Source organism: Triticum aestivum, chromosome 4D (assembly GCF_018294505.1).
Source record: "Triticum aestivum cultivar Chinese Spring chromosome 4D, IWGSC CS RefSeq v2.1, whole genome shotgun sequence".
Taxonomy (NCBI): domain Eukaryota; kingdom Viridiplantae; phylum Streptophyta; class Magnoliopsida; order Poales; family Poaceae; genus Triticum; species Triticum aestivum.
Genome location: NC_057805.1, coordinates 120,004,729 through 120,076,576, shown reverse-complemented (window position 1 = coordinate 120,076,576; position 71,848 = coordinate 120,004,729). Strand labels below are relative to the sequence as shown.

The window sequence follows — 71,848 nt, the reverse complement described above, 5'->3', positions numbered from 1 at the left end:
CTCGTTTGGATGCTTGGCATTGATGGATGTACTCAAAGGCCCAGGCCAAACAGTCATTGATGGTGCGGCCCTTAAGAAAGCCATATTGGTTACGATGCACAATTTGTAGGATGATCTTTTGTAGCCGATTAGCTAGTAGCTTCGTAATCAACTTGAGGCAGCAGTTGAGCAAGGTAATAGGGCGATAATCATTAACTGTTTCAGGAGCTCGAGTCTTTGGGATGAGAGTGATGTGGCCATAATTAAGACTCTCAAGGTTGAAGTTACCTTTGTGGAATTCTTCGCACAGACGGTAGAGGTCCTCTTTGATCACCGGCCAGCATGCTTTGAGAAGTGCACCATTGAAACCATCCGGACCAGGAGCACGATCAGGGGGCATTTCTTTAACTACATCATCAATCTCCTGCATCGTGAAGGGGTGGTGAGGCTATCAAAATCCACATGAGCACGGAGCATTTGAGAGAGATTGAACTTCATCTGAGGTGGTTTAGTTGTCCCCATGCGTTTTTTGAAGGCCTCAAACAAGATGGATTCTTTCCTTGCATGGTCATCCACCAAAGTATCCTCATTGATTTTCAAGCTGGAAATGAAGTTTTTCCGATATCTTTCCGTGGCCACTGCTTGGAAGAATTTTGAGTTCTCGTCACCAATTTTAATCCATCTAATGGTACATCTCTTTTTCCAATAATCTTTCTGGTGTTGTAATAGCCGAAGAAGGTGCTTCTTGAGAATGGACTGAAAGTTGCTCTTAGGTGTTGTCAGAAGGCGACGATCTGCAATGTGATCGATCTCAAGAAGTGCTTTATTAGTGTTGGCAATAGCTGTTTTAAGTCTTGAGATTTTCTTACTCCATTGACTGAGGGCATGTCTGAGGTTTTTGAGTTTCTGACATATACTTGTAGCTGCATTATCAGATTTACCATGTTTGAGAGGTTTGATCCAAGCTTGAGAGACCACATCCATAAAGCCAGGGTGAGCGATCCAGTATGTTTCAAATCGAAAGATTTTGCTCTTTGGTATGTTGGTTTGGATCACCACAGAGTAGGGCGTGTGATGAGATACCGGACATCCTAGGGGTTAACCATGGTGTTTGGGAACGAGGAAGTCCAGTTTGGAGTGGTGAAGAACCAGTCGAGCTGCTCAAGTAGTGGGTTCTGTTGCATATTCGACCAGGTGTAGTTTCTCCCCTTGATAGGTAATTCAGTTAGGTGTTGTTCTCTGATAAAGTCATTAAAATTAAACATGTCATGTATGTTTCCACCCGGCTTGTTTCTGTTATCAGGCGATCGGATGTAGTTGAAATCCCCAAGTAATAACCAATCTTCGGTGGTCGGGATATCAATCTCAAACAACCACTGGGTAAAGCTATCGCGAAGGTCACCCTGACAAGGACCATATATATTAACCAGCTTCCAGGAGTGAGAGGAGATTGTGGAAGTAAATGCAACACCTAGCGCGAACTGCTCTTGAATGAAAATTTGTCCCGTAAACGCAATGCTACACCAGATCGTGATAATCCCCCCAGAAGCACCAATCGAGGGTATAAATGCAAAGGAATCAAAACGCGGAGGGCAAATCGTCTTAAGGATACTTGCATTAAAGTCTTGCATCTTAGATTCTTGCAGGCAAATAATCGAACAACCCGAAGAGCTGATCGCATTAGAGAGCGCAAGTAGCTTCTTAGGAGAGTTTAAACCGCGAACGTTCAAACAGAGCACGTTCCAATTATGCAAAAGTGCCATAAGGAAAGCAAATAATAAGCTTAAGCTTAAGATGAGGACGGGGCTGGGCCATCAGTAGCCCTGTTGAGCGCCTCCACAGTGAGCTCCTCAACAGGGATCACACAGAGCTGAATACCAACATGCTGCATAGTAGAGATGGCCGCGGGTGGAGGAATCTCGGCTGTCTAAACCTCTGACTGAAGCTTTGAAGAGGTGTGCTCACCAGACACAGCAGACGGAGTAACCCTGGGCCTCACTTTGGACTTGGTTGTGCGTGAATCCTGGTTATGACTGACACGGAAGCCATCATACTTGTTTTGTCTGGTGCTACGTCGAAGGGGAGCAGTGCTGAGGGGGGCAACAGCTTTGCCCTTGCAGATCTTCATCTGGGCTTCTGCAGTAGAGGAGGATCGATGGAGCAATGCTGTGCTGTGGATTAGGAGTTGGAGGGGCCACAGAGTCAGAGCTAGGTGTCTTGTTGCCAGAAACCTCTGAAGTCAGCAGCTCCACAGATTCAGTTTCAGAAGCGTCAGACAGTTGTTGCAGTTTGACACATTCAGATATCATTGTGGAGTTTTCACAGGGCGTGTGCACTACATCTTCTGAGAGATCCATATTGTCTGATGGTATAGCATCAGATCCCTCAAAATAGATTGGCTCAGCAGTGAGGAAAGGTGGTTGGTAGCTACGGCCAGCATCAGCATCCGTCATGTCAAGTTCTTGGATTGTGATGGTTGAAGAAGTTGGAGGCCATACAATCTGGGTGAACTGTAGCATGTCATTGACAGATGTAACCTGAATCTCCACATGTACTGATTCAGTCCAAACACCATAAGCATTTTGCCACAGTCCCATGGAGGCCAGATAGGGACCGAGAGCATTGTAGATCGACATGTTGAGTTGATGTCTAGGAATGGGCTTAGCCAACAGAAGAGCGAACAATTGGTTACCTTGGGTGGAGAGTCCAAAACGTATGCCATGGCTATGCATGTCCACTGAAATAGATAGTTGCTCTTGCAATTGCTGAAAGTTGTGTGCAGTGGACAGATCTTCAGCTTGTTCCATGATGATCAGAGCACCACCTGAGTTCTCAGAGCTGGAGCCATCAGATACAGTAATAGAATCATTCCACACATCTGCACCATTATCAGAAATGTTGTTCTCAGGGACAATTCCATCTTGAACAGCAAGGCCTTGAGCATCCAACCAAGCCTGGAAATTCATCAGATGTGGTGGCATCATGGGGGGTTGAGCTGGAGGAGGTGGGGGTTCAAGCCAGGTACCCCAACCCGCCTTGTTTTGGTTAGGACCATGACCATGACCTGCAGGGGCAGCATTGGGTGGGGCAGCATTTTGAATGAGCCAGTTGTGCACCTGTTGTTGGTAGAGTTGTTCAGCGGTGAGGTCTGGACCAAACTGAGGATGAGGGTTACCGTCAGGAGGAGGCGGCTCCTCGCCGGCCGGTGGCACTTCCGGCAGTATGGCATTCCAATCATTACTACGCAGAATTGTAACCTGGACAATCCATCAATCTCTGGCTCCTCCAAGCTGCCAGACCACAAAACTCTTTGGCACTAATCTGAGATGCATGGCCAGAGCTTTTACCAACATAAATCTTCTATCCTGTCTAGGATTGTACCATGAAATCAGAGACCCATAACCCCCTAATGCTTTGGTGATGTAAAAATCTATTTGATAATCATAGGGGAATCCAAAAAACATGAGCCAAACAGCAGGACCAAAGGTAGTAGTGCGCCTATTGAGAGCTTCATTGTGCGGTATGAAAGTTATGAGCAAATCTTCATCCTCAAGCTCTAATGGAGTAGCAACCGCAGTATCACGAAGAAAAGAATCCGCAAACCCAAAGATCCCAATGCCAAATGGATGGTCACGGTCCTCTATGGTAAAGAGTTGGGCCTCATGAAGCAAACCTTGCACCGCAGTGCGGATGGCGGCCCGACGATGGAGAGGGACGTAGGCGTTGGCTTCAGCAATCGCCAAGAAGTCGTGGTTCAGAGGTAGGATGGGCCCGACCACCATCCCACTGTGCACCAAGCGATCTGCAGGCCCCGGCTCGACGACGAAGCCCGGCGGTAGGAAAGGCACGGGATTGAGTGGGTAGTTGGCCATGGCGGTGAGGTGCAGTGGGGGTGGAGTCGTCGATGGCGATGGATGTGAAGTGTGGAGTGAAGGTGGTCGCAGGAGGGTGGCGATGGTATTGGGCGATGTCGTTTGGAAACTCGAGGCGGAATTGCGACCGTCCGAGGCAGTTTTGGAATGTCGAATTTGCTTGGGGACCTTGTTGGGGAACGCAGTAATTTCAAAAATTTCCTACGCAGACGCAGGATCATGGTGATGCATAGCAACAAGAGGGGAGAGTGTTGTCCATGTACCCTCGTAGACCGAAAGCGGAAGCGTTAGCACAACGCAGTTGATGTAGTCGTACGTCTTCACGATCCGACCGATCAAGTACCTAACGGACGGCACCTCCGAGTTCAGCACACGTTCAGCCCGATGATGTCCCTCGAACTCCAATCCAGCCGCGTGTTGAGGGAGAGTTTCGTCAGCACGACGGCGTGGTGACGATGATGATGTTATACCAACGCAGGGCTTCGCCTAAGCACCGCTACAGTATTATCGAGATGGACTATGGTGGAGGGGGGCACCGCACACGGCTAAAAGATCAAACGATCAATTGTTGTGTCTCTAGTGTGCCCCCCTGCCCCCGTATATAAAGGAGCAAAGGGGGGAGGTGCGGCCGGCCAGGAGGGGCGCGCCAGGTGGAGTCCTACTCCCACCGGGAGTAGGACTCCCTCCCTTTTCCTAGCTGGATTAGGAGTGGAGGGGAAAGAGGAGGGAGAGAGGAAGGAAAGGGGGGGCGCCGCCCCCCTCTCCTTGTCCTATTCGAACTAGGGGGGAGGGGGGCGCGGCCCTGCCCTGGCCGCCTCTCCTCTTCTCCACAAAGGCCCACTATGGCCCATTAAGCCCCCGGGGTGTTCCGGTAACCCCTCGGTACTCCGGTAAAATCCCGATTTCACCCAGAACACTTCCGATATCCAAATATAGGCTTCCAATATATCAATCTTCATGTCTCAACCATTTTGAGACTCCTCCTCATGTCCGTGATCACATCCGGGACTCCGAACAACCTTCGGTACATCAGAACATATAAACTCATAATATAACTGTCATCGAAACGTTAAGTGTGCGGACCCTACGGGTTTGAGAACTATGTAGACATGACCGAGACACGTCTCCGGTCAATAACCAATAGCGGAACCTGGATGCTCATATTGGCTCCCACATATTCTACGAAGATCTTTATCGGTCAGACCGCATAACAACATACGTTGTTCCCTTTGTCATCGGTATGTTACTTGCCCGAGATTCGATCGTCGGTATCTCAATACCTAGTTCAATCTCGTTACCGGCAAGTCTCTTTACTCGTTCTGCAATACATCATCCCGCAACTAACTCATTAGTTGCAATGCTTGCAAGGCTTATAGTGATGTGCATTACCGAGTGGGCCCAGAGATACCTCTCCGACAATCGGAGTGACAAATCCTAATCTCAAAATACGCCAACCCAACAAGTACCTTCAGAGACACCTATAGAGCACCTTTATAATCACCTAGTTACGTTGTGATGTTTGGTAGCACACAAAGTGTTTCTCCGGTAAACGGGAGTTGCATAATCTCATAGTCATAGGAACATGTATAAGTCATGAAGAAAGCAATAACAACATACTAAACGATCGAGTGCTAAGCTAACGGAATGGGTCAAGCCAATCACATCATTCTCCTAATGATGTGATCTCGTTAATCAAATGACAACTCATGTCTATGGTTAGGAAACATAACCATCTTTAATTAACGAGCTAGTCAAGTAGAGGCATACTAGTGACACTCTGTTTGTCTATGTATTCACACATGTATTATGTTTCCGGTTAATACAATTCTAGCATGAATAATAAACATTTATCATGATATAAGGAAATAAATAATAACTTTCTTATTGCCTCTAGGGCATATTTCCTTTAGTCCCATTTGATGTTCAAAACTGTCAAGTAGTCATCATATTGAGCTAGCCAAACGTTCATAACGTCTGCATCTGCTCCTGCAATAGGTCTGTCACCTAGCGGTGCATCAAGGACATAATTCTTCTGTGCAGCAATGAGGAAAAACCTCAGATCACGGATCCAATCCGCATCATTGCTACTAACATCTTTCAACTTAGTTTTCTCTAGGAACATATCAAAATAAAACAGGGGAGCAAAACGCGAGCTATTGATCTACAACATAGATATGCTAATACTACCAGGACTAAGTTCATGATAAATTAAAGTTCAATTAATCATATTACTTAAGAACTCCCACTTAGATAGACATCCCTCTAATCCTCTAAGTGATCACGTGATCCAAATCAACTAAACCATGTCCGATCATCACGTGAGATGGAGTAGTTTCAATGGTGAACATCACTATGTTGATCATATCTACTATATGATTCACGCTCGACCTTTCGGTCTCAGTGTTCCGAGGCCATATCTGTTATATGCTAGGCTCGTCAAGTTTAACCTGAGTATTCCTCGTGTGCAACTGTTTTGCACCCGTTGTATTTGAACGTAGAGCCTATCACACCCGATCATCACGTGGTGTCTCAGCACGAAGAACTTTCGCAACAGTGCATACTCAGGGAGAACACTTGTACCTTGATAATCAGTGAGAGATCATCTTATAAAGCTACCGTCGAACTAAGCAAAATAAGATGTATAAAAGATAAACATCACATGCAATCAAAATATGTGACATGATATGGCCATCATCATCTTGTGCCTTTGATCTCCATCTTCAAAGCATCGTCATGATTTCCATCGTCACCGGCATGACACCATGATCTCCATCATCTTGATCTATATCAATGTGTCGTCACATGGTCGTCTCGCCAACTATTGCTCTTGCAACTATTGCTATCGCATAGCGATAAAGTAAAGCAATTATTTGGCGCTTGCATCTTATGCAATAAAGAGACAACCATAAGGCTTCTGCCAGTTGCCGATAACTTCAACAAAACATTATCATCTCATACAACAACTTATATCTCATCACATCTTGACCATATCACATCACAATAAGCCCTGCAAAAAGAAGTTAGACGTCCTCTACTTTGTTGTTGCAAGTTTTACGTGGCTGCTACGGGCTGAGCAAAAACCGTTCTTACCTACGCATCAAAACCACAACGATATTTCGTCAAGTTAGTGCTGTTTTAACCTTCACAAGGACCGGGCGTAGCCACACTCGATTCAACTAAAGTTGGAGAAACTAACACCCGCCAGACACCTGTGTGCGAAGCACGTCGGTAGAACCAGTCTCGCGTAAGCGTACGCGTAATGTCGGTCCGGGCCGCTTCATCCAACAATACCGCCGAACCAAAGTATGACATGCTGGTAAGCAGTATGACTTGTATCGCCCACAACTCACTTGTGTTCTACTCATGCATATAACATCAACACATAAAACCAGGCTCGGATGCCACTGTTGGGGAACGCAGTAATTTCAAAAATTTCCTACGCAGACGCAGGATCATGGTGATGCATAGCAATGAGAGGGGGGAGTGTTGTCCATGTACCCTCGTAGACCGAAAGCGGAAGCGTTAGCACAACGCGGTTGATGTAGTCGTACGTCTTCACGATCCGACCGATCAAGTACCGAACTCACGGCACCTTCGTGTTCAACACACGTTTAGCCCGATGACGTCCCTCGAACTCCGATCCAGCCGAGTGTTGAGGGAGAGTTTCGTCAGCACGACGGCGTGGTGACGATGATGATGTTATACCGACGTAGGGCTTCGCCTAAGCACCGCTACAGTATTATCGAGGTGGACTATGGTGGAGGGGGGCACCGCACACGGCTAAATTAAAGATCAAACGATCAATTGTTGTGTCTCTAGGGTGCCCCCTGCCCTCGTATATAAAGGAGCAAAGGGGGGAGGTGCGGCCGGCCAGGAGGGGCGTGCCAGGTGGAGTCCTACTCCCAGCGGGAGTAGGACTCCCTCCCTTTTCCTAGTTGGATTAGGAGTGGAGGGGAAAGAGGAGGGAGAGAGGAAGGAAAGGGGGGCGCCCCCCCCTCTCCTTGTCCTATTCGGACTAGGGGGGAGGGGCACGCGGCCCTGCCATGGCCGCCTCTCCTCTTCTCCACAAAGGCCCACTATGGCCCATTAAGCCCCCGGGGGGTTCCGGTAACACCTCGGTACTCCGGTAAAATCCCGATTTCACCCGGAACACTTCCGATATCCAAATATAGGCTTCCAATATATCAATCTTCATGTCTAGACCATTTCGAGACTCCTCGTCATGTCCGTGATCACATACGGGACTCGGAACAACCTTCGGTACATCAAAATATATAAACTCATAATATAACTGTCATCAAAACGTTAAGCGTGCGGACCCTATGGGTTTGAGAACTATGTAGACATGACTGAGACACGTCTCCGGTCAATAACCAATAGCGGAACCTGGATGCTCATATTGGCTTCCACATATTCTACGAAGATCTTTATCGGTCAGACCGCATAACAACATACGTTGTTCCCTTTGTCATCGGTATGTTACTTGCCCGAGATTCGATCGTCGGTATCTCAATACCTAGTTCAATCTCGTTACCGGCAAGTCTCTTTACTCATTCTGTAATACATCATCCCGCAACTAACTCATTAGTTGCAATGCTTGCAAGGCTTATAGTGATGTGCATTACCGAGTGGGCCCAGAGATACCTCTCCGACAATCGGAGTGACAAATCCTAATCTCGAAATACGCCAACCCAACAAGTACCTTTGGAGAAACCTGTAGAGCACCTTTATAATCACCCAGTTATGTTGTGACGTTTGGTAGCACACAAAGTGTTCCTCCGGTAAACGGGAGTTGCATAATCTCATAGTCATAGGAACATGTATAAGTCATGAAGAAAGCAATAGCAACATACTAAACGATCGAGTGCTAAGCTAACGGAATGGGTCAAGTCAATCACATCATTCTCCAAATGATGTGATCCCGTTAATCAAATGACAACTCATGTCTATGGTTAGGAAACACAACCATCTTTAATTAACGAGCTAGTCAAGTAGAGGCACACTAGTGACACTCTGTTTGTCTATGTATTCACACATGTATTATGTTTCCAGTTAATACAATTCTAGCATGAATAATAAACATTTATCATGATATAAGGAAATAAATAATAACTTTATTATTGCCTCTAGGGCATATTTCCTTCAGACCCATTTGTTGGGGATCGTAGCAGAAATCAAAAAATTTCTACGCATCACCAAGATCCATCTATGGAGTTTACTAGCAACGAGAAGGAAGGAGTGCATCTACATACCCTTGTAGATCGCGAGCGGAAGCGTTCAAGTGAACGGGGTTGATGGAGTCGTACTCGTCGTGATCCAAATCACCGATGACCGAGCGCCGAACGGACGACACCTCCGCGTTCAACACACGTACAGAGCAGCGACGTCTCCTCCTTCTTGATCCAGCAAGGGGGAAGGAGAGGTTGATGGAGATCCAGCAGCACGACGGCGTGGTGGTGGAAGTAGCGGGGATCCCGGCAGGGCTTCGCCAAGCGCAAGCGGGAGGGAGAGGGAGGCGCCAGGGGCTAGGGTACTGCTGCCCTCCCTCCCCCCCACTATATATAGGCCCCCTGGGGGGCGCCGGCCCTGGGATCCCATCTACATGGGGGGGCGGCGGCCAAGGGGGGAAACTTGCCCCCCAAGCCAGGTGGGGCGCCCCCACCCCCAGGGTTTCCAACCCTAGGCGCAGGGGGAGGCCCATGGGGGGCGCACCAGCCCACCAGGGGCTGGTTCCCCTCCCACTTCAGCCCATGGGGCCCTCCGGGATAGGTGGCCCCACCCGGTGGACCCCCGGGACCCTTCCGGTGGTCCCGGTACAATACCGATAACCCCCGAAACTTTCCCGGTGGCCGAAACTGGACTTCCTATATATAATTCTTCACCTCCGGACCATTCCGGAACTCCTCGTGACGTCCGGATCTCATCCGGGACTCCGAACAACTTTCGGGTTTCCGCATACTAATATCTCTACAACCCTAGCGTCACCGAACCTTAAGTGTGTAGACCCTACGGGTTCGGGAGACATGCAGACATGACCGAGACGACTCTCCGGTCAATAACCAACAGCGGGATCTGGATACCCATGTTGGCTCCCACATATTCCTCGATGATCTCATCGGATGAACCACGATGTCGAGGATTCAATCAATCCCGTATACAATTCCCTTTGTCAATCGGTACGTTACTTGCCCGAGATTCGATCGTCGGTATCCCAATACCTTGTTCAATCTCGTTACCGGCAAGTCACTTTACTCGTACCGTAATGCATGATCCCGTGACCAACCACTTGGTCACTTTGAGCTCATTATGATGATGCATTACCGAGTGGGCCCAGAGATATCTCTCCGTCATACGGAGTGACAAATCCCAGTCTCGATCCGTGTCAACCCAACAGACACTTTCAGAGATACCTGTAGTGTACCTTTATAGTCACCCAGTTACGTTGTGACGTTTGGTACACCCAAAGCACTCCTACGGCATCCGGGAGTTACACGATCTCATGGTCTAAGGAAATGATACTTGACATTGGAAAAGCTCTAGCAAACGAACTACACGATCTTTGTGCTATGCTTAGGATTGGGTCTTGTCCATCACATCATTCTCCTAATGATGTGATCCCGTTATTAATGACATCCAATGTCCATAGTCAGGAAACCATGACTATCTGTTGATCAACGAGCTAGTCAACTAGAGGCTTACTAGGGACATGTTGTGGTCTATGTATTCACACATGTATTACGATTTCCGGATAACACAATTATAGCATGAATCAATAGACAATTATCATGAACAAGGAAATATAATAATAACCATTTTATTATTGCCTCTAGGGCATATTTCCAACACCATTTCCATGTCTCATGCCAGCGTTTAGAATAGCAAGATCGTGCCACGTGGTTGTAGGCCCCACAAAGTTGCATCTGGTGTTGGTACGAGAAATTGACCGAGGTTGGATTTTTTGGCAAGTAGGGGCCAAATAATCTGTGTGATTGACCATGTTGCCATGTAGCAAGGTATTAATGCCAGATTTTGAGCCTGATTGTAAGCGCTGAGATAACAACATCGAGCAATTAATCACCTTATGATCCGGAGTTGAGCAATGAATACAGATCACCCTGGCCATGCAGGATAATCGAGAGTGACCCCATTGGAGGCAGCAAGCGCACAAATTGGCCCAATGATTTGCCAGCGTAGAAATTTCTTTTTCTGAATAATCGGCTTGGGCCAGGTCTGCTTTATGTTGGGCTAAGAGAATAGGGGGCATTTCTTATGTGGAGGAGCATATTTGAAAGCAGAGGATAAAAAACTTTGCGGCAACATCGGGTATTTAAGCCACAAAGGGCATTTAAAGGAGCCAAGAAAGAGATGTGATTGTGATTGATTATCCTCAAATTTTGCCTGAGCGAGATAAATGTCCATTAGACGCAGTCTATCCTCTCGGGGCGTTGTTACTGTAGCCTCATTAATGCTGGTCGAAAATGATCCAAATTTGATATTTTGAGGCTCGGATTGACGATGAACTTGAGAATGATCAAACGATCTTGGAGGAGGTAAACATCCTGAAGAAGAAGAAGCTTCAGTAGCATGCTTGTTAGAAAACTCCATCTTCTTAATGGGTAACAAAGCAAATTTGCTTAATTCTTTCACCGAGGCAGAGCCCAAAGCATCAACAGAAGTATGGGTAGCAAGACTCGTAGAAATGGCAACGGGTTTGCGGGCAGATATGCAGGTAAGTTCTTCATCAGCATGCCAACTAAAATTCACAAGATGGCTTCAATTGAAGCGCCCATTGAACAAGTGGAAATGGCAAATGAAATCCGGTCAAATACGATCCTTGAGCCCGTAGATAAAGTGACCAACCTTGTTATTGGCCACAGAGAAACGAAATACCCGAGGCTTGATTTGAATAACCATGAAACCAGCTGCAATGCCTCCAATACAACATTGTAGGGCAATGCCTACCGATTCAATCGAAAGTGGGAAGGAGGCCGATGAGAAGGAGACCACCAAGAAAAACTCCTTGGTATCTCGAGATGGAGAGACGTGAACCGTAGAACCAAATTTCTTCCTCACCTGATCTGCCAGGGCCACCCCAGGACCAAAATCCCAGTGTAGCAAGCCCTCCATCCTTCAGATTCTTACCAGAGATCGCCATTGGGGTGGGTGGAGCAGGTGGGAGGAGAGGTGGGAGCCATCAATTTTTTGTTGTTCTTGAGCCGGAATTTGTTCTTTTGTGCATCTTGCAAATCATAATATTTTGAAAGAAATTTTACAGATACGTCGTGAATATGTATAAGTTTTCACATATTTATTTTCTATTTTTTAAAAAACTTGAAAAAAATATTTTTTTTCTAAATCATTTAAAATAAAGTCCTCCAATGTACCCGCCCACCAACCCCGCAAAAAAAATTTACCCGTCCACCAAATCGCACTATGTACTCCATGGAGTACTATGGAGCATGGAGCTCGTTTCACAAAAAAAATGTTAACTTTTTTTTCTACAAACACATATTCATATTCTTCAAATATGCATAAAATTTCATCAACTAATTTAATTATTTGCATGCTACAAAACATAAAAATGTGATCCAAATACGATAAAGAAAAAGCCTATTTTAATATGTGTATTTGTATTTTTTGTAGATGACATATGAATATGTATGTTCATGAAACTTTATACATATATACTACAAATATATGTCTACATGAAAAAAAATCCAAATTTTTTTGAGATGTGGAAAAGGTATTTTCGCTGAAAAAAATGAAGAGCTCAATGGAGCTCTGCCTCTACATGCACTTTTCATGTAATATGGTGCTATTAGAGCATCTTCAACAGCAGCTCTAAAATATGGCACAGAAAAATAGATTTAGAGCACTAAAAAAAGTTCTATGGCATCAGAAAATTTTCTTCTCCAACAGTAAAAACTCTAATAATTGTCCTAAAATAGGACACTACAATTGCATGCATAAACAAATAATATCAAACTCAACCCAAAAAATATGTAACAAATAAAACACAAATAGTATAAACATAACATCAAATTCATCAATCCACAACATCAATCATTACATATTTCATCAATCCACAACATCAAATTTGACATAATTGTTCATCGCACATAACAACAAAGTTCATCACACATGACATGAAAACATAAAGATAAAATTAGTGGTCTTGTTGCCCATGCAACGTCCATCACTCCTCAATGAGAATTTTTAAAGATATTCGTGGGTATGAGAATCTCGAATGCCATGGTACACCTGAAGAAAGCATCGAATTCAGTCTTCCTTCTACGCACCCACACCATTTGTCCATGAGTTCGTAGAAGGTGTAATCCAAAATTTCCTCATGCTCATTCTCTATGATCATGTTGTGCATGATCACACATGTAGTGATAATGTACCAGAGGATCTCTTGATCTCGAAACCTAGTCAGTCCTCGCATAATAGCAAACTGGGCTTGCAAAATTTTAGAAGCCCTTTCCATGTCTATGCTAGCAGTTGCTTGAGCATTATGGAAGTAGACTTCTTTTTTACCTTGGGGGCTTGAAATTGGCTTCCGAAAAATTGCCCACTTCGAATATACCCCATCTGCAAGGTAGTAGCCCATGTTGTATGGGCCATTTGCTTGGAACTCCACTGGTGGTGGTTACCCATTTGGCTGACTTTGCAAACAGATGTGACCTCTCGGGCACATTATGTCATTGCAAGATCCAGGAATCCCCAAATATGCATGTCAGGTTCATGTCTCCTGGTTGGCCACGGCCTCAAGAATAATTGTGGCACCCTTCTTGTGTCATTTGAATTTGTCCATATCATGATGCAGGGTAGTTCTTTCACTTCTAGTGCATGCAATCAATGGAGCCAAGCATATCTGAAAACCCATAGGCTTTGTTCATCTCCAAAAGCCTCGCCATGTCCTGAGCATTGGTGTTCTCAAATACTCTGACCTAGACACTTCAACCACCGCCTTTGCAAAATTCTTGATATAAAAGATTTAACTTCTCTCTCCCATTGGCAAGTTATTATCAATGAAATATACCGGAGCACCACATGTGTTAGGGCCAACCTTACCATAGCACCTGACAAGATTGACAGTTGATCGAGCAAGACTGCAAGTGAGGTGGGGGCTATGACGAGTCGAGCAGCGGTGATTGGCTAGAGCAGGCCAGTGTGGTTGGAGTCTTCTTATAGGCCTAGCGCGTGTGTGTGGAGAGGATTATGAAATGTCATTGTAAACACTTACAACAGCTGATCTCCTCTAGAATCCTTCCTCCTTCCTCACCTACCCCGTCCCCTTTCTGCCTCACCACGAACTACTCCTTCTCCTACATCCATCGAGAGGCGAGGAACGTTACATTTGGTATCAAAGGTCCATTGATCTTGCGATCTGGAGACTACATACCCCAATCCGCACTACCAGAAGAAGCAAGCGGTGGCGATGGAAGATGGGCGGATCGCCAACGAGGCGAGACTGGAGGCGATCCAAGCCTCTCTGGAGCTCTGGTGCCCAATGGTCACACACATCCATAATCAAGTGGACGAGCTGCATTCACAAGTCGGGCGCATCGCTCTCCATCCCTCTCTGGCGACGCCTCCGGATTCAATCCTGGAGGACCCCAATAGCCAGGGAACGGTCGCTGGGAGGGGATGGCAATTGCTAATGTTTTAGAGGAGAGCCTCTGACGGCTCATAGGGGGTGCGCTGACCCTCTCTATGTGGCCATCTTTCGGCGGCATTCACTATAGTTCTTGTGAGAACTTATCCACCTTGCGATGATGCGGCCTCTTTCGATCCAAATGAGGAGGTTGTGGCCTTCTTCGGAGATGGATTTGGTTGGATGTGCCATGTCGGTCCGTAGTTGCTTGGTGATGGCATTCCCAGCTGGTGTCAGTCTTCCTCTCTCCTGAGAGCCGGCATGTTCTTGTTCCCGGTGCTTCGTTCACGGAGGAGGACCTTGGCGTCTTCGACTCCATGCCCCAGTGTTTATCTTCATTATTCGTAGCGTGTGAGGCTTAGTTTGTTGTTGTCCAGCACATTATATCTTATCGCTTGTTTTTCCTTCTCTTTGCCTATGGGCGTCTACTTGTAATCCTGGCCGGTTGATGGCCGTGTTAATTCAAGGTCAGGCTCGGTCGATGTCTTTTATCTAAATAAAAAGGATGGCAATTTACATTGTGGGAGGGTGGGTGGCAATTTCTTTAGAAACACATGACAACTTTTGAGAAGAAGAAAAAAAATACGACAAAAAGGCAGGATTTACCATCTCCCACCATGTAAACTTGTCATAAAAAACATTTGCTTGCCATGTTCGCCAAAAGACAAGTCTTCTCTTTTGGTTTCTCTTTCCTCCACCTCGACAGACACTGCTAAGATAACATCATTGCGCATGCCCCTAGCTCGTGTTAAAGGAAATCTTCTTAGTTGGTCGTTTTGATATTAACATAAACACGTGAAGAATAGTAGTGGCGGTTCCAGTACATATAGCCAGCTTTGTTGACAGAGAAGGTAGGCGATAAATTAAGCAGTAAGTATAGTACGTAACTAATATGCGAGGAGTAATTAAGGAGCTAGCTAGCTACTAGTAGAGGTTGATGGAGGAGACGGCGAGGTAGGAGGCGATGAGCTCGTCGTCCTCCACGGCCAGCGCGCCCTGCATTGCCGGCCACCACTCCGGCGGCATGCTGCTGCTGGCGTCGTTGACCAGAGACACAGCCGCCGTCGTCATGGTCGTCGTCGGATCCTCCGGCTGATCTGCTGCTGCGTCGTCGTCGACGTTGCGCGCGAAGCGGCCCTTCACCCTCGGCCGGCTGTCCGCCAGCGTCTTCCGGCAAGCGTACTAAAAACCAAAACACAACACACAGAGTTGACGCGACGACGAGTATACACGCACTTAACGTGGCATGCATTGTAGCTACCGACCAGACGACGAGACTGGCAAAGATCAACGTACCGTGATCTTCTTCTGGAAGTTGCGTTGGTTGCGCTTGGTGCGGTACTTCTCGATGCGCTCCCGCCGCTCCTCCGCGCTGTACCGCCCCACCGGAGCCGGCCCCGTCCCCGGCGGCACCGCAAGAGCTTGGAGGTCTCCGGCGCTCATCACACGCTGCATCGACTGGGAGTAGTAGTGATGCTGCTGCTGCTGCTCTTGTAGGAGCAGCAGATCACCGTAGCTGCTGGACGCCATGGAGGGGAGCAAGGGACCATTGCTGCCGCTGCCGCTGCCGCTGTTGCTATAACAAGGAGAAGACGATGTGCTCCAGTGATACATCACCAACTGTCGTGGACTCGTGCCTGCGCTGTGGGTCTACTGGCTACTCTTCGTTGGGTGGTGTAACCGGCATGGAGATCAGCTACTCTATATATGTGTGCGCCAGTATGTAGGAGTACAGCTACTAGTGCTATTGCTCTGTACGTCTGGCGTCCTTAAGACGCAAGTCAACTCTGATTTGAAACGACCTACTACTACTGCCTTGTGCGATGAGACCATTCCAGGGACGATATAAAGTCGTGGCAAACACACACGATTCTATCTTTCCTGGAACAACAATACGTGGGTAGTACACTACTGGAGACGATGCAGATACAAGCTACGTCGAAAACAAGCTGGCAAGCATACATGACCTCCCTCATGCTACGCGCAGACCAGCTCAATGCAGGAGGCACCATCACCAATACATGCAACTTTACTGACACTGGAGAATCTCAATCGATCTTGGATACACGGCACAACCAGGATAAATGAAAGCTGGCAGTCACGACTCAATATAGCAAGAATGTGGGTTAAGGGCAGCACTGGAGACATGAGCAAGTTGGGGGCGATCTCCTACTCTTCCCACTCAAACCCTTGAAACCATATGCCTTTCTTTTCAGCACCTACACATGCACTGTGCTCAACTTGCAATTGACTACACAGCAACAAACAGGCCCTGCCACTTTGCTCCAATAAGCAAAACCGCGATTCCGTGGGGCTAGGCATGCCAAACATTTGGCTGCTTTTAACGTTCCAACATTCCTAATCATTTCTTAATCAGAGCACTGGAAAGCATGGGACGCAAAGGTAAAGGTCTCGCGTGTTTATTTATGGGACGTGGCTAGCGGGCGCACACGCGCCCAGCTGTCTAGCCGAGCGCACCTTTCTAATATGGAAGGGACCACTGCGCGTGCTGTCCGACCGCTGGAAAAGGGAAGAACCGGTCCCTCACTCTGCTGTCCCCCGCGTGATTAGGAAGATGCTCTGCCACGTCAGTTCGCATGCATTAATTTGAGTTTCAAAAAATTTAAAAAGCCATAACTTTTGATTCGAGTATCGAAATTCAGATCCGTTTTCATCATTGGGTTTCTTGCGACGAGTTCTTCAAAACTAGATCCCATATGGATAGGTTTCGATGAACTTTTTTTTAAGCAACTCTGTGTGGTATATAGGCAACTTTAGTGTTATCAGTAACCAACTCTTCTTATTTGTCTAATATGACTTCCTATCATCTTGGTTTGTGTAAAAACCAAGCAACGGACCTAACAAACCAAGCATCTGTCCTAGTAAACCAAGCAACTGTCCTAGTAAACCAAGCAACTGTCATAACAAAACCAATCAATTGTCCTAATAAATCAAGCAACTGTCCTAACAAAACTAAGCAACTATCCTAACAAAACCAAGCAACTGTCCTGGCAAATCCATGCAACTACATTATCAGAACACACAATGCATAATGTCTAAGCAAACCAAGCAACTGACCTAACAAACCAAGCAACCATCTTAACAAAAAACAAACAATTTCAATAACAAAACCAAGCAACTGTCCTGGCAAATCCATACAACTATCCTATCAAAATATGTTGTCATCACTAAAGTTGGCTACCGAAGATGCTTAGTTGCCCATATACGGTCAAAAATATTATTTGCCGTGATTTCTAAGTGGTATATGACATACTTGCTTGATAAATTCATTAGTACATATAATTTAATAAAAGTTGCTTATGTTTAAAACTAAAGTTGCCTCGTTTAGGATCAAAGTTGTTTATTTTTAAAAAATTATCAAAATGTGCTCATATGGGATCTAGTTTTAAAGATCTCGTCGCGAGAAACCTAACAGTGAAAACGGATCTTTGTTTCGACACTCGGTTGAAAAGTTATTACTTTTTTTTAAATGAAACGGAATAAAGAGTGTGTCAGCGCATGCTGACATGCATGCGCGTTAGTATCTCCTCTGTAATTATGGGACGCGGTCCCCTTAGCTGTTGCTATCATCAATAAATGTTGAATTGTTATTTAGTGCATACGAGTAAAATGTGCGACCGGTCGCGGCAAACGAGCTGCGCTGCGGTGCGTGCGCTCGCGCCAGCGAACGAGCGCAACTGCACTAGGAAGTATTTAGGTTATTTATGTCCAAAACTGCAAAAACTAAGATGCACATGAACCTCTCTCTCACTGGACTGATGACCATTGATCAACACAGAATGCAAGTGTGAAAGACAGTCCTTGATTAGACTTTGTCCCTCAAAAGTCTGCGCCACTACTATCATTACCTTCGAAAGTGAATCTCTCGAGACTTCAGTGGAGAAGAATCATAACACTTTTGAAAATTCCAGGCTACAAGATAGACCCCCACAAGGATCTGTGTTGTTTCAAGCATCTAGTTGACACAAGTTTGATGCTACAGATCCAGGACGCTGTTTTCAGTTGGCTATTGGTTGGTAAGATCATTGGAAGTGTCCACAACCAATTGCAAGACTCTGTTCTCCCATAATGGTACACCTTCTGATGAATCCCTACAGTACCCCACTCAAGAGCCTGACAACACGGGCTAGTCAACCTTCAAGTGGCCTTAGCCAACCGACAAGATAAAGTCAAAGCGCACCAGGATATCACATTGCAAGTAGATCCGTTTGCCTTTGGTATGCAGCAAAATGCTTGAATTGTATACTCCCAACAGTTGTTATGATTTTCTTCTAGATACGACCTGCAGAGATGTCAACACAAGAGTTACATTACATCCAGATGAGTTAAATCATTGACGACATAGTGTGTCGAGTGAGAAAAAAACAAGAGGATCACAGGGAGCGGGAAAGGAGCCTACACTGAGGCAGTGGCTCTTTGTCAATGAATATAGGATAACAAAAACAAGTGGGACTATTAGGATAAAGCGCAGTTATCATAATTTTTACTTTCTGCTAGCAGGTCAACTGAAAAATAGTCACACCACCATTGCATGAGTTGAGATGCAATAATTGTTCAGTTTATGTGTACAAAGAACATAAAGAATAGGCAACAGACTAGACAGATAAGTAATTATTCCAAGTACTGGTATTAAGAGCCAAAAGGTTGTGCCAATGTAAATTTACTCGACACATACGATATCATAAGATACATCACAATTGATATGTAATATGAAGGTCAGAAGGGACAACCAATGTGTTATTTCGAATGTCATATGACTTGGTAGAAACGAAACTAAGTTGACCAAGGCTGATAAGACTTCTCTTTGCAGTGGCATGCCTGATACGGAGAAAAGATTTCTGTTCTGCCCCCACATCGCCCTTTGGGTGCATCTGTGGGGCGAAGCCTTTAATAGCTGTCATGTCTCTAAAACTTTTCCAGGTCAAATAATTTGAAACTACTACAGTAAATACATGCCTCTGCTTCTAGCCGGTACAGTTGATTTTCAAAGAGAATGAAATACTCCCTCCGTTCACAAATATAAGATGTTTTGTATATTTCAATATGGACTACAATACAGACTGAAATGAGTGAACAAACACACTAAAACATGTCTATATACATCCGACACAGAAAAAAGTTAGAAAATGTTATATTTGTGAATGGAGGTAGTAGTATTTAGTCTTGTTGTCCTGGAAGTTATACTGATAAAATACAAAGCAGGAGCAAACATACGATATACGTTCACATCTGGGTGAACATATTTCGAAAAGACATTTGAGAATATCGTAACTGAATCATCTTAATATCTTATAATTGACTTGCCATATTTCGAGCAACATGAGAGCAGATTTTTCAGTTTCCTAGGGTGTGATGTCGCGTACTCATGTGTAATTTTGCATGCAGCAACATATGTGATAGAAAGATGACTTGTCCTCACAGTACATTATACATCTCATTTTAGTGCCAGTACATTTGATTGATCGATTCCAAGGCAACAACGAGAAAAGACTGGCAAGATATCCCTTTTAGAGGCTGCCAACATTATTTTGACTGCGCTGGGCAATTCTAGTAAAGAGTATAGCAAGACCAAACAAATAAGTTAAAGCTACTACGGGAAGCCAATAAAGCTTAATGTTCACCAAATCGGCACACTGGCCATCAATGGTGATTATTCACGGTGGTTTATTTCAATCTATAAGAGGAACCTGCACTAACTGAGGCATAACATGCAAACTTTGCAAGACTATGGCAAAGTTTGTGGTTTTTTATCTATGCCTACACTAGAAAATTGCTTCGCTGATTATAGACCGTCAAAACCATAATACAGTTCTATCTTGCAGCAATACTTATATCATTAGTGATGTCACACAGAATTAAGTGACAGCTATTGTAAATCATGACAGGTTGACAATGGCTTCAGCATTAGTAATATGCTCCTGAACAGCTGAACTCATACCTTACACATGATTCATAACTAACGTTGATTACCGTTAGCCAGCACATTTTAGGCAAACAATATGATATAAAGATTTGACCAGGCCTCTTACTTTGCATACTTTCTTCTTGAAGGACACAGGCTTAAGAAAGCCCAAGAAAGGAATATACGAGGGGCCGTGCAACAATAGTTTTTGTCTTCGCTTTTCTGCAAAACCAGTAAGACTTTAGATATGTATGGGATAATATACCAATAGTTTATATCTTCATACTAAAAACTAAGTACAATATTTTGAAAAAGGATACCCGCATTTTCAGAAATTACTTATTGTGGCCTTATTTTAAACACATATCAACAGCTTCAATTGCCCTTTGTGTCATCTCATGAATAGCTTAGATAATGGTGCAAGAATGAGAAGAACTAACGGAAAAAGGAAATGCCTGTATCATCAAAAAGCAGTATTCTCTATTACGAGCTCAAGAGAGTAAAGTTGCAGTTAGTAAATGTCAATATTTGCCAATTCAGACAAATTAATGATGAATAGTTCATATCACCTGATCTAGCTGTAGATATATCCACCTTATCATCTGCATGATCATAATTTGGTGACCCCTCATCTATTTTAGCAACATCTTTCTCTAAAGAAGCATCAGGTTTCTTTAAATTTTGTTCTTCCAATTCATTATTTGCCCAAGTTCCGTCACTGGACCCCTTATCATAAACAACAGCAGCTGAAGTGATATCTTGACCGCTGAGAGTATTTTCCACTGAAATCATTCTTATTGCATTTCTGTAAACCGGTTCCACCTTATAACTCTCAGTATTTTCGACGTCTTCATCCACATTTTGCTCTACTTGATGAGCTGGCAGTACAATGTCTTCGCATAAATCAGTACTCAACGGAACTGTAAGATTTAATGGCGTCTCATCATCTCGCCCACCAGTTGAGCACCCCAATGATTCCGCAGCATCTCTGTGAGTCTCCGAGTTAACTGGAACATCATCAGGTATGTCCAAGCGCTTACCCTCGAGGCAAACATCAGACCATGAAACAATTTCATGATCCAGAGGTGCCTGTTCCTCCCTCTCACCAGATGTGCGGATAGACCCATGATTTGCACAAGTATTAGTATGATCTACGATTTCACTAGGTTGGCCAGGACCCTTGTTCTCAAGACTAGTGTGAAAAAGCTCCATACTCTGGGGAAGAGAAGAACATGGTAACTTAACATCGGAGGATAAAGGAGTACTGTCACCTGAAATGAGGTTTAATGTGCACAATTCTGTAGAATCTAATTCCATTGCATCCTCAACAAATTCAACATGCTCCTCAATACATTTCTGGTCAACAGAAGAGGCAAAACAAGCCTGCACACTGCCAGCCATAACAATTTCATTGTTTTCAGGGTTAACCTTGATGGTGTGAACAGAGCCACTGTGAGCTTCACCTCTGTTAGCCTGTAAGGTTTCCTCTTGAGTTTCAACTGGAATTTCACTATCATCAGTAGACTGCTCTAATCGGTCGGCAAAGAGAGACACATCAGCATCGTGACGTTTTTGACACAACACTTTGGTGCGCAAATTCATGGGTGAAACAGGTAGTTCATCTTTGTTGGGAGAAGGTTCTAGATTTGTCTGCAAAGTTTGTAGATCACCTTTAAAAGATATAGGATCCAAACCAATCCAGTCACCAACCTTATACTTTGTTGAATTTAGTTGCTCATTTGGTAACAGTCTATCAATTCTAATTGTCTCTTTGTAGAAATGTTTCTTCCTCGTAGCCTTGGAAATAAGCAACCTGGTAATGAACAGATGACATAATATTGCATTATGATTCATGGTAAAATGGGTGCCTTCCTAAATAGAAAGTTGTGCAAAGTAAAATAACACAACAGCTGGTAGACTGCAAACGCAGACGCGGAGCTAAAGCTAAATAAACTAGAAGTTGTTTTCTCTTGATAGGAATACAAACGAGTTCTCGAAAACATAGAAAGAAAATGGGCAGAAATAAATAGGAGGAGAAAAAAGAAGAGACTTCTAAAGACTAGACTAACTCATAATCCGTCAAATAAAGGATGTCAATGTTCATGAAATAGTTAACTGGTAACTGCTCGGCCGCTGGCGCGTAGAGGATTAGTACGGGAATCAGCCAGTAAGTCAGCCGAAAAATCAGTTAATCGACTACTTGGTGACCCGCCGAGCAGGGATTAATCGGCCAGTTAACTGCTTTATCAGCCGATATTTTTGAACAATGAAGTATGGTAAGATAAAAAGATGCATTCATAGTAGTACGAAAAACTAACCATATCAGCAAATCATTACATGGTCCAGGCCATGTGGAATAAGATGTCTGAACCTCTCCAGGTAACAGATATATGACTCACCTGCAGTTTACGGACATAGCAGCTTTGGCTCGCTCCATAGAAAGACCAAGCAAAAATGCACATAAATTTATGACATCATAGGGGCCTCTAATTTCATTAGCATTATGAGCAGCACTTGAAATGATGAGATTCTTTCCTTTAGTCCAGTCCACCAACAGCTACAAACAGAAGAAAAATACTGTATATTAGCAAAAGAAACAAGTGAGCTGAGCAGAGAGCACGTTTAGTGCAAGGGGATTGAGATACGAAATTCTAAGCTAGGGTGCAGATGTCTCTGCAAACCAGTGGTGTTGAGCATAGTGAAGGTGAAGGTGAGAAGATTTTGTTAGACCAAACGAAACACAAGCAATATGCGCGTATGTTGCAAAAGGTTGCGGAGCATGGTGGTAATGAATAATATATCACTAAACACGATTATTAGATGATGTTTGAATTCAATGTGAAGGAACAATGAAAGGAGAGCAAGATAAGTAACCTTGGCTTCGGCCAGGACTTGTCTCCTTGAATTGACATCGTCGATGAGGGGAGAGTATGCAATCTCAAAGTGTATCCCCCTCTGCGGTCAGATGGAGATATAGTTAGCTGAGCACACACATCGACATTGAACATTGGTTCGGTTAGAGTGGTGAAGGAGGTTGATTACCTGTAGTGCAAGCTTGATCATTGGGAGCTTGAGACGGAATGGCAGTTTGTGAGAGAAGTCGATGGAGATGACATCAATCTCTGTGGCGGACTGGCAGAGGTGGTCGAGCGCGGCCTGGGTGAGAGGGCGCGCCGCGACGATGTCGTACGTGCGGAGGAGGCGGGCGGCGGAGGGGGCAAGCGCGGACGCGGCGGCGGCGGCGGAGTCGAGGGAGAGGGTGATGCGCGTGTACTGGCGGAAGGGCTCGGAGGCAGGGGATCCATTGCGGGACCGGTGGAGGGAGGCGGAGGGGGGGAGCGGGAGGGAAGACAAGGCGGGGAAGGGAGCGGTGTGGCAGCGGTCGGCGTCGGCGAGTAGGCCGCGGTGCGGGTGGTCGAGGGCAACGGCAGCGTAGCCTAGCTCGAGGGCTCGTGCGGCGGCGAGAAGGCGGGAGTTGGGGTTGGGGGATGGGAGGAGGCTGAGGTCGAAGAAGAGGAGCGCCATGGATTCGCGGCGCCAACTCCGTCTGGTCCGTCCGTCCGGGGAAGAAAGAGCAGAGGCCGGCAGTTTCGGTTTCACATGATAAATTGCAGGCCCATGTTTAATTTAGACTTCATAAAGCCCATCTCAGCTCCACTTCAGGCCAGCCTTTCTACCTCATAAAGCCCAACTCATTCGATCCCCCCCCTCCCCCCCAGCCCGACTAGAAAATAAAAATTGGCACCCCTAGCCGACGCGCGGCGCCAGCCACGTGGTGCGCTCAGCTGACACCACATGTCATGCTGGCCGCATCCATGGGGCATTTAGTTAGAAAACACTTTGTTTCACTTGACTTATCTCATGCATCACATCAGTCGCCTTGTCGGTTTGACGCGCGTATACATCTTCACGAGTTCCTTTCGCTGGATTCTTCTTCTTCGTCTTTCTTTGCCTCCCGTTCCCCAAATCCTCTCTCCCTCGCCTTCCTTTCCATCTCTACCCACTTTCTACCTGGAAAACACCAGCTAGCTGGCGCAACCGATGTTGCATGACTCTTCCTCCTCTCCGCTGCTGCAAGACAGACTTGTCTCTCTAGGCCACACCGCTCACCGCCAGTGTCAAAGATGGGCGGTGCTCGTATGTTGTAGCCGGGCCACAACAACCTCCCCCGACTTGGAGAATCGTCGTCGTTGTATCCCTCGTCGCAGCAACCGCATTGTTGCAAGCCTCCTCCCCCGAGCTTGCCGCCGAGCCCAAGCTAAAACTCCACTGTTGTTGCATTGGAGAAATAAGGGGGGCCACAATGCTTCAAGGTCGCGCGCACCGTCGCAGCAACATCAGTCGTTCTGCAAGGCAACATCGCCGCCACGCGCTAAGCTGCAACCCTTGTTTTGCAACAGCCGTCGTGGTGTCGCCATGTTGCAAGGCCACCTTCGACACCACCGTGCATTGCAGCATCCGTCGTCGCACTGTCGTGCTACAAGTCCATCGTCTTCATTGTCCCTGATGTTGAATCTTGTTTGCAACATCCACCGCCATCTGGCTGTGTTCGCAAGAGGGGCGTGTGGGCGGTACTGCGAGACGACAGGGCTGATGCGGAGCGGGGCGGCCCTGCAATCCGGCGACAGGAACCGATGCTGCATTGAAGCATGCAATTGTGTGCGTTATTCGCGAGGATGGCATTGGACAACGGCGCTGTCGAAGAGGATGGCAACGACAAGCATGCTCTGGCGATGCTTCAAGGAGATGAGGGGAGCTGCTGCAGTCGTGCTACAAGGGCCATCCCATGCTTCTGCGAGAGTACATGCTACGAAGTTGGCAAGGGATGTTGGATGCAAGCGGGCTGTTATGAGGGTGTTGAGGAGCGGCCAGCTATGGTGCACAACTGCCGTGCAGGGGCGGGGAGTGTGAATTATGATGTAATACAATCAAAAGCACAGTTGTGCTTCACGATGAAGTACAATGATGCTTTCGTGTAAAGCACGGTTGTGCTTTTGCATGAAGTACAATATGTGTTTTTTGCTTCCTCAAAAAATGAAAAATAGCAAAGGTAGTGAGATACATATATAAATATTGCTCAAGTGAAGAAACTCAAAGAGATTATTAGGATAAAGAAATAGCAAGCAAAAACAAAAACTCTTCGTTTGCGAAATGAAGAAAACATCAATCAACTATAGGATGGTACTAACTTCGTTACCTTGTTTTTTCTTACACACAATATTTGGATAATCAGACAATAAATTTATGAATATCTTTGATTTCAATGCTTTGCAAAGCAGTTCATTGATAATTACCTTCAAACCCACATATATGCTCAAGAGGCAAGGAGGGTACTCATACAACACTGACGGTACAATGTTGAAGTCTTCCTTAAGAGGGCGAAGGACGGGCGGGCAATCATCCACATGCATTGTCCTAGAGTTGCGTGCATTTTTAAGATCAGCGAAGGCACAAAATTCACCTTCCGCTTCAGCAAATTTTCAGATAAGATTCATGTGTCTATTTACCATCTATGATGCCGCTTTCCAAAGTTTTAAATGTTAAATGTGAAATGATTATGCAACACATGACTAATTTGGTGCTTGTGTATTGTGGTAATTATTGGGAAGCGTAGTAGAAAAGAAAAAAATTCGCATCTATAATCACCCAAGATCAATACGAAGATGCATAACGAGTTGGGATCGTAATCGTTACCGTCACCGAGTTACAATGGAAGAAGAACATGTCGGTGTATGTACTAGGAGTCCCTCGTACCACCCACGAACGATTCCTCGAACCGAAGACCGAAAGCACGGCCTCTCTACTTGGTTGCAAGCATGCAACCTTCACGATCCGACAGCGCTTCGCCGTCTAGAACTAATCGTCGCCGGAGAATTAGAGGGAGGAGATTAGAACCACACTAGACTTCTAATTATGAGGACAAGAGGATTATACTAGCTCTAATTAGTCAACTAGGACCAATTAGGACTAGAATTAGAAGAACTAGAGGATGCTCCAAAACTTGTATGTCCAAAGGGTGGAAATTCTGAGTATATATAGGTTGGAGGGAAGAGGGGCACCGTAAGAGAAGGGAAAGTCCCTCCCCTTTGGCCGGCCAAGGAAGGAGGAGTTGGACTCCTCCCCCACTCCAATTTGGCCCCTTAGGGAAGGAAGGCACTTTCCCACTTGGGTATTTTCGGCCCAAGTTGCCTTCCATCTCTTGGCCTTTTAGACCCGTCGATATTCAAATTAAATATAAAATATTCTAAATACTTCTAGACCATTATATATATATATATATATATATATATATTAACATCTCCGGAAACTTTTCCACCTATATATAATTTATCGGTAATACCCGGTATTACCCGATACTCAGCGAAACGCTTCCGGATCCTCTCGAAACTATTCCAAATATTCAGGAAATAATTCCACAAATATATTCTCATGACTCCCGTCCTACTAACACTCAACAGATCATGATTTCCTTAAGCTTGTGACCACGTAGTTTTGGTAATTCACAGACATGGACGAAATTGTTCGTTCAATGAGAGTACACGAATGCTATTCGAGTGAACCTTTGGTTATCATGTGATGTTCCCTTTGCTTCGCGATACTTCACAAAACTCGGGATGCATCGGTATCTCTCTGAGTCATCACCATGCTCACTATGCCGAAATCCTCGTTACTAGTTTTGTTCTTCTTTCTCGTTATTGTGTTCCGGGATCCCTGTGACGAAGTCACGTGTCTGGCCAGAGGATGATTGATGTCATCACACCGAGAGGGCCCTAAGAATATCTCTCCATTATCAGAGGAGCAAATCCCACTCTCGAGTTATCTGGTCACTTGTCAAACTTTCTGATGAACCTGTAAGTTGTCGTTATGATCACCGTGTTGCATGTGACATTTGGGCAACCCCAAAGCCATCGTACGGTAAGAAGTGACCACGATACTCTCATGGTCTAAGGAGCAATATCGCACATTAACACTCCGTGTTATTACAATTGAATGCAGATGATATTAACAAACAAGATTGGGTTGATTCAATATGATTGTTCTTCCAACGTCATAATCTCAATGTTGTTTTAGGACTATCGTTACACTTAACGATATCCTAAGATCCGAAAAGCGTGATCACCAACAACACTTGAGCTAGTCTTAGAGGCGAGACTAGGAACCTTTTATTTATCGTTTATCATTCCACACGTGCATATGAGTTTTTGAATCGCATATTCCAGGATCATAGCAGTTATAGCATAGAATATAAACTCTTAACTATGAATATGGAAATATAATAATACAATATTATTGCCTTTAGGGAATATTTCCAACGGTAATAACTTTATGGTGTATTGTGATGTCAATTATGAAATCCTAGTGGGCATTTGATGTAGTGAAATATATTGTGTCAGATCTGAAATCGTGGTGAACATTTGTTAGATATGAAATATGAATTTGCTTATCACATGGAACAAATAATAAACTAATAGACCTAGCCATTGAGTTATTTTATTGCACATGGTTCCATACAAAGGTGTGTAGGCAATGAACACATGCAACACACATGATTGCTACAAATTAAGTGTGGGATGTGTTACAGTTGTGTCGAATATAGTGTACAAGGTAGGTTACAGTTGGACTTGTAGTTGTATTGTGTTTAGATAGGATATGGAGTCGTGTCCAAGTAGGACACTTTATCCTAGGCCTCTCATATATAGCAAGGGTAGACACACGATGCGACAACATGTGCGGATAAGCTTGGACTGCTCCAGAGGCGAGCTGGCGAGCGGCTGTGGCTCGGGCGGCGCCGTCCATGGCAGGGGCCTGCTGTGGCCGGCCGTCGTGCCCCTGAAGACCTATTCATCTTGCCTGAAGGTGATCCTGTATCAGATCCTGCACGATGCCTCATCACTACAACACGTCGGCGGCGGTGTATGAGGCGTCCATGGCCCTGGTGGCGCCTTCAAGGGAGGACGCATGATCTTCAAGGGAGGACAGGCCATCAGATTCATCCACTTGGTAGCGTCTTTGTTCATCCAGGTTTGACAATTCATCTTTTCATTATCTAGTCTCTCAGGGATGTCAAACGTACCCTCAACAACTAACGTCAGCATTTATTTTGTTCTGTAGTGAACCCCCTCAATGAATGCATGTCTGTTGCCGTGGCTAGAGAAAATTCTACATATCCACATCCTGATAACCAACAAGATAAGTAGCAGCTTTGATATGGAGGTATTTTCCTTCACTGCGTGCTTTTTCTTTGTGCCCTTTACTGTACTGTAGTAGCATTTGCTAAATTGCATTGAGAGAATAGGACGGCACAACAAGCTAGGCCTTCAAGAAAACCAACCAAATTCCTTTTTTTTGGATCAACCAACCAAATTGCTGTAATAGCACGATCCGCAAGACCTAGAAGGGATCTACACATGACATCGGTGGCTTCTCCTCCGCCTGCTATTTGCCGCTTTGACACTGTTGACAGATCCGAGTTCCACCTGCTAGGCTCGAATGGTAGATGTTACGGGCAACTGTATGTGAATCCCACTCCAAGGGATCACCCTTTTCTATCCCAGATATGGCGGTTATGGAGTTGATGGCTCGTGTTTTTTTTCTCTTTTGCTTTATTTGTTTTGTTTTGTTTCTACTTACAACAAAAACTTATTTATTTTATTTCTAATTACTTATGTATTTTACTTTAATTATTTTATTTTTATTTATTTTACTGCAGCTATTTTTATTTATTTTACTGATGCTATTTTTACTTAATTTATTAAGGTTTATTTATTGTAGTTACTATAGTTTATTTTATTTTATTTTATTAAGGTTTATTTAGTTTTATTTATTTTATTAAGGTTTATTTATTTTATAAATATAAAAAATGAACATAGATGCGCTTATAGAGAAAATTTAACCTAAATTCATAATAAATTTCTATGAAATTTACTATGAATTTAGGTCAAATTTCCTGTATAAGGGCATCTATTTTCATTTTAAGAGAAGCTCAACCAGGCAGAGAGGGACGGCCTTATAAACTGATATGAACGCCCTTCGGTTGGCGAGGTGGGACTAAACACTGGCCGCAACTAGGACCAGGCCTTTAGTCCCGGTTTGTGGTAGGAACCAGGACTAAAGGGTGGTGGGCCAGGAGCATGGCCCATTGGTCCCGATTTGTCCCACCAACCGGGACCAAAGGGTCCGGACGAACCGAGACCAATGCCCCCACGAGGCCCGGCAGGTTTCTGGCCGCACGAACCGGGACCAATGCTCACATTAGTCCCGGTTCGTGACTGAACCGGGGCTAATGTGAAAACTGTCCTGTGACCTAAGCCCCTTTTCCTACTAGTGCAGATTTATTCTAACCAGTAGTATCATGAGGTAGGTTGTTCAGAGGCTGTGAATTGTTGATCTAGAGGAGAATACGTGAAAGCTGTCGATGGGATCTAGCGAGATGCAATGAGTATGATTGGAGACATGGCAGCGAATGTTGTCGCGTCGGTGGATCAAGGTTGCTCTTGAAGATTCGACGACGGCGTCGTGTTTGGAAGAAGCACAAGGCGATGCGCGCGTACGTATGGCAGTCTCGGCGATCTATTCAGGGCGACGGCGGCGTAGCAGCAGGCTCAGGCGACGCGTTGCAGCATCTGGCGTGGCAAGGAAACCCAAACACCGCTGTGGTGGGCCATCATGGCCTTGCGCGGAGCGGCCCTTGGCGAACAGTGGCCTGACGACGTGCGCTACAAACGCGTGACGCAGTACGATCGATCAAAGCAATTCAATCGAAAGCAATGGACAGAGATTTGTATTGGAAACAAAAGGAGACCGAGTCTCACACGGACAGGCATGCAAATCAGTCGGCGCAAGGGAAAAGATCCGTCAAGCGATACGTATCCGTCAAGTACTTGCATAGGCGTTGGAATTGGTGCCAAGGGAACTACTACCACGTGTGAAAGCCAAGAGTAATTCTTGATTGGAATTTGCTACCAGTACATCTAGGTGTACTTGGGCATTACGTGAGAAGAATAGTTATTTTCGTTCACAGGGTTAGTCATACAAAGAACCACGATACTAACGGGTACTAGGTTTGAGGTGGAGAAGTTCATTCGAATTGAAAACCTTGGGTTATAACAGACAAGGGTGAAATATTTGTTGGTACAACAGAGATGCTTGAAGGCGTTGCGGGAAGTCATGTCAGCTGAGATGGAATTATCATGTGATGAATGGAAATTCGCGTAAGACGATTTGGGAGCCTCGGGCATGTCGTACAGTCGAACGAGATCGGCTGGGTCGGACTAGGCAGTCTGACGGATCGACGCAAGTCGGTTGGTACAGAAGATGGTGGTGGGATCGGCGATAACGACATAGGAGCGTGATGCTGATGGTGACCTACTTCTGGGCGTGGAAACACGTGGCGCGGGCCTGAGGACATGACTTCGACAAGACTATGGCGCGGGCTTGATTCAAGACAGTGCGCACATGAGAGCTTGAAGTCGACGGGGCACGAGGGTGGACTGATCATCTACCATGGAGTCAAGTTGAAGGTGGAGCTGGATTGAGGGGCCACGGTGTAAGGATCCAGGGAATCGAAGCCTATTCAGCAACGGGGAAAAGCGAGGGACATGTAGTTCAGACTGGAGCCTAGTGTTCTGATGGAAGCGTGAAACTCGTCATCGGTCGGTGATGATCGGTGGTACTCTGCAGTGGGGGTTGAGTGGTGTGGTTTCGCGGCCCTTGAGACTCGATCGGGACAGCAGAGGCTCGACGCGGTAATAGCGGCGAGGCGTGCGGTGCGAACGGGACATGGAGACGGGCCAGGGCTCTGGTGGTCATACATGTGGTGAGACAACTGTGAATTTGACTCGGGATGACTACAAGCAATGGTGAAATTTCTTCAAGTTTTAGACAGGCAGTCAAGAAAGGAGCGATGATGTTGAGTTCAGGTAACTCTTATGTGTGACACCCAATATGCGAGTTGTTCACTTTCACGCAGGTCAGTGATCAGTGTGTGATGGCGTTGGACGGATACTCTGGAAGTTAGGAGCACAAACTAGAGTAACAAGGAACTTAATTTTTTGCTCGAGCGTTGACTTTGTCAAGAAATGAAGGGACTACAAGTTGCAGGTGGAGTCACACGGAGTCTTTGGAGTAGCAGAGGTTCTCATGGGATAAGCTCAAGTCCAATGTACATGGAAGTTTGATGCATGGACAAATTCAAGGTGGTGGAGAATATTCATCAAGGTGAAGTTTGTTAGAGTTGTGTCGAATATAGTGTATAAGGTAGGTTACAGTTGGACTTGTAGTTGTATTGTGTTTAGATAGGATATGGAGTCGTGTCCAAATAGGACACTTGTATCCTAGGCCTCTCATATATAGCAAGGGTAGACACACGATGTAGCCTGATGCCAAGATAATAGCACAGGCGCGCAGGGGGAGCCGGCGGCGTGTGCCGGCGCCCGGGTGGCTGGTGTATGGTATTGTAGCGGTGTCATGGGGAGGAGCGCCCATAGTCAGGCCCCAGGAATGTAGCCATATCGGTGAATCTCGTTAACAAATTTCGGTGTCATGCTCGTGTGATTGCTTTGGTCCTCGGATGATCGACGGTGGCCTCAGATTTATTCTAACAAGGACAAACAATCACGCAGAGTTATGTGGTAGACAACATGTGCGATGAACTAAGTAACCCACACGCTCCCCGCGCCACATCATGTGCGATGAATGACCCCATCTAACACGATTGTGTGTGTCGGATCATGTGTGTTATGTGTGATGAACTTTCCAATCCCACATGCTTGGGTGTTCTAATCGTGTGTGATAAGAGGTTCGAACGTAGACGTTTCTTTTCTCCAAATCATGTTTGATGTATGACAGACCTCACACGTGTGTTGTTCCGGTTGATTGTTTGTGATTGCTCAACGTCAACACATTGCACATATTTACTACCAGGCCTATCGACCTATTGCACACGGTTGTCTCTCTTAACTTGTGCGATGCCCCCCTACATGTACGATGACCCAATCTACAGTAGTGATTCAAGACAACCATATGTGTAATGTACTCTAACTTTTTGCCTGATACTTCACACACGACTGTTGCGATTAGAACATCACACACATTTCGGCCCTAACTGTGTGCAGTGGGGAGCGTGTGAATAGGTTGGTTTCATGACAGTAATTACGAGACATGTCATCAAAGTCGTTGATGTACTTTGTGTCATAATCTATCTATAGTACTCATGGGCGGCACACACACCTTGATAGAACATTATAAGAAGGTGGTATAATTGTCGATTCAGTTTGAGACGATAAATTAATTAGGGCACAAAAAAGGTCGAGAGTACGTGCGAATAATTAAGTTAGGTAGATTTTTTTTTGACGAAAATGCTGCTGTGTGCAGCTTTTCATTGAATATGAGAGAGGGAAAACAATGTCTGTTAGTTACAAAATTTGCACGAAATGTGCACCACCGCATTCCGTATCCTAATGTCTAGTCTGGTTCTAGAGTAAGTTAGGTAGATGAGGCCATAGAGAAAGTGGATGCACGCTTTCTATTTGTCGAGATGAGACACGAGAAGCATACTATGTAAAACGGCGCTGATAGGCGCCGGCAGTCCGGCCGAACTACCCCCAGCCACCCGATTGGGTTAATTTGATCCATTCGATACGTCGTTGTCTTTATCAACGCACTTGTACGAATGAATCTTTTCTGCATCTCATCGCTCCAGTCCATCTCATCGGCCACGCGTGTTCTTCCGTCACCGCCTCTCGCCAGCCATCCTCGCCAGCCGCCCTCGCCGGCCGCCGCTGGTCGCCGTCCTCGCCGGCCGTCCTAGTCGCCGGCTGCAGCCCTTGCCGGCCGGCCTCGTTGCAGGCTTCACCCATGCAAACAGACGCATACCTGCGGGTTATAGCTCCTGTGCGGGACGGTTGCAGCTCCGGTGTGCGACGGCCACAGCTCGTCGGCGTGCTCGCCGGCGCTCATGCCCGATACCCCCGACGTAGCTCGCCATCCCACATCGCCCATCATAGCAAAAGTCCTCACTAGTTAGTAGCTTTTGCGGTTGTCGGTTGATGCAAAAAGCAACGCGGTTGTAGCACGGGGTCGACGCCGGTGATGGTTTGTAGCAAAACGAGGCATCGTTCGCCGTCCCGGCCGGGTCGTATCTCTGTCATGAATGGATGTAGCAAAAGAAACAGCCGGTTCCAGCAAAAATTCCACGAACATCAAACTCCAACAAATTTGATTGTAGCAAAAGAGATAGCCGGTTCCAGCAATAGTTTACTCTGGTTCCAGCAAAAATCCCACGAACATCAAACTCCATCAAATTTGATTGTAGCAAAAGAAACAGCCAGTTCCAGCAACAAATTACTCTGGTTCCAGCAAAAATCCCACAAAACATCAAAATCCAACAAATTTGATTGTAGCAAGAGAAACAGCCGGTTCCAGCAACAATTTACTCTGTTCCAACAAAAATCCCACAAACATCAAATCCAACAAAACTTGATTGTAGCAAAAATAACAGGAGGTTCCAGCAACAAAAAACAGTCGCCGGTCGCAGCTACCCGCGATGACAGTTGCAGCTTAACGACGAGATCACAGAAAAAACGTTGCATCCGCAGGTCGCCGATGCTGGAACCATGCAGTAGAAAGCTACAACCGTATGTCGCGGTGCTGGAACCGGCGGGAGAAAAAGCTACAACCGCAAGTCACCGGTGTTGGAGCCGGGGAGAAGAAAAGCTGCAACCGCATGTCGCCGGTGCTAGAACCAGGCAGTAGAAAGCTACAACCGTATGCCACCGATGCTGGAACCATACAGTAGAAAAGTTGCATCGCGGTACTGGAAGAAGAAAAAGCTACAACGGTACTAGGAGGTGCAGGAGCCGGGGAGAAGAAAAGCTGCAACCGCATGTCGCCGTGCTGGAACCGAGCAATTGGTGACGTGTTTTGCTCCGACGGGAGGGTGATTTGCTGCGACCGACGACCGTCTTTGCTGGAACCAAATGAGCTATTTGTTATGACCATCTAACTACAATGGTTGTGTTCGAACCATGGTCGTCGTCTCCCTCGGAGAGGCTTCACAGCAGGCTATGGATGTGTGGCCCGCTCGCGTCGAAGAGGGGCAGAGGGCGGGCGGCCTACCTGGCGGGGAGGGAAGGGGAAGGGTCTGTGCCCAGCTCTCCCGAGAGAGCCGGGTGCGGCGGCGGCGTGTGCAGGTAGTGACGCCCCCGTGAGGAATGAAGGAAGTCGGAGGTAGGAGATGACAGGAGAACGTGTGGACCAGAGCGACTCACGCGTGGATAAGGCTGAAAACTGTCTCGCATGAAAACGTTCAGAAAACACACGATTGTACTAGATCGCACGGCTCGCGCTTGACCGGCCGAAACACTCGGCCGGCATGCCGTACATAAACATTTCCCTATGTAAAACGAGATGGAATATGTTCGATACATACTCTTGCAATATCTCTGGCATTAAAGAAGGATATCAAATGGAATCCCATCAAAGGAGGAGCTGCACGCACGCAGTTAACTTCCTCCGTCCATTGAAAGCAAAAGGTGGCTAGCTAGCGATTCCGATCGAGAAGGAATTTCAGAAGATGCTTGCCGGGTGTGCTACCTCGCCAAGGCTATAAGTTTAACATTAGCACATGGACAGGATGAACTAGCTAGACAGTATTTACACCGTCGACCAGTCGAGCTATCTCCATGGGAGGTGGAAACAAGGAGAGGGGTAGCGACACAGACAGCAGAGGGCTTGGGGGCTACTACCCAAGCGCCTACTCGTCTCCGCCCATCGCGTACCCTGCATACCCTCCTCCGCAAGCCGGGCATGGATGCCCTCCGGCCTATTACCCTCCACAGCCACAGGGATATGGGCATGGCTATCCATCAGCAGGGGCGTACGGGTACCCACCCTCCAGCTATCCACACCATCAAGGTGGCTATCACGGTTCGTATCTATCCATCGATCACCACCTACCTAACGTATACCTTGCTAGGCTACTCGATCCATGGATCTGTCATGGATGGGTACGGTTATAATATCGATCGTGCAGGTCACGGAGGGTCTTTGCTTGTTGCCGGCGGTGCGGCGGCGGCGGCGGCCTATGGCGCGCATCACTTGAGCCATGGCCATCACGGCCACGGCGGATACTACCACCGTCCTGCGGGTTACCATCATCATTACGGCGGCAAGTTCAAGAAGCATGGACGCTACGGTTATGGCCATGGCGGCAAGTTCAAGCATGGCAAGCACATGCGCCTCTTTGGAGGGAAGCATGGCCTCTTTGGTGGAAAACACAAGTGGAAATAGTTTTCTTCCAAGTTGATCTATCGAGCGGAGTGAACTAATGTGATGTTGGGAATAAATCCGTCTATGTAATAATCAACTCCATCCATATCCCATATCCATAGCATATATACTATTATAAATATGTATAATAAGTTCGTTCTGTGCGCGCACGTATAGTCTACGTACATGTGAATGTCGGTCGCGATGAAATTTGCTTGGTCCGCACGTACAAATGACGAAAGAAACGCGCGCAATCCACACCCTGTACGGTCGATCTGTAACCACGTGCCAATTTAAACATGCACCCACATCTATCTATATCTATAAATACGAACGTGCTCCCATGCCCTCTCCTGCTTTCAGACAATTTCGATCTTGATTAGTTTCCCTTCTTTGTGCACACAACGAGTCGAAGAGGTCGAGATGACCAAGCTCAGCAGCAGCAACGTTGACGATGGCTACGAGTACGAGGAAGAATACATCAACAACGCGCGCGGGATGAATCTCTTCACCTGCCGATGGCTCCCCGCTAATGCCAGACCAATCAAGGCCCTCGTCTTCATGTGCCACGGTACGTACTACAATAATTGCTACGTACCTTCATCAATCGAGCTGACTGATTAAGCTAAAGCTAGCACCATTACAAGCAACACTATTGATGGACGTATGCAGGTTACGCGGTGGAGTGCAGCGTGACGATGCGCGGCACCGGGGTTCGGCTGGCGCAGGCCGGCTACGCCGTCTACGGCATGGACTACGAGGGCCACGGCAAGTCGGACGGCCTCAGGGGCTACGTCCCCTCCTTCGACGTCCTCCTCGGCGACTGCGACGCCTACTTCACCGCCGTCGTCGTCGCCAACCAATCTCCTCAGCTGCCTCGGTTCCTGCTGGGCGAGTCCATGGGCGGCGCGGTGGCGCTGCTGCTCCACCGGGCGCGGCCGTCCTACTGGGCGGGCGCCGTGCTGGTGGCGCCCATGTGCAAGATCACGGAGGAGATGAAGCCGCACCCGGCGGTGATCAAGGTGCTGGAGGTCGTGACCAGGTTCATCCCGACGTGGAAGGTGGTGCCCACCAGGAACGTCATCGGCGCCGCCTACCGGACGCAGGCCAAGCGCGACGAGATCCGCCGCAACCCCTACTGCTACAAGGGCCGGCCGCGGCTCAAGACGGCGCACGAGCTCCTCCGGGCCAGCCTCCGCGTGGAGAGCGAGGTGCTCACGCAGGTGACGCTGCCCTTCCTCGTCGTGCACGGGGGAGGGGACAGGGTCACGGACCCCTCCGTCAGCCAGCTCCTCTGCCGGGAGGCGCCCAGCACGGACAAGACGCTCAAGCTCTACCCCGGCATGTGGCACGCCCTCACCTCCGGCGAGCTGCCAGAGAACATCGACAAGGTCTTCATCGATATCATCGCATGGCTCGATCACAGGTCCGGTCCGCCTGCGACCGCGCCCGAGAGGGACGACTGACGCCTCATGCGCGGCAACCCATCATCCATAGAACTTCTTTTCTTTTCTTTTTGATTCATGACGACAGTGATCCATGAACATTAATTATCAATTACTGTACACTCCAGCTATACATACTACATATATTTAGGGCTACTACTCTCTACATGTGCGTACGTGGAATGAGTTAATTTACTGCAACTCTAGTTTCTCAGCATTGCCCTCCACAGCCTCCCCCCTTCCCTGGTGGAGATCACCAAAGGCTACAGCCTCCCCCCTTCCCTGGTGGAGATCACCAAAGGCTACAGCCTCCCCACTTCCCTGGTGGAGATCACCAAAGGCTACGGCCTCCCCCCCTTCCCTGGTGGAGATCACCAAAGGCTACAGCCTCCCCCCTTCCCTGGTGGAGATCACCAAAGGCTACAGCCTCCCCTGATTCAATAACAAATCAATCAACTGACGAAGCAACATGCCACAAATCAGCTAACAACAAGAAGCAACAAGAGTGCAAGACATAAACCAGCCAAACAGAACCTGAATGTGATTGCGCTTCAGAAAATCTCATCTCAGATAGACCAATTCCCTCCCTCCCGCTACGTCGCAAATGAAGGAATGGCACCTCATCACACAAACACGCTCCCCTCCATTTCCATCACCCAATGCTACCTTCTACCATGCCAGTTTAGCATAAACATCGTCATCCAATTAATATAGGTCAGGGCCATATATCACTACAAAAAACAAAAACAAGAACACACGCAAGGCAGTGCCAGATCCATTTAGCTGATTTGCATTGCAGCCGAGTGGTACTTGTCCAAGTCGGCGTCGAGATCTGCAGCAGAAAGTTCCAGGTTGCCACCCCCTCCCTTCCCTCGCCCACGGTCCGTACGCCCTCGGCCACGACCACCGAACCCACCTGCGCCACGACCACCAAACCCACCGCCGCTGCGACCACTGAAGCCACCTCCGCCACGAGACCATCCTCGACCGCTAACACCCATTCCAGGTCCACTGCAAAATTTATTACTGATTTGTCACTTGCTCAAAATCTTCAGAGTAATACACAGTTGAAATTCTTGATTTATACGGCAATGAAGTTTCAACATAATGATAACTACCTATGGCTGCTTCAAAAGGGAGCCAATTCAGCTCCCATCAATGTTGGCAAATTTTGCATTCTCTTCTTTCTATGATGTTGAGGTCCTACAATATAAATAGTTTCTGCATAGCACCTGGGGTAGATGCTACAAACCTTTTGGAAGGAAAACTGAAGTTTCCAGGCGGTGGAGCCAAAGCGAAAATAGCAGGTATGGGTGCAGGTGCCTCAATGTTTGTCCCAATGACTTCAATTTTCATAGGTTTGCCATCAAGATGCACGTTGTTGTACTTCTTAAGAGCAGCTACGGCAGACGATCTTGCTGAAAATACAACCTCTGCAGTTCCCTGGAAAAATGGAGATCCAGTAATGGAGATGAATCATGACCATTCAAACAAAATACAAGGTGAACAAAGTGCCTGTGTGTGTGAGCCAGGGAGAGGGCCAGAGGGGGGGGGGGGGGGGGTGCAAACCTTTGATCTTCCACTCTTTTCATAGTTAATGGAGTAGCGCTGGATTTCACCCATCTCAGAAAACAGTTCCTGAGCAAAGTAAACAGGACATTGTAGAGAAACTTTAGGAGAAGGAGACGATAAACGGAGAGAAGTTAGTGGTTGCTCTGAAGGCATAAGATAAATAACCCTCAGCACTGACAGATGGTAGCTAACAGCTACAGTAAAGGAAGGTGAAAGAAAGCAAATTTCTATACATAAGCTAGAACCAGTGCATGATTGTGTCAGTGAAGAATGTAAGCTATCAGAAAAAAAGAAGCCGCGGATGATGAATTACCTACGTACTCGTTGAAATCTCTTGAGTTGAATGTATTGCGAGTTTGTTAGGGACAGCAAATCAAGGAAAGTGCAGTTTTTAGGGCTTATTAATTATAGCAGAGAAGACTGCAATTAGGATAGGAGCGTTAGCGACCTTGATATCCTCGTTGGAGACGTTGTAGTCGAGGTTGGAGATGTAGAGCTTGGTGGGCGAGTCCAAGGCAGACGGCGCCGTCACCATGGCCATCGGCTGGGCAACATATCCGAAAGCCGGCGGTACCTGTGCTACACACGAGAGAGGAAAGAAGATTTGAGTGAGTTCGAGGCTGGCAGTGTACTTTGCTCGCTGGCAGGCGGTGGAGGGGGGTGTCCGTCTACTTAATCACGAGGAAGAAGAGGAGGAGGAGGAGGAGGAGGAATATACCTGTTGCGGGAGGCTGAGTTGGTGGTAGGGCGCGGTGACGGCGCGGGCAGCGGCGCGGCTGCGGAAGCGGCGGCGTGGGTGCGCGGATCCTCCCGAGGCGGCGGACGCTGGGTTGTGGCGGCCACGGCGGTGGTGGTGCTTGTTCTTGGTGATGATGTCGTCGAGCGACATGTCGAGGGTGTCCGCCATGCCCCGAACCCTCGAGATTCGCACGGCGGCGGCGGAGGAACAGAAGAGGAGGCGCGGTTGGGTACTTGGGCTGTTGGGGTTGGGGGTGGAGACGACAGCTGGAGAGAGAGAGAGAGAGAGAGAAAAGTGAAGTTTGTGGCGGGCTGAGTTGGGCCGATTGTTCAGCCTGAATGAATCACCCCGAAAATGCTGACGGGTGTTGGTGTCAAGCTTAGAGATGTTTCGTTATTTTAGTTTTGTCATGTCGGTCATTAAGACTTGTACTTTGATCTTTATTATATGAATGAGACACGTATTATCATGAAAAAAAATATGGCATGTATAGTTTAGGAGGAAGGTTGGACAGTATGGAGCGCAAGGAGGAAGGTTATACTTGAAGATATTTTTCAAACCCCGATATCCACCAATAGTTTCATCAACGCATTTATATTGGATCTTTAGATTGTGGACAAAGCCTCCAATACAACCACCAGTATCGCTCCGGTTAGACCAAATCATTTTTTTTGGAGAGTAAGACTAAATCATTAGCTTACACCTTCTGAAAATCTGTGTAAGATTTATGTTGATGCGACACATACGAGAAGTGGTTCAATTGGAGTTGTTGCAGAGATCATCTTGGGTCTTATTTTGGTGCATTTGTAATTATTTTCGGAGGGATCTCCGACCCAACAACACGGGAAGCACTAGCAGTTACGGAGGTTTTAGACCTGGCGGATGATCTATGGAGCGGCCGATCCATGTGGCATTAGATTGCAAGGTTGTTATTGATGATATCAACCAAGGAAGCGCAACAGTCTATTGTGCTATTACCAGATACATCAATGAGCAGTCCAGTTTTTTTAATAATTGCATTTTTAGTCATGAGTTTAGGAGCTCAATGTCGAGGCTCACAATTTAGCGAAATATGCTCTCTCTTTAAGGGCTAGTCGTCATGTTTGGTTAGGCCAGCACGGTGATCTTACTTTCATTCTCTTGTAAAAGTTATGACGATTTAATAAAAAGCTTCGCGGGATTGTCCTTGTTTTCTTATGCTTGCTTCCGGGTCTTTCTAGTTTTGCAATCCTATCTTTTCAACTATCCGTATCCTCGGCAACCCCTAGACCGGTACCTGCTTCCTTCTTTATTTTCCTTGCTTACAGAAATACCTACCTTCAAAAGCAAAACCTACTTCCTTTACCAACAAGGGCACGGCTTCCGAAACCCAAAAAATGTGTCGTTAATTCGCTATAGTATTATAATATGCGTGTATGCTACCCTAGGAGAATAGGGTTTAATGTACTTTGCCGACTCCCATCGGCATCGAGGTTACTCTATCTTTGAACCGACAACCAACCCCCTCTTGATAGCGCTTTTGCCAGCCTAATCCTCTCACGATGGCGGGGTCCTTCATGGGATCTGAAGGAGAGGCAAAGGAAACGGCATGGGTAGGGCTAGAATCAATCTAGAAGAAGATACGAAGAGGATAAAGTTGAAGGACCCTGCTACATGACGTGTTTGTCGGCGAGGAGGAGATCATTGACCTCTCTAAAGTTGCGAGATGGTTGACCGTAGCAAAGGTGAATACACACAAGTTCTTCAATCGAGATTCTTTCAAGGACACAATGGGGCATGCTTGGAACCTGATGCATGAACCAGAAATTAGGGAGGATAGCGATTATCTCTTCGTGATCCAATGCTACTGTCTGGGAGATTGGAACAAGATCATGCAACACGGTCTGTGGATTTTCCGTGGTTTGGTGGTAATGATTGAGGAGTATGATGGAAAGGGCATACCGGGTTCAGTTACTCTAGAATGTATAAGTGTATGGGCACAAATTCACGATATCACAAATCTCTATCGGTCCCAACCCAAAGGAGACCAACTAGCACAGAGAATTGGCCAGGCCAAGAGCATAGAGATGAACCTAGCTAGGGTTTATGAAGGAAATTGTGTCCGAGTCAGGGCCAAGATTGAAGTATCAAATCCTCTGACCCGATTTACACGGTTGAATGTCAATGGCAAGGAGAGCATTTTTCTGTTGGTAAAATATGAAAAACTTGGCTACTTATGTCTGTGGCATCCTAGGCCACATAACATGGAAGAGTGTGGAGATGGATTCCATGGGACAGAAAAGAGATAGAGTATGGCGACTAGTTGATGGCACAAAGGAGATCCTTTCCGAGCGGGCAAGGCAGCAACCAAGGTGGTTTTACTGCACGTGCAAGGGGCAAGCCTTTTAGATGGATGCGGGGCAGAGGTCGTGGCGGTGGCCGAAACGGAAGTGAAGGTAACAACCCACGCAAGTGGCCCTTGAGGAAAGCAGGCCTGCATCCTAATGGCGCTGATGATCAAGATGTCACTTCATGGAGTCCTCTAAAGAATGCTTCATCTCAAGAGGGAGAGCATAAAGCCCAAAACAGTAAAGCTAAGAAACTAGACTTTGGCGCAGAGACAATGCATGCAATTGAGCAAGAAATTGAGGATCACGGGACACCTCTGAGAACAATTTGTAGGGATATGCAACTAGCACGTTAGGCAGAACAAGGATGGGCTACCAGCTCCACCTCCTCCTACTGAATATGTGAGACCACGGGATAGAAAGAAACTGAAGAAGGGCACTTCACCCTCTAAATCTAAGAATTTTGATGATAAATTGGTGGGCTCCAGAATCGAGCCAGAAGTAATGATAGTTCTTAGCTGGAACTATCGTGGGATTGCTGGTGAGCGATGGTTCGAGAGCTTCGCACTTTAGTGCAATAGTCCACCACTACTATCCTTTGTATCTTGAAACTTAGTTAAGCAAAGTGAGAGTAGAAAGTATGGCTAATTCTTGGTTTTGATAGTAGTTATGCAGATGCAAGCTCCTAGAAGTGGTGGTATTGGTGTGTTGTGGAACAACAAAATAAAAGTACTCCCTCCAAAGAAAGCTCTTCCTTGAATTTACTTTATTTTTATTCCTTTTTCAAACTTCAACCAAAGTAGGATTCGAACCTACGACCAGTCAGTTAACAGTCGACCGCTCTACCAGTGAGCTACTGAGAAACAAGGGGGGATTCGACCTCCTAGAGTTCAACTCCCGCTCTCAACCCATGAACAATATGAGTCTGAAGCTTCTTTCGTAACTTCCATAATTTCTTCACAGTGGCTCATCCAGTAGTATTCCACATAAGAAATTCATTCTATAAAAAGAATACAATTAGATCCATATTAATTATCCTCAACTTTTTAATACAACTTTAGAAGAAAGTTGTACTAAAGTTACGACAATTAATATGAATCGGAGGGAGTAGAAATTTTGCGGTACTCATATTATCATCTTGATCTACATATTATCATCTTGATCTATCATTCACTGATTTAGATACTTGATACGTCTCAAATGCATCTATAATTTTTTATTATTTCATGCTATATCATTTTGGTGTAGTTCTGGCACCAATTTATATTTATTTTCTGGACTAGCATATTAATTCAGTGCCCAATGCCAGTTGTTTTCTACTTTTTTGAACTTTTCATGAAAAACAATATTACTGGACTCAAAACAATCCAGGGAAAAATCAGCGATAATGTGAAGTCCATAAGCTTCCGGAGGAAACCACTACTAGGAAAAGGGCTATAGCTAATATGGACATTAATGGCGCACCATGTATGTGGTGCGCCACTACTATATAGCAGTGGCGCACCAGATACAGGTGCGCCATTAATGTCCTCATTAGTAATGGCGCACCTGGTGGGCGGTGCGCCATTACTAGTTACTAGTTTAAAACTAGTAATTGCGCACCGCCCATCAGGTGCGCCATTAGTAACCCTGGTTACTAATGGTGCACTCTTAGGTGGTGCGCCATTGGTAACCTGGGAGCAGCTAGATATTTTGAACAGCCACCTACTACACTCACTTTCCCCACTTCATTCTCTCCACCTCTACCAAGCTTGGTCTCGGCTGCCTCCTCCTCCTCACCTCATTTGCACCATAGATTCACCCAAATTAAGTGGTTAAATTTCCTTTTTTTTGATAGGTAAGTAAGGGGAAAGCTTTCTTTATGTTCTAGATCTACTTTTTTCTCCCTCCAACAACGTACACACTTTTTATGGCCTAGATCTACGTATGTTTGTGGTGTTGCATATGTTTGTGGTGTTGCATATATTTGTGTTTGCAGGTACCGGTATTTGAAATGCGATAGTTGCCAATATTTTGTCGGAATGTTGATTCATTTCCGTTTCGGCGAGAATTTGGCACTATGCATTCTTTTTTGTCCTATTTTTAGGCAAAGTCATGCCAAAAAAATTGGTTCTAAAATATCATTTTGCTCTACCCCGCAGGCGACCATGGTCCGCACGATGACCGAAGGCATCGTGAATAGGATTTTGAGCTCCGCGAAGGCCGAGATGCTTCAAAAGAACGAGACGGGGATAAGATGTCCGTGTCGAAGATGCAAGCTGAAGAGCCTTATGGACCCGGATTCCGAACAGGTGCGGAACCACCTGCTCTTTCGTGGTTTCATGGATGGCTATCGGTGGCAAGGTGATGAAGATGACTATGAAGTCGTCCATGGGGGCCGGGCAAGAAATGAGGAAGGGCAGCAAGACAACCGTGGCGAGGGCAGGCGAGAAGACGAAGAATCTCCAGGACATGATCACGAAGTAGATGCAGTACACAGTCATCATGTAGAAGATGCCGGACATGATGATGAGGAAGGTCAAGACGAAGGGCATGATCATGAAGATGAAGATGCCAGAGCAGACGACGATGGACCATCGATGGGCTGGGTGTAGGACCCTCATATTCAAGAGCTGCTTCTCAAGCAGACGGATAACGCAAGAGCTGCCGCCCGAGAGAAAGCCAAGCTGGATCAACTGGAGATAGACGCGGTTACTCCATTGTATGAAGGATGTAGGCCCGAGGATACCCGCCTGAAAGTAACGCTCATGGCTCTGGAGATGAAGGTAAAACACAAAATGACCGACGCATGCTTCGACGAGAACATGTCATTCTAGCACGAACGTCTTCCCAAGGGGAACAAGTACCCGACCAGTTTCGAGGAGGCGAAGAAAATCGTGGTCCTCTGGATTTACCGCACGTGAAATACCATGTGTGCATGAACAATTGCATCATTTATCGGGACGAGCACGCGGAGTCTACCATATGTCCGGTGTGCGGCGTCACTTGATACAAGAAGAGAAAGAAAGCTCCTCGAAAAGTGGTGTGGTACTTTCCGATCACTCCTCGTCTGCAGCGGTATTTCGCGGACCCTAAGCTAGCAAAGCTCCTGCGTTGGCACGCAGATAGGGAGGAGAAGAAGCGAGAAGATGACGGAAATGATCTAGAGATAAATAAAAAAGACAAGATGCCGAGTCACCCTAAGGATGCGAGCCAGTGGCAAGCGTTGAACTTCGAACACCCAGAATTTGGGGACGATCCAAGGAACATCGTACTGGGCGCGAGCACCGATGGAGTCAATCCGTTTGGCAGCCAGAGAAGCACACATAGCACCTGGCCTGTGTTTGTGTGGATGTACAACCTTCCCCCCTGGCTGTGCATGAAGAGGAAGTACATTCACATGCGTATGCTAATTGAAGGGCCGAAACAACCAGGGAACGACATCAATCTGTATCTGGGGCTGCTGAAAGAGGAGCTAGACATGCTGTGGAAAACGCCAGCCAATACGTGGGACGCCACAGAGAAAGAATATTTCCCTATGAGAGCCGCACTGCTCACGACGATGCACGACTATCTCGGTTACGGATATGTCGCGGGGCAGGTGCTCCACGGATTTTCTGGATGCGTCAGGTGCATGGATGACACAACATATCGCCAGCTAGATAGAGATCTCGGGTCTTCGAAAACTGTGTTCATGGGACATCGAAGGTGGCTTCACGACGATGACTCATGGAGAAAATGCAAGGATCTGTTCGATGGTGAAACCGAACCCCGAAGACGCCCGCGTACGAGGAGCGGCAAGGAAATATACGAGCTGCTGAAAAATTGGAAAGATTGCCCACTGCCGGGAAAGAAGCGAAAGGCGCCAAAGCCGGGAAAGAAGCGAAAGGCGCCAGAGCCGCTGCTGAAGGTATGGAAAACGAGGTCTGTTTTCTGGGACTTGCCGTACTGGAAGATCCTCCGTGTGCCTCACAGCCTTGATGTCATGCATATCACGAAGAACGTGTGCGAGAGTCTGCTTGGTACCCTGCTCAACATGCCAGAGAGGACCAAAGATGGGCCGAAAGCAAGGGCAGACTTGAAATCAATGGGCATCAGGGAGGAGCTTCACGCTGATGATGATGATGATGAGGCGAAGGACACGGAAAGTCGTCGCAAAGGCAAAAAAGCCAAGAAGATCGGAAATGACTACCCTCCCGCGTGCTTCACTCTAAGTCAGGAGGAGATCAAGCAGTTTTTCACCTGCCTCGTAGGAGTAAAACTTCCTTACGGTTACGCGGGGAAGATAAGCAGATACCTAGACTCAGCGAAGCAGAAGTTCAGCGGGATGAAGTCTCACGACTGTCACGTGCTGATGACGCAGATACTTCCAGTTGCAATCCATGGGATCATGGACGCGCACGTCCGTGAAACACTATTTGGCCTATGCAACTTTTTTGACGTCATCTCTCGGAAGTCGGTTGGCGTGAGGCAACTCAGAAGGCTACAAGAAGAGATCGTGGTGATACTATGCGAGCTTGAGATGTACTTCCCGCCCGCATTCTTCGACGTTATGGTGCATCTGCTGGTCCATATCGTGGAGGATATCATCCAACTCGGGCCGACGTTCCTGCACAGCATGATGCCGTTCGAAAGGATGAATGGTGTCATCAAAGGATACGTTCGCAACATGTCATGTCCAGAGGGAAGCATAGCCAGGGGCTTTCTGACCGAAGAGTGCATCTCCTACTACACGAATTATCTACGCATCGAGAACCCCGTTGGTCTGCCCGTCAACAGGCACCTCGGCAGGCTCACTAGATGGGGTCACCACGATGGTCGCCGTGAAATGCATGTCGACTTCGAGGGTCGACTCGCCGACTTTGAAAGAGCAAACCTAGTCGCGCTACAACACATAGACGTGGTCGATCCTTGGGTGGTAGAGCACAAAACCTTTATTGAGAAGACGTACAATGACCGAGGCCAACAGAGGACGGACGGAGATATAATCAAAGAGCACAACTCATGTTTCACGCGTTGGTTTAAGGAGAAGCTTCTGTCGTACCCTTTACATGAGGATTCTTCCGCGGAAGAAAAACTCATATTCGCCTTGTCACAGGGCGCCGAGCACAACCTGATGACCTATGAGGCGTACGATATCAACGGCTACACATTCTACATCGAGGACAAGGACATGAAGAGCGATGGTTATCAGAACTCCGGGGTAACGATGGAATCCTACACTGGTAACGACAAGGACAGATACTACGGAAGGATCGAGGAGATCTGGGAGCTAAGCTACGCTGGAGAGAAGGTCCCGATGTTCCGTGTCAGATGGGCCAAGAGCGTCCTAAAAGAAGACCGGTATTTCACCACCATGGTTATACCCGAAGCCAAATCCAAGACCGCGGGCGCAAACGTCACCGCGAAAAATGAGCCATGGGTACTGGCTTCCCAAGTGGACCAATTCATTACCGACCCGTCAAAGCCCAGTCGTGTTGTCGTGAGGAGAGGCAAAAGGAAGATCATCGGAATGGATGGAGTCGCCAATGAGCAAGACTTCGACAAGTACGGCGACCCGAAGATGGAACATGACGACGACGATGAAGTACCATACACCACAAGAAGAAGCAGGACCACCCTACCTAAAGGGCGTCCGTTCAAGAGAAGAACTCCATTTGCGAAAAAGAAGGGCAAGAAGATTGTGAAAAGATAGCTAGCTAAGATCGATTGTATTTAAATTGTAGTCTTCATTTCTCGATTGTATTTCGACATATGGAAATGACATTTCTTCTGTTCTAGTCCTCATGAATATTTATTTATGTTTATTCTGGTATTGAATTTCTAACTCACAAAAAGTATTGAATTTGTTAATATTTTTTGAACTCATGAATATTTTTAATTTTCATGGGCACTTTTTGAATTCATGAGTATTTTTTCAAATTTGATGATATTTTTTCATATTCATAAATGTTTTACCAATTCACAAATGAATGCAACTAAAAATCCAAAAAAAAGTTACTAATGGTGCACCAGGAGAAGGTGCGCCATTGCTATCAAGGTACTTATGGCGCACCCTAGGAGGTGCGCCATTGGTATACAAAATTTTATGATATTTTTTCAAATATTTTCAAATAACAAATTTGATGATATTTTCAAATAACAATTTTGATTATATTTTTTCATATTCATAAATATTTTCAAATAACAAATTTGATGATATTTTTTCACATTCATAAATGTTTTCAATTTTGATCGTCATTTTCTAAAAAATTATTAGATGCAACTAAAAATCCAAAAGAAAAGTTAGTAATGGCGCACTAGTGGAAGGTGCGCCATTGCTATCACTGCGTTTATGGCGCACCCCTAGAAGGTGCGCCACTGCTAACCTTCCCCCCCCTCTGTATGTAGGTGTGTGTGTTGTACTCCATCTCGCTAAGCCTCCCTCGCCAGATCCCCCTCGCCCCCCGCGCCCGCTCCACCGCCGACGATGACCCCCGCGCCTGCTCCACCGCTGCCGTCCGCCCGCGCCCGCTCCCCTCGCCCTCCCCGGCCCGGCAGCGAGCAGAGCCCAGAAATCCTCGCCGTCGTCGCCCCCTGCCCTCCCCACGAACCCTAGCCGCCTTGCCCTCGAGCTGCTCAAGCCCTCCGCCTCCGTCGCGCTGCACCATCGACCGCGAGCTGCTCAAGCCCTCTCCGAGACGTCGACGCCAGCTAGCCCGCTCCCCTCCCTCGGCTGTCGCCATCGGCCGCCCTCGGGCCCTCTCCGAGACGCCGACGCCAGCTAGCCCGCTCCCATCACGGCGCCGGCCGGCCGGATGGTCCCCTCCCCTTGCCGGCTCGCCTCCAACCTACAGGTATGATCTGATCTGATCTGATCCCTTTCTTCTCTTGTTTTTCTCCCCATTCGTTGATCCCACCATGAAGCATCAATATGTGAACTTGTGAAGTTTTCTGAAAATCTGAACTGCTAAACTTGTGTTTTTTTGTCTTCATGAGATTAGAGAACTTGGGTTGGCATTTGGTAACTGTTAATTAAAGAGACTGGATTGGTGTTTGTTGATAAATAATTAGAGAGATTGAATTATGTGTCTGTCACTTGCTATTGCTAATTGCTGCTACTATATTTGTAGTTGCTTCCTGGTTACTTTGTGAGTTGTTACAAAGTTTTGAGTTGCTGCTTGCTGGGCGAGTCAGGGATTATCATTTATATGAACTAGAGATTATCATGTGGTTGTTGGTTACTCTGTCATGTTGTTACAAATTTTGTTACAAGCAGATCCTTGCGGGTTGTGCTTGTTGTTACTTGTCCTACCTTCATTGGAGATTCCATGCTTTTGTGAGAAATTCAGTTCATGTTTCTGCTAACAGAATTTCTGGACATTAGATAAATACTTCCGAGTTTGGTAGAAATCAAAGTTTTCTCTGGATGTCATTAATCATGCATTAGTTAGTGGCTAACGAATATTTCTTGTGATGAAACCACTCTATTTTGATCTATCTGGTAAGCCGAATGTTTGAGTTAAATGCATCTGCATATTATGTAAGTTACATGTTAACTCTGGACCTCTTGAAATTGTGCATCTACATTGAGTATATTTATCACAACTCATGTGGAACAAAGCGGGTAGAGGTAGTGTCAAGGTAAATGTGGATGCATCTTTCTGTGCTGAAACCATGTTGGGAGCTACGGGTGCTGTTGCTCATGACGACAGAGGTGAATTCATTGTAGCGGCTACATGGTTCATGCCTCATTTTTGTTTCAGTGATCACATTGTGGTGCCTAGCACATTTGCCCCATCACTTCGTTACCCCTTTCTCCTGAAATGTTGATTAATTTCCGTTTCGGTTGAGATTGGGGCACTCCTAGGTCAAGAAAATTAGCAAAGGTCATGCCCAATTTTCTTGACCTAGAAGGTGCCCGATTCTCAACCGAAACAAAAATTAATCAGCATGTATCTTGACATCAACCAATAGTAGTGATCTAGTGCTTTAGTGGTTGGATTAGTTTAGTATTTTTTCACACACTCAGACACCCTTGCTTGCCATGTGTGTGAGAGAGATAGTGAGAGGAGACAAGAAGAAGGGGGTTAGGAAGATGCTGCCTGCTCATCAAAGCTAACCATCTCCCCCTTTTCACCCCTTTTCCTTTGTCTTTTGTGGGTTGCAAGGAAGCTATTGGTTCCATCCCAAAACACCTAGCAACAACACACTAATAGGTTCCATCCCAAAACACCTAGGCAATATTACAAACATCTCTCAATTGTTCCTTGACAATAACCAACTTTTTGGCGACATTCCTCGAGAATTAGGTTATTTGGTCAACTTAGAGATCTTGTTCCTTGACAATAACCAACTTTTTGACCAAAGTTTTTTCCTATTTAGAGCGAACATGGCCCACAACGATGAGGCCGGCGGTTCGGGCAAGCAATTCTGGGAGCTGTCCCAGGAGATGGAGGAAGAACCTCACCGCTATGAGGACACCGCGGAAGACACCGATCCCGACTACACAACCCCTAGTGGCGTCGGGGATGACACCACTGATGGTGCCGCCGAGGATGCCACCACTGATGATGACAACGCACGCACAGATGGCAGCCAACCGAAGAGGCAACGGAAGGACCGGCGCCCGAACGTGCTCGGCACCATCAAGGAGGAATTTACTGAAGTGTCCTCTGGTGGGCATCCAACGGCGCCCAAAGAATTAGTCAAGGGGTACGCGGGACAGCTCGGGTGCATTCTCCGGAGCACCGTCTCGATCAACATCGAGAACCTAAGGCATCGTGACCGAGGGAATTTGCGCAACCTCCTCTTCACGAAGTTGCACGAACGATACAAGTTCCCCGGTGACTTCGCAAACACACGCCTCTCAGGGAATAAAGTGAACAGTGCCGCCCTCACGAAGATGAGCACGGCCCTGGCTACTTGGAGAGCCGCGGTGAAGAGAAGGATTGAAAAAGGTGATAGTTATGAGAAGATCAAGGAGACAAATCCTTCGATCTGCGAAGCTGACTACCTGGAGTTCAAGATCAAGTGCGAGAGCAACGCAACCGCGGAATCAAGTCAGTGGGGGAAAGATATGCGGGACTTGAACTTAGGGGTCCACAAACTTGGTCCCGGCGGTTACAGAGTGGCGGAACCTATATGGGACAAGGAGGACGCGGAGCGTGCTGAGCAAGGCCTACCGCCCCTCTTCGATAAATACCGTGACAAGCAGACCAGGAACTATGTCAGGGCCCGGTACAAGATTGACCCGGTAACAAAGGAGCTTACCACGGATCCGAAGACCAAGGCGCTTGAGCTTGTTCTGGTAAGGAATACACCCCCGCGTAATTAGCTCCAAATGGTTGCATTCTAATTAATGAAGCCAAATTTCTAAATGGTTCACGTTCCGTCCGCAGGACACTGAAAGCAGTAGCGTGGGGTCGTCTAAGAGCTCCCCTTGGGACACCACTTTAAATAGGGCGTTGAACGTAATGAAAAACAAGGATAAGCTCAGTAAGCCGTCGTCAGCTGGTCGTGTGGCCGGCAAAGGCTTGTCCACGAAATGGTCGGAATACTATACCACTGGGCGAAAGGAGAGAAAGACCAGCTCAGAAAGCCAGGAGCGCGAGGTTCAAGAACTCAAGGCACAAGTGGCGCGGATTCCGGAGATAGTTGAAGAGCAAGTGCGAGACCAATTGGGTGCGATGATCACCGCCATTGTGCCTACCTTGATTGAGGGGCTGCAGGCGTGGATTGCGGGCGGCCAACAGGGGCCGCCCCCGATTCCCAGCTTCACGGGCAGCAACTCGCACAACACGCCGGCGGCGCCATTGGTGTCTCCGGCGGAGGCGGCATTGCTGTCTCCGGCATCGGCGCCGGCATTGGAGCTTAATGCACCCGGGTGTGGGAAGAATACGCCGGCCGGCACCTCGGCAGCAAGCGGCCCCTCCGTCACTTGCACGCCCGCCGTTGGCGGTGCCTCGACATTAGCCAAGCTCGACGCCATCACGGTAACTAAGCCTCTCGGCCGATGACTTCATCTCCTTGCCTTTGACTGGGCATCCTTGACGCCCTACATGTTTTCGCAGGGCGCCACCGACGTTCCATGCACTCTCCTGCACTTCGTGGACGGCAAGTTGATCGATGTCGCCAAGGCCAGAATCGTTCAACCGGGCAGCCGCGTGTTCCACGGTAATCCGATGCCACCCATCGTGTATAGGGTTCAACTGGTTCGGGTGCTGTGGGGCTTCGACGACTTGTTACCTCCGTATCGATCCCCTGGAGCCGACGAAGATGATGTGATGACCCTCAGTGCCTACATAAGCTGGCCCATGCTTTGGCCGAAGAGCCAGATTCATTTGGGGGCGGGGGACACCACCCCATAGACAACACCGCCAGTCATGCCGGCGCCAAGCCATGGCAAGACCGCCGCAATGCTACCGCCGTCAGCTGATCCGGACATGCATATGGCACAGGATCCGGATGACGACCACGGTACATTTACCAACGTCGATAAGTACTTCAACGAACATGGGTACGATGACGAATTCTTGGGTCCTCCTTCTCAAGAACCCAACCCTGCAAAAGACGATCGCGATCTAGCTGGTACCACGGAGAAACCCAATTGCAACAGGCGTCGTCTGGCGTTCAGTTCTCAGGAGACGCCTCCAGCTGCCGCCTTCACCGAGCCTCAGATAGCCGAGGTGCGAAATATTATCAGCCCCAACACACTCAAGAAGGTGGTCTCTGAGAAGAACTCGATCCCATTACAGTGGAAGAAGCAGAAGGGACGGAAAAGAAAGAATAACAAGGGTGCGAGCCAGCCGGCACCGAGTATGATCCGTGCTCAGGATGGGCCACCTTCACCTAAGGATATCTCGAGGAGGGTGCATGTGGCGGGTAGGCCGATGCTACCGACTAATCTGCTCAATGCTGCAACCGGTGCTATGCGGAGTCTGCATGACAGTGTTCTTTCTTTGGAGAAGCGGCGTCTCTCCGTGAATGATGTGGCATACCCGGTTTTCGTGGCCAAGGTGCCAGAGGGCAAGGGCTTTGTCGATAGCGCCATCGGGGGTATGATCGTCCTGCGGTTTGATGACATCTTCGCTATGTTTAACCTTCATCCGCTGCACTACACCTTCGTTCGGCTATTTTCGTTGAGTATGGAGATGCGGATCATTAGAGACAAGACCCCGGACATCGTGATAGTCGACCCCTTCTACATGCATGCCAAGATCTTGGGCAGCACTGGGGGCCGACAAGTCGCGAGTTCATACCTCGAAGGCGTCATTCTGGCGAACCCACATAAGGATAACTTTCTCATGCCTTACTTTCCCGAGTAAGTCATCCCCTCACCACCCCGTAACATATGATTTCTTAGATTTTGATCGTTCTTTTTTTCTAACATTCCGTGTTTTGTGTAGTGACACACATTGCACACTCATCCTCTTAAGCCTGAACTATTCCACGGCCACGTATTTCGACTCGGGCCGTCAGTCAAAGAAAGACTACACAAATATCAAGAAAGTTCTTGATGATGTTCTCCCCGGCTACGCCAAATCTGGAGGCACCTTCAGGAGGCCAATTTTTAGGTACGGCAAGCACGTGTTCACCCACGTAACGACATTCCCCTGCGTCAAGCACCCGCCTGGCGGTCAGAAGGATGCCTACTACGCCCTCCATCACATGCGGGCGATCGTACGGGACCATAATCACCTTCTGCTACCAAATAGTCTCAAAGATTGGGCCGCACGCTTGTCGGCAATCCAGGACGCGGACCTCAGACAAGAATTCTTTCGCATCCAGTCGGAGTTTGCAGAAATCATCCATCAAGATGTCCTTCGTACCTCGGGGCAGTTCTACCTCAAATATCAACCGTCCAACAGTGAAATAGAAACAACGCTACAAATGCAGGCTGACAACGACCGCACATTCATGACCATCACGAAAGACGGCGGCTTCATCCACGCTCCGGTCCCTGAGTCGAGTCGAAAGTAGTGATGCTATGTAGTTCTGAAATATCGATTAGCTCATGTTGTAATTAAACTTTTTAATGAACTTGTATGTCTCTTTGGTTTGGACAGTCGTTCAACTTATATGTAATCAATGCTATTTATTAGTAGGACCATGAATCGTGCTATTAATGTGTTGCTTTTCTCTTCCAATCCTTTTGTTGCATACTTATATATTGCTTATGTATTGTCTGTGAATTGCTACTAATGTTTTGTTTGTCTAGTGCATAGAGATGTCGTCGTATGTCGTGTACAAGGGTAAGGTTCCCGGAGTCTACGACGACTGGGAGGAGTGTCGGAGACAGGTTCACCATTTCAGCGGTAACAGTTACAAAGGGTACACCACTAGGGCGGAGGCGGAAGCTAGATACGCGCGCTATCTAGCGGGAGAGAGGAGGGAGCGGAGGAGGAACCGGATGAAGACCAGTTTCATCGTGATGATGCTCATCGTGACTGCAGCTCTCTTCTATGTGATGGTAGTTTAGATATCGACTTGTAATGTGAAGACAAACTCGCTACTCGCGGTCTCGAGACTTGTAATGTTCTAACTTTGTTCGGTATTTTGAATTCGGAGACTAATATGATGAATTGTATTCGGAGACTAATCTTCTATTGTATTCGATAAATCTGCTGTTTATATGTTGTGCTGTAATGTATTTTGTAACCTGTGCAAATGTCGGAAAAGCAAAAAAAAATCCTAATATTCATAGTAGTGGCGCACCTTGTTGAGCATTAGTGGCGCACCAGGGCTAAATACCAGTGGCGCATTATGGGGCATAGTAATGGCGCACTTGGGGGCATACGTGAAGGTAAATATGGCCCCCTAGGAGGCATAGTAATGGCGCACCGTTGGACATACTAATGGCGCACTGCCATGTGCGCCACTATTATCTGGTATACTAATGGCGCACCAGGGGTGCGCCATTAGTACTTGTTACTAGTGGCGTGATGATAGTGGCGCACCTATAGTGCGCCATTAATGGCCAAAATAGGTGTGCCACTAACAGGCCTTTTCCTAGTAGTGAACCGACATAGGCAAACTCCTTTTTTTACATCATTTCAACTTCAAACTTTTTCTATGTTTAATACACACCATTGGAAGTCCCATGCTTAAATTTGGCTGCTTTTTAATCTAGTGTGCTATTTTTAAAGCATTAACTAGTTTTCCGGCCATTAAAAGGGGCAAAACACTCTTCGGTTTCAAATAACACGCAAACGAACTCGGAGATGGATGAAACATGGCATGGTGTCTTCATAGGACCCTTGTAGGGTGTGGTAATAATTTTAGGGCGTTACATGGAAAACTGGAATCACTTTGTGAACAAACTGAACACTCTCCGGTGAAGTATCAGGGTTTAGAACGGATACCGGCGCCTTCCACAGACAAGTTTTTTTTACATCATTTCAACTTCAAAAATTTTCTTTGTCTACTACACACCATTGGAAGTCTCGTGCTCAAAAGTGGACACTTTTGGGTTGGTATGCTATTTTTAAAGCATTAAATGATTTTCTAGCCATTAAAAGGGAAAAACGCTCTCTGATTTCAAATAACGTGCAAATAAGCTCAGAAATGGATGAAACTTGACATGGTGTCTTCATAGGACCCCTCTAGGGCGTGATAGAAATTTGAGAGTGTTACAGGGAAAACTGGATACAAACTGAACACTCTCTAGCAAAGTATCAGGTTTCGAACGGATACCTGTAGCGACCAGACCTCAAATAGTCTGTGCTGCTGTGCACCAGTGTCATCCCTGGATCAGTAATGCTGACAAGCACAGTACAAATGGAGGATTTATAACAGAGTAGCAATCACACACTTATTACAACGAGTATCTCAAAAGAGAAATAAGTATGGTAAATATGGCTTAAGGCCATCTAAATACGATAACAGCGGAAGACTTGGAAGATAAGTGAGTCCATCAACTCCAACGGCATCACTGAGTATAAGACAACGACCTAAGGCATCTTACTCGTCATCTGAAAAGTCTGCAACATGAAACGTTGCAGCCCGAAACGGGTCAGCACATGGAATATGCTGGCAATGTAACACATAGAGAGTAATGAACATAATAATGCTATACTACATGCATATATGGCTGGTAGAAGGCTCTATGGTTACAGTTTTGCGAAAAGCCAATTTTTCCCTACTGCAAAGGAATAAATTTTATTTAACTATCCTGGTGGTTGTTAAACATTGAGAATGGCTGATAGCATTCTCAATCCCAATTAAGTATCATCATCAAACCCAACAAAATTAATTAAAGTAACATGATGAGATTCACATGATAATCCAAGAACTAGATACTCAAGATGTCCATAACCGGGGACACAGCTAACCATGATTAGTTTATACACTCTGCAGAGGTTTGTGCACTTTTCCCCACAAGACTCGATCGCCTCCGCTTGATTCTCGCACTACATGATGTTTGAGAAACGGATGACCGAGACACAGTCTTTCAGAAACAATAACTCTTTACTCCGGGTGGACAGTTACACCTACTTTCCCCTACATCTGCTAGCCCACCTCTTCAAGAGATCATGTAACCTACTCAACTATGCTAGAGTCCATAATAGCTTGTGGCTGCACACGGAAGTTTCTAGCATGAATAATCTCATGATCCCTTTGAACCTGGGTGGCGGTCCAAAAGAAAAACAGGCAATCCTGGAATACCCAGGTACCTCAATCCACCCAGATGTGAGTTTTAGTTGCCACCTTAAGGTTAACTATTAATTAACAATCTCACATCTGTCACGGTAACACTCAAACCCAATCCACGTCTACTAGCATAGCATAGTAATATGAGCGAACGTAGAAGTAACTCCCAAGGTTTGATAATAAACAGGGCAATAGGTACTACCTCAACTACTTCCCAATACCCACAATTTAATTAGATCCTCATCATGCAATGTTTGAGGATTGGTTTAATGCAATAAAACTGGGTAGTAAAAGAAGTATGATCAAAGTGTTACTTGCCTTGCTGATGATCCGTGAAACCTAGAGATTCGAAGTAGCAAGCGGCGCACTCCGGGTACTCTATTGCAAACAAACAAGCATACAATAAGCACTCACTAATGCACAGGTAAAACTCAAATAAAAGATCCAACCAGAAAGTTCAACTTAAGAACTCCGGTTTGCAAAAAGAATCAAATCGAACGAAGCAACGAAAATCAAACGGCGAAGGAGACAAGCTTCGTTTACTAATCTGAATCTAGGTCAAATTTTACATCAGCAAAAACTTGTTTGAGTTGGTTAAACGGAAAGAGAATTTCGAGACGAAACTCTAGGCGCTTGAATCGCCTGATTCCGATAAACGAGCGAAAAGTTAAACTAAAACGAAAAACAGATCAGAAATCGGGATCTGGGAAAATCGCGGAAAATCCGGCGAAAAAGAAAACTGACGAACAGTTAAACGAACGGACGTTCGTTAACTGCGACTAACCGACGAACACGTTCGTTAAAACGAACGGATCGGGCGAACGCTCACTAACTAACTAAACCGACAGAAGAAAAAAATTCGATCTAAAAAAATAAACCTAGGGTTCGGAAAAAAAAAACCGAGGCGGTTTTAAAAAAAAAGGACGGCGAACGGCGGTGGCTCCGGCTAACCTCCGGCGAGGCTCGGGACGGGCTCCGGCGGGGTCGTAGGGGTGCGGCGAGGGGCGGCGGGGTGCGGGCGTCGTCGGGGAGGCGAGGGGCGTCGAGGGGCGGCGGGACGGCGGCTTCCCATGGCGGCGGCGTCGGGCTCCTTCGGCGGCGGGATCGTGCGGCTCCGGTGCGGCTCCTCTCGGCGGCGGCGGCTTCGGGTCGGGGGCGGGGTGAGGAGAGGGGCGGCGGGGTGCGGTATTTAAGAGGGGGAGGGGGTGCCGTGGGGGAGGGGCGACGGGCGGCGGCGGGAGTCGTCCCCGATCGGGACTCGGCGGCGGCAGTCTCCAGGAGGGAGACGGCTCGTGGGGTGGGCTGGGCTTCGGCCCAGTCGGCGCTCGCGCGTTTTTTTAAATAATTTCACCGAACCTAAAAAAATCATAGAAAAATAAATAAAAATCCAAAAATGCCAAAACAAATTTTCACCGTCTAATTAAAATAATTAGGATGAGATGAACATTTTCTTGGCCCAAAAATGCAGTTTTGAAAACGTGCAATTTTTTTCTAATGCAAATAAAATCCGAATAAAATCAAATATTTGATTTTAATATTTTTCCTCCAATATTTCAATTATTTTGGAGAATTCATATTTTCTCCTCTCATATATTTTAATATGAAATATTTTTCGGAGAGAAAAATAATTAACCAAAAATCCTCGTTTCATTATTTGATAAAAATCAAATATGAAAACCGCGAAAAATCCCCAACTCTCTCCGAGGGTCCTTGAGTTGCTTAGGATTTTCGAGGATTTTGCCAAAATGCAATAAAATATGCTATGCAATGATGATCTAATGTATAACATTCCAAATTGAAAATTTGGGATGTTACAATACCACCGGCTTCCACAGACAACTCTTTTTTTTTCATCATTTTAACTTCAATTTGTTTCTATGTTTAATACTCCACCTTTCCCAAAATATAAGGCGTGATTGACTTTGCACAGTCTTTGACGCATGAGTTTGACCACTAATATATATTAAATTCCATGGATTGAACATGTATAAATGCGTCGTTGTATTTGTCTTGCAAAATAATTTAATTTCATATGTCTGTATACTAATTTTATTGACATACAATACATGAAAATCATAGTCAAAGTTGTGCAACGAAGACCAAAAAAATCAACCGACGTCTTATATTTTGGGAAGGAGGGAGGAGTACACACCATTGGAAGTCCCATTCTCAAATTTAGATACTTTTTTAGATGGTTTGCTATTTTTAAAGCATTAACTGATTTTTCGGCCATTAAAAAGGGCAAAATGCTCTTCAGTTTCAAATAACGTGCAAACAAGTTCGAAAATGGATGGAACTTGTTGTAAGGGCATACTTATCCTTTAGTTGTTTTGGTGATTGATGACAATGCTTTTGCGGACTAATCGTGTGCATTGAGTATTTCAGACATATCTTGACTAGGCACAAGACGATTTGGTGCCCCTCGAAGACTATTGAAGACGGCGTTTCTCTACGCTTCTTTTCGGTGGATTTGAGTCGTAGGAAAGCCGTACTATTAAGAGGGGGTCCGCTTTGGAAAGGTTTGGGTGGAATCATCACGTACACGTCACTCCTTTTGCACCCCCCTTTCCTTTAGCTCTTTGGAGCATCCTCCGTCTCTCCGTGTCTTTGCAAAATGAAGGACTTCTAGTGTTGCTGTTCTGAGGCACGCGGTAGTACTGCTCTTCGGAGCGGTAGTACCGCGGGGCCTTGCGGTAGTACCGTCCGTAGTCGCGGTAGTGCCGCAGGTACTCATGGTAGTACCGCTCCTTGGGAGCGGTAGTACCGTGGCCTCTGGCCAGGCTCAGCCGCTCGAGCGGTTGTAGGGGCGGATGTAAAAAAATTTACATCCGCGCCCTACGCGGTAGTACCGCCCCATGGGTGTGGTAGTACCGCCCCATGGGTGCGGTAGTACCGTGAGCCCTGGCCTGGCACAACAACATGAGCAAAAGTAGGTGCGGATGTAATTTTTTACATCCGCGCCCTACGCGGTAGTACCGCTCCAGGCATGCGGTACTACCGTGTCAGTTTTTTGCACAGATCCCAACTCAGCGGAAGTTGTCACGGATGTATTTTTATATGTCCGTGCCTTCCCAAATCTGGACTATCCCTGCCTTGCGGTAGTACCGCAAGGGGGAGCGATAGTACCGCGCCAGCGGTTCTACCGCCCTCTGCTTCATCGCATCAGGGCTACTTTGGAGTCTGCTGCATGGGCGGTAGTACCGCAATGTCTTGCGGTAGTATGATACGTCTCCAACGTATCTATAATTTTTGATTGCTTCATGCTATATTATCTTCTGTTTTGGACATTATTGGGCTTTATTATACACTTTTATATTGTTTTTGGGACTAACCTATTAACCGGAGGCCCAGCCCAGAATTGCTGTTTTTTGCCTATTTCAGAGTTTCGTACAAAAACAATATCAAATGGAGTCCAAACGGAATGAAACCTTCGGGAACGTGATTTTCGGAACGAACGTGATCCAGAGGACTTGGACCCTACGTCAAGAAAGCTACCAGGAAGCCACGAGGTAGGGTGGCGCGCCTACCCCCCGGGCGCGCCCTCCACCCTCGTGGGCCCCATGTTGCTCCACCGACGTACTCCTTCCTCCTATATATACCTACGTACCCCCAAACTACCAGATACGGAGCCAAAAACCTAATTCCACCGCCGCAACCTTCTGTACCTGTGAGATCCCATCTTGGGGCCTGTTCTGGAGCTCCGCCGGAGGGGGCATCGATCACGGAGGGCTTCTACATCAACACCATAGCCTCTCCGATGAAGTGTGAGTAGTTTACCTCAGACCTTCGGGTCCATAGTTATTAGCTAGATGGCTTCCTCTCTCTTTTTGGATCTCAATACAATGTTCTCCCCCTCTCTTATGGAGATCTATTCGATGTAATCCTCTTTTGCGGTGTGTTTGTTGAGACCGATAAATTGTGGGTTTATGATCAAGTTTATCTATGAACAATATTTGAATCTTCTGAATTCTTTTATGTATGATTGGTTATCTTTGCAAGTCTCTTCGAATTATCAGTTTGGTTTGGCCTACTAGATTGATCTTTCTTGCAATGGGAGAAGTGCTTAGCTTTGGGTTCAATCTTGCGGTGTCCTTTCCCAGTGACAGTAGGGGCAGCAAGGCACGTATAGTATTGTTGCCATAGAGGATAACAAGATGGGGTTTTTTTATCATATTGCATGAGTTTATCCCTCTACATCATGTCAGCTTGCTTAAGGCGTTACTCTGTTCTTATGAACTTAATACTCTAGATGCATGATGGATAGCGGTCGATGTGTGGAGTAATAGTAGTAGATGCAGGCAGGAGTCGGTCTACTTGTCTCGGACGTGATGCCTACATACGTGATCATACCTAGATATTCTCATAACTATGCTCAGTTCTGTCAATTGCTCAACAGTAATTTGTTCACCCACCGTAAATACTTATGCTCTCAAGAGAAGCCACTAGTGAAACCTATGGCCCCCGGGTCTATTTTCCATCATATTAATCTTCCAACACTTAGCTATTTCTGTTGCCTTCTATTTTTGCTTTTATTTTACTTTGCATCTTTATCACAAAAATACCAAAAATATTATCTTATCATAGCTATAAGATCTCACTCTCGTAAGTGACCGTGTAGGGATTGACAACCCCTTATCGCGTTGGTTGCGAGGATTTATTTGTTTGTGTAGGTGCGAGGGACTCGTGCGTGGCCTCCTACTGGATTGATACCTTGGTTCTCAAAAACTGAGGGAAATACTTACGCTACTTTGCTGCATCACCCTTTCCTCTTCAAGGGAAAACCAACGCAGTGCTCAAGAGGTAGCAAGAAGGATTTCTGGCGCCGTTGCCGGGGAGGTCTACGCAAAAGACAACATACCAAGTACCCATCACAAACCCTTATCTCCCGCATTACATTATTTGCCATTTGCCTCTCGTTTTCCTCTCCCCCACTTCACCTTTGCCGTTTTATTCGCCCTTTTTCCGTTCGTCTTTTCGTTTGCCTTGATGTCTTACTTGGCTCGTTTGCTTGTTTGGTTGAAATAGTTGAGTATTTATTCCTAAACAGAGAAGCTAATATTTATGGATCCTCATCCACTTGCTAATCTCTTTAAGAGATCCAATTATGATGAACCAATTGTTAGTGAGTTTTGTGCACTAGATTATCTTTATGAAGTTTTGCTTGAAATTTGTGAATCTGAAAATTGTGATGAAGTACTTTATGAAGAGATTCACGATAGCTCCTTGAATAAAAAGCATGATTGCAATGATTTTACTGTAAATTCTCTTGATGTCAATTGTGCTAATAATATGCAGAACCCTAAGCTTGGGGATGCTAGTTTTGCTATGTCTACTACTTGTTGCAATGATCATGATTGGGGTGATTCTTCTTACGATCTTGAAAATTTACTTACTCCCCATGATGAATATGAGATTGATAATAATGTTTTCAATAATATTGAAAGTGGGTTTGGAAGAGTGTCAACTTTAGATCCCACATATTTGGAAAATGTTCAATCTTATGAAATTTTTGATAAAAGTGGGTTTGGAGAGGTCATGACTTTAGTTAATGTTGATCCCACTATTTTGGAAGAGTGTCAACTTCTCATGCATGTGGATCGTGTTGAAAATATTTTATGTGATAGCTATTTTGTTAAATTTGCTTATGATCTCACATGTAATTATTATGAGAGAGGAAAATATGGTTGTGAAATTTTCATGTTGCTAAATTACCTCTCGTTATGTTGAGATTGCTATTGTTTCTTTCCTCTTCCTTGCATATGCTAGTTTTTGCTTGCTATGATTTGTTTGCCTATAAGATGCCTATGCATAGGAAGTATGTTAGACTTAGATGTGATTTTCACATGTTTTATGATGCTCTCTTTATGCTTCAATTCTTGTCTTTCATGTGAGCATCATTAAAATTATCAATGCCTAGCTAAAAGGCTTTAAAGAAAAGCGCTTGTTGGGAGACAACCCAATATTCTTACTTGCTGTTATTCAATAAATCTTTGTTCTAGCCTCTGGTTAGATGTGTTTTTATGTTTTAATTAGTGTTTGTGCCAATGTTAAACCTATAGAATCTTCTTGGATGATAGTTATTTGATCTTGCAGAAAATTCCAGAAACTTTCTGTTCACGAAAATAATTGTTAAAAATCACCATAACATGATAAAATATTGATTACAATTTCTGCTGATCAATAAACAAATTTTCTAGGTCTTCCTATTTTTTCTGAATTTTTGGAGTTCCAGAAGTTTGCGTTAGTTATAGATTACTACAGACTGTTCTGTTTTTGACAGATTCTGTTTTTCGTGTGTTGTTTGCTTATTTTGATGAATCTATGGCTAGTAAAATAGTTTATAAACCATAGAAGTTGGAATACAGTAGGTTTAACACCAATATAAATAAAGAATGAGTTCATTACAGTACCTTGAAGTGGTCTTTTGTTTTCTTTCGCTAACAGAGCTCACGAGATTTTCTGCTGAGTTTTGTGTCGTGAAGTTTTCAAGTTTTGGGTGAAAGATTTGATGGATTATGGAACAAGGAGTGGCAAGAGCCTAAGCTTGGGGATGCCCATGGCACCCCCAAGATAATCTAAGGACACCTAAAAGCCAAAGCTTGGGGATGCCCCGGAAGGCATCCCCTCTTTAGTCTACTTCCATCGGTAACTTTACTTGGAGCTATATTTTTATTCACCACATGATATGTGTTTTGCTTGGAGCGTCTTGTATTATTTGAGTCTTTATTTTTTAGTTTACCACATTCATCTTTGCTGTACACACCTTTTGAGAGAGACACACATGATTCAGAAATTATTAGAATACTCTATGTGCTTCACTTATATCTTTTGAGTTATATAGTTTTTGCTCTAGTACTTCACTTATATCTTTTAGAGCACGGTGGTGGATTTGTTTTATAGAAACTATTGATCTCTCATGCTTCACTTAGATTATTTTGAGAGTCTTAAATAGCATGGTAATTTGCTTAAATAATCCTAATATGCTAGGTATTCAAGATTAGTAAAAACTTTCTTATGAGTGTGTTGAATACTAAGAGAAGTTTGATGCTTGATGATTGTTTTGAGACATGGAGGTAGTGATATAAAGTTGTGCTAGTTGAGTAGTTGTGAATTTGAGAAATACTTGTGTTGAAGTTTGCAAGTCCCGTAGCATGCACGTATGGTAAACGTTATGTAACAAATTTGAAACATGAGGTGTTCTTTGATTGTCCTCCTTATGAGTGGCGGTCGGGGACGAGCGATGGTCTTTTCCTACCAATCTATCCCCCTAGGAGCATGCGCGTAGTGCTTGGTTTTTGATGACTTGTAGATTTTTGCAATAAGTATGTGAGTTCTTTATGACTAATGTTGAATCCATGGATTATACGCACTCTCACCTTTCCACCATTGCTAGCCTCTTCGGTACCGTGCATTGCCCTTTCTCACACTGAGAGTTGGTGCAAACTTCGCCGGTGCATCCAAACCCCGTGATATGATACGCTCTTTCACACATAAACCTCCTTATATCTTCCTCAAAACAGCCACCATACCTACCTATTATGGCATTTCCATAGCCATTCCGAGATATATTGCCATGCAACTTTCCACCATTCCGTTTATCATGACACGTTCATCATTGTCATATTGCTTTGCATGATCATGTAGTTGACATAGTATTTGTGGCAAAGCCACCGTTCATAATTCTTTCATACATGTCACTCTTGGTTCACTGCATATCCCGGTACACCGCCGGAGGCATTCATATAGGGTCATACTTTGTTCTAGTATCGAGTTGTAATCATTGAGTTGTAAATAGACAGAAGTGTGATGATCATCATTTTCTAGAGCATTGTCCCAAATGAGGAAAAAAAGGAGAAAGGCCATAAAAAAGAAGGCCCAAAAAATGAGAGAAAAAGAGAGAAGGGACAATGTTACTATCCTTTTACCACACTTGTGCTTCAAAGTAGCACCATAATCTTCATAATAGAGAGTATCTTGTTTTGTCACTTTCATATACTAGTGGGAATTTTTTATTATAGAACTTGGCTTGTATATTCCAACAATGGGCCCCCTCAAGTGCCCTAGGTCTTCGTGAGCAAGCAAGTTGGATGCACACCCACTTAGTTTCTTTTGTTGAGCTTTCATATATTTATAGCTCTAGTGCATCCGTTGCATGGCAATCCCTACTCCTTGCATTAACATCAATCGACGGGCATCTCCATAGCTCATTGATTAGCCTCGTTGATGTGAGACTTTCTCCTTTTTTGTCTTCTCCACATAACCCCCATCATCATATTCTATTCCACCCATAGTGCTATATCCATGGCTCACGCTCATGTATTGCGTGAAGGTTGAAAAAGTTTGAGATTACTAAAGTATGAAACAATTGCTTGGCTTGTCATCGGGGTTGTGCATGATGAGAGCATTCTTGTGTGACGAAAATGGAGCATGACTAAACTATATGATTTTGTAGGGATGAACTTTCTTTGGCCATGTTATTTTGAGAGGACATAATTGCTTAGTTAGTATGCTTGAAGTATTATTATTTTTATGTCAATATTGAACTTTTATCTTGAATCTTTCGGATCTGAATATTCATACCACAATTAAGAAGAATTACATTGAAATTATGCCAAGTAGCATTCCACATCAAAAATTCTGTTTTTATCATTTACCTACTCGAGGACGAGCAGGAATTAAGCTTGGGGATGCTTGATACGTCTCCAACGTATCTATAATTTTTTATTGCTCCATGCTATATTATCTTCTGTTTTGGACATTATTGGGCTTTATTATACACTTCTATATTATTTTTGGGACTAACCTATTAACCGGAGGCCCAGCCTAGAATTGCTGTTTTTTGCCTATTTCAGAGTTTCGCAGAAAAAGAATATCAAACGGAGTCCAAACGGAATGAAACCTTCGGGAACGTGATTTTTGGAACGAACGTGATCCAGAGGACTTGGACCCTACGTCAAGAAAGCTACTAGGAAGCCACGAGGTAGGGGGTGCGCCTACCCCCTGGGCGCGCCCTCCACCCTCATGGGCCCCATGTTGCTCCACCGACGTACTCCTTCCTCCTATATATACCTATGTACCCCCAAACTACCAGATACGGAGCCAAAAACCTAATTCCACCGCCGCAACCTTCTGTACCTGTGAGATCCCATCTTGGGGCCTGTTCCGGAGCTCCGCCGGAGGGGGCATCGATCACGGAGGGCTTCTACATCAACACCATAGCCTCTCCGATGAAGTGTGAGTAGTTTACCTCAGACCTTCGGGTCCATAGTTATTAGCTAGATGGCTTCCTCTCTCTTTTTGGATCTCAATACAATGTTCTCCCCCTCTCTTATGGAGATCTATTCGATGTAATCCTCTTTTGCGGTGTGTTTGTTGAGACCGATAAATTGTGGGTTTATGATCAAGTTTATCTATGAACAATATTTGAATCTTCTGAATTCTTTTATGTATGATTGGTTATCTTTGCAAGTCTCTTCGAATTATCAGTTTGGTTTGGCCTACTAGATTGATCTTTCTTGCAATGGGAGAAGTGCTTAGCTTTGGGTTCAATCTTGCGGTGTCCTTTCCCAGTGACAGTAGGGGCAGCAAGGCACGTATAGTATTGTTGCCATAGAGGATAACAAGATGGGTTTTTTTTTATCATATTGCATGAGTTTATCCCTCTACATCATGTCATCTTGCTTAAGGCGTCACTCTGTTCTTATGAACTTAATACTCTAGATGCATGCTGGATAGTGGTCGATGTGTGGAGTAATAGTAGTAGATGCAGGCAGGAGTCGGTCTACTTGTCTCGGACGTGATGCCTATATACATGATCATACCTAGATATTCTCATAACTATGCTCAATTCTGTCAATTGCTCAATAGTAATTTGTTCACCCACCGTAAATACTTATGCTCTCAAGAGAAGCCACTAGTGAAACCTATGGCCCCCGGGTCTATTTTCCATCATATTAATCTTCCAACACTTAGCTATTTCTGTTGCCTTCTATTTTTGCTTTTATTTTACTTTGCATCTTTATCACAAAAATACCAAAAATATTATCTTATCATAGCTATAAGATCTCACTCTCGTAAGTGACCGTGTAGGGATTGACAACCCCTTATCGCGTTGGTTGCGAGGATTTATTTGTTTGTGTAGGTGCGAGGGACTCGTGCGTGGCCTCCTACTGGATTGATACCTTGGTTCTCAAAAACTGAGGGAAATACTTACGCTACTTTGCTGCATCACCCTTTCCTCTTCAAGGGAAAACCAACGCAGTGCTCAAGAGGTAGCATAGTACCGTGTGCTCTAGCGGTAGTACCGCGTCTCCGGTGCGGTAGTACCGCGCTTCGCAGGCTGAGTTGGTGGATAACGGTTGGATTTGTTCTTCCACTATATAAAGGGAGTCTTCTTCTCCGAGTTGACTACCTTTTCCACCCCCAAACTCCATTGTTGCTCCAACCTCCATTTTCGCCTGATCTCTCTCCCTAGCCAATCAAACTTGTTGATTCTTTAGGGATTGGTTGAGAAGGCCTCGATCTACACTTCCACCAAGAGAAATTTGATTCCCCCCACTAATCCTTTGCGGATCTTGTTACTCTTGGGTGTTTGAGCACCCTAGACGGTTGAGGTCACCGCGGAGCCACATTCCATTGTGGTGAAGCTTCGTGGTGTCGTTGGGAGCCTCCAATTAAGTTGTGGAGATTGCCCCAACCTTGTTTGTAAAGGCCCGGTTGGCGTCTCCAAGGGCACCAATAGTGGAATCACGGCATCTTGCATTGTGTGAGGGTGTGAGGAGAATACGGTGGCACTAGTGGCTTCTTGGGGAGCATTGTGCCTCCACACCGCTCCAATGGAGACGTACTTCCCCTCAAAAGGAAGGAACTTCATTAACACATCCTCGTCTTCACTGGCTCCACTCTTGGTTATCTCGTGCCTTTACTTGTGCAAGCTTATTTGTGTTATATTCCTTGCTTGCTTGTGTGCTTGTTGTTGTTGCATCGTATAGGTTGCTCACCTAGTTGCATATCTAGACAACCTACCTTGATGCAAAGTTTAAATTGTTAAACAAAAGCTAAAAATTGTTAGTTGCCTATTCACCCCCCTCTAGTCAACTATATCGATCCTTTCAATTGGTATCAGAGCCTCGTCTCTTTATTAAGGACTTTGTCGTCCGAAGAGTATGGTTGACACCATAGACGGTGGGGAGGAGCACTCCGGTGTGAATCCGGTCTCGTCTACGGCCGATGGGGGAACCGCGGTCTCTCATGAGGAATTCAATGTGGCTTTGGACACATTGAAAACCTCCATGACGACCGAGGTTGAAAGCATGTCTAATAAATTCTTAGAAGGGCTTAAACTATCTACCGCACCGATGAAAGTGGGTGATCCCACTAACAAGGTGACGGATGCTAACTCCGACAACGGGGAAGCTACTAGTGAAAAGGCTCCTTCTTCTAGTGGTAAAAATGGCAACGACATCTTTTCCCATGTGGAACCTCCACTTACTTATGGTGGACCGATTCCTTCCACTCATTTGAATCATGCCGGTCCTCCCCCTAAGATTGTGAAAAATGAGGACTTTAATTCTTGGGTTTATCGCTTTAAGCTTCATTTAAACCATGTTAATACTAATCTTTGGAGAATCATTGAAGAAGGTTTTTATCTGCATGACCGAAGCAACTTCACCCCTAGAGAAGCCGCGGATAATCAATTCAATGAGAATGCTCTCTTCATCATCCAAGATGCAATTCCAGCCGAAGATCTTGCTCATCTCCGGCCCTTCACCGTGGCCAAGGATGCATGGCGCCATGTGGTTTCCCTCTACAGGGGAAGCGCAAGCATTCAACGCTCCAACTATGAAGTGGTGCAAGATGAAGCCGATGAGTTTGCAATGAAACAAGATGAAGAACCTCGTGAGCTTTATCGGAGATTAACTACTCTCGCAGTCTCACTCCGAGATCATGGGAGCAAGGATACAGATGACAATTGGATCTAGCGCAAATTCCTCAACGCCATGATGCCCTACCACAAAGTCATGTCCTCCGTCATTCGTCAAATGCCGAATTTTCACACTTTGTCCTCAAGTGAAGTGTTGGATGAGTCTGTGGCTATGAGTATCTTGGACAAGACCGTCGACAATGCGGTGTTACGTTCTCAAAGAGCAAAGAAGCCCAATCTTGCCTTGAAGGCCAAGGTTAGTGTGGAAGAAGAGGACGAAGAGGAAGAAGAGGAGAGCAATCCCGAAGATACAAAGTATGCTTATCATGAACACATGGCTCTTGCTTCAAGGCAATTTTGGAGCAAGAAGAACACAAGGCCCCACTTCAATAAGAACAACTCAAGTGGCGCGAAGGGAAAGCAACGAGTGAGGACTTGCTATAATTGTGGCAATGTAAGCCACTTTGTTGTGGAATTCCCTTATGAGAAGAGGGAAGACAATGGTGGCAAGCTCATCCGAAAAGACAAGGCCAAGTCCTTCCCCAACAAGAGCAACTTCAGCAAGAAGACTCCTCCCAAGGGGTTGGTGGCACAAGAAGAGTACAATGAGGATGATGATGATGATGAAGACGGTGAGTCGGTTGCCATGGCCTCCGTTTCCATCGCGACAACTACACGGGTGTCTCTCTTCGACTCACCCAATGAGAACATCACTGCCAAATGCCTCATGGCTAAAGCCACCAACAAGGTAACCCCCAACATCAAAACTACCATCATTAATAATCCTTCTTTGACGGATTGCATTAATGAACATGAGGGGTCTAATGTGGAGGAAAATGAATTTGAGTCCTTTATGAGTAAACTCAAGGGTAAATCCAAGAAGCACTTCGTTGCTCTCTTCGAACAACTTGGTGAAGCCAATGACATGATCGAGGCTCACGAAGATACCATCTCTAAGATGAAGGGGCATAGTCGTGACTATGCCGATGAGATTTCGGATCTTTCCAATGCCCTTAAGGAAGAGCGAGGTCTTCGTTTGGCTCCTGACGAGTCATACAACGATGTGTTGGGGAACGTAGTAATTTCAAAAAAAACCTACGAACACGCAAGATCATGGTGATGCATAGCAACGAGAGGGGAGAGTGTGTCCACGTACCCTCGTAGACCGTAAGCGGAAGCGTTAGAACAACGCGGTTGATGTAGTAATACGTCTTCACGATCCGACCGATCCAAATACCGAACGCACGACACCTCCGAGTTCAGCACACGTTCAGCTCGATGACGTCCCACGAACTCCGATCCAGCAAAGCTTCGAGGTAGAGTTCCGTCAGCATGACGGCGTGATGACGGTGATGATGTTGCTACCGACGCAGGGCTTCGCCTAAGCACCGCTACGATATGACTGAGGTGGAATATGGTGGAGGGGGCACCGCACACGGCTCGGAGAGATCAACAGATCAACTTGTGTGTCTTGGGGTGCCCCCTGCCCCCGCATATAAAGGAGCAAGGGGGAGGCCCGCCGGCCCTTGTAGAGCGCGCCAGGAGGAGGAGGAGTCCTCCTAGTGGGAGTAGGACTCCCATTTCCTAGTCCCAGTAGGAGGGGAAAGGAAGGAGAGGGGGAGAAGGAAAGAGGGGGCGCAGCCCCTCCCCTAGTACAATTCGGACTAGGCCCATTGGGGGCGCGCGGCCAGCCCTCGTGGCTTCTCCTCTTTTTCCCCTAAAGCCCACTAAGGCCCATATGTACTCCCGTATTCCCGTAACTCCCCCGGTACTCCAAAAAATACTCGAATCACTTGGAACCTTTCCGATGCCCGAATATAGTCGTCCAATATATCGATCTTTACGTATCGACCATTTCGAGACTCCTCGTCATGTCCCCGATCTCATTCGGGAATCCGAACTACCTTTGAAACATCAAATCACATAAACTCATAATACCGATCGTCACAGAACTTTAAGCGTGCGGACCCTACGAGTTCGAGAACTATGTAGACATGACCGAGACACGTCTCCGGTCAATAACCAATAGCGGAACCTGGATGCTCATATTGGCTCCCACATATTCTACGAAGATCTTTATTGGTCAAACCGCATAACAGCATACGTTGTTCCCTTTGTCATCGGTATGTTACTTGCCCGAGATTCAATCGTCGGTATCTCAATACCTAGCTCAATCTTGTTACCGGCAAGTCTCTTTACTCGTTCTGTAATGCATCATCCCGCAACTAACTCATTAGTTGCATTGCTTGCAAGGCTTATAGTGATGTGCATTACCGAGAGGGCCCAGAGATACCTCTCCGACAATCGGAGTGACAAATCCTAATCTCGATCTATGCCAACTCAACAAGTACCATCGGAGACACCTGTAGAGCACCTTTATAATCACCCAGTTACGTAGTGACGTTTGGTAGCACACAAAGTGTTCCTCCGGTATTCGGGAGTTGCATGATCTCATAGTCATAGGAACATGTATAAGTCATGAAGAAAGCAATAGCAAGATACTAAACGATCAAGTGCTAAGCTAACAGAATGGGTTAAGTCAATCACATCATTCTCTAATGATGTGATCCCGTTAATCAAACGACAACTCATGTCTATGGCTAGGAAACTTAACCATCTTTGATTCAACGAGCTAGTCAAGTAGAGGCATACTAGTGACACTCTGTTTGTCTATGTATTCACACATGTATCAAGTTTCCGGTTAATACAATTCTAGCATGAATAATAAACATTTATCATGAAATAAGGAAATAAATAATAACTATATTATTGCCTCTAGGGCATATTTCCTTCAGTCTCCCACTTGCACTAGAGTCAATAATCTATTTCATATCGCCATGTGATTTAACACCAATAGTTCACATCACCATGTGATTAACACCCATAGTTCACATCGTCATGTGACCAACACCCAAAGGGTTTACTAGAGTCAATAATCTAGTTCACATCGCTATGTCATTAACACCCAAAGAGTAGTAAGGTGTGATCATGTTTTGTTTGTGAGAGAAGTTTAGTCAACGGGTCTGCCACATTCAGATCCGTATGTATTTTGCAAATTTCTATGTCAACAATGCTCTGCACGGAGCTACTCTAGCTAATTGCTCCCACTTTCAATATGTATCCATATTGAGACTTAGAGTCATCTGGTTCAGTGTCAAAACTTGCATCGACGTAACCCTTTGCGACGAACCTTTTGTCACCTCCATAATCGAGAAAAACATATCCTTATTCCACAAAGGATAATTTTGACCGATGTCCAGTGATCTACTCCTAGATCACTATTGTACTCCCTTGCTAAACTCAATGTGGCATACTTTATAGAACCTATGGCTGAGGCATAGGGAATGACTTTCATTCTCTTTCTATCTTCTGCCGTGGTCAGGCTTTGAGTCTTACTCAATTTCACACCATGTAACACAGGCAAGAACTCTTTCTTTGACTGTTCCATTTTGAACTACTTCAAAATCTTGTCAAGGTATGTACTCATTGAAAAAACTTATCAAGCGTCTTGATCTATCTCTATAGATCTTGATG

At 45.9% G+C, this 71,848-nt stretch overlaps 4 protein-coding genes across 4 annotated transcripts; 1 reads left to right on the top strand and 3 right to left on the bottom strand.

Annotated features, from left to right (window-relative positions):
- Positions 1-15,290: 15,290 nt before the first annotated feature.
- LOC123099769 (two-component response regulator-like APRR7) lies at positions 15,291-16,375 on the bottom strand. Its single transcript, XM_044521865.1, has 2 exons — positions 15,805-16,375; positions 15,291-15,690 (listed from the first exon to the last, which is right to left on the bottom strand). Exons 1-2 carry the CDS (start codon positions 16,120-16,122, stop codon positions 15,433-15,435), a joined length of 576 nt encoding a protein of 191 aa, XP_044377800.1. The 5' UTR covers positions 16,123-16,375; the 3' UTR covers positions 15,291-15,432.
- Positions 16,376-18,330: 1,955 nt separating this feature from the next.
- LOC123096712 (uncharacterized) lies at positions 18,331-24,024 on the bottom strand. The gene is made up of 6 exons (XM_044518473.1): positions 23,474-24,024; positions 23,306-23,386; positions 22,831-22,988; positions 21,001-22,244; positions 20,559-20,653; positions 18,331-18,811 (listed from the first exon to the last, which is right to left on the bottom strand). The coding sequence occupies exons 1-6, from the start codon at positions 23,954-23,956 to the stop codon at positions 18,788-18,790; spliced, it is 2,085 nt and encodes a 694-aa protein (XP_044374408.1). The 5' UTR covers positions 23,957-24,024; the 3' UTR covers positions 18,331-18,787.
- A 10,950-nt stretch (positions 24,025-34,974) lies between these two features.
- On the top strand, positions 34,975-37,309 carry LOC123096710 (caffeoylshikimate esterase). Its single transcript, XM_044518471.1, has 3 exons — positions 34,975-35,356; positions 35,463-36,269; positions 36,371-37,309. Exons 2-3 carry the CDS (start codon positions 36,122-36,124, stop codon positions 37,162-37,164), a joined length of 942 nt encoding a protein of 313 aa, XP_044374406.1. The 5' UTR covers positions 34,975-35,356; positions 35,463-36,121; the 3' UTR covers positions 37,165-37,309.
- A 349-nt stretch (positions 37,310-37,658) lies between these two features.
- LOC123096711 (THO complex subunit 4B) lies at positions 37,659-39,737 on the bottom strand. Its single transcript, XM_044518472.1, has 5 exons — positions 39,434-39,737; positions 39,164-39,289; positions 38,713-38,781; positions 38,396-38,586; positions 37,659-38,154 (listed from the first exon to the last, which is right to left on the bottom strand). Exons 1-5 carry the CDS (start codon positions 39,620-39,622, stop codon positions 37,923-37,925), a joined length of 807 nt encoding a protein of 268 aa, XP_044374407.1. The 5' UTR covers positions 39,623-39,737; the 3' UTR covers positions 37,659-37,922.
- Between the last annotated feature and the right edge of the window lie 32,111 nt (positions 39,738-71,848).

Bases quoted from the DNA above. Each gene is read 5' to 3' on its own strand.
- LOC123096712 (XM_044518473.1), bottom strand. From the start codon at position 23,956: ATGGCGCTCCTCTTCTTCGACCTCAGCCTCCTCCCATCCCCCAACCCC. The intron at 22,245-22,830 runs GTGAGTCATATA...GTTCATTACCAG, and splicing joins GCTATGTCCGTAAACTGCAG to GTTGCTTATTTCCAAGGCTA. The intron at 20,654-21,000 runs GTGATATGAACT...CTGGTTTTGCAG, and splicing joins TATATCTACAGCTAGATCAG to AAAAGCGAAGACAAAAACTA.
- LOC123099769 (XM_044521865.1), bottom strand. From the start codon at position 16,122: ATGTATCACTGGAGCACATCGTCTTCTCCTTGTTATAGCAACAGCGGC. The intron at 15,691-15,804 runs GTACGTTGATCT...TTTGGTTTTTAG, and splicing joins ACTTCCAGAAGAAGATCACG to TACGCTTGCCGGAAGACGCT.
- LOC123096710 (XM_044518471.1), top strand. From the start codon at position 36,122: ATGACCAAGCTCAGCAGCAGCAACGTTGACGATGGCTACGAGTACGAG. The intron at 36,270-36,370 runs GTACGTACTACA...GGACGTATGCAG, and splicing joins CCTCGTCTTCATGTGCCACG to GTTACGCGGTGGAGTGCAGC.
- LOC123096711 (XM_044518472.1), bottom strand. From the start codon at position 39,622: ATGGCGGACACCCTCGACATGTCGCTCGACGACATCATCACCAAGAAC. The intron at 38,782-39,163 runs GTCGCTAACGCT...TACTTTGCTCAG, and splicing joins TCTCCAACGAGGATATCAAG to GAACTGTTTTCTGAGATGGG. The intron at 38,587-38,712 runs GTTTGCACCCCC...CCATTTTTCCAG, and splicing joins AAAAGAGTGGAAGATCAAAG to GGAACTGCAGAGGTTGTATT.